This window comes from Aulonocara stuartgranti (genome assembly GCF_965226115.1).
Source record: "Aulonocara stuartgranti genome assembly, chromosome: 10".
Classification (NCBI taxonomy): domain Eukaryota; kingdom Metazoa; phylum Chordata; class Actinopteri; order Cichliformes; family Cichlidae; genus Aulonocara; species Aulonocara stuartgranti.
Genome location: NC_138946.1, coordinates 23,289,163 through 23,361,251, shown reverse-complemented (window position 1 = coordinate 23,361,251; position 72,089 = coordinate 23,289,163). Strand labels below are relative to the sequence as shown.

General features: G+C 43.1%; 1 protein-coding gene across 5 annotated transcripts; it reads right to left on the bottom strand.

Moving 5' to 3' along the window:
* Positions 1–37,340: 37,340 nt before the first annotated feature.
* LOC309715169 (uncharacterized protein) lies at positions 37,341–49,967 on the bottom strand. Of its 5 annotated transcripts, none has more exons than XM_082548037.1 (6): positions 49,875–49,967; positions 47,881–48,928; positions 47,419–47,735; positions 47,025–47,210; positions 39,472–39,542; positions 37,341–37,989 (listed from the first exon to the last, which is right to left on the bottom strand). In XM_082548037.1, the coding sequence occupies exons 2-6, from the start codon at positions 48,507–48,509 to the stop codon at positions 37,891–37,893; spliced, it is 1,302 nt and encodes a 433-aa protein (XP_082404163.1). In that variant the 5' UTR covers positions 48,510–48,928; positions 49,875–49,967; the 3' UTR covers positions 37,341–37,890. The 5 variants fall into 5 exon arrangements, with proteins under 5 accessions (XP_082404163.1, XP_082404164.1, XP_082404166.1 ...); XM_082548036.1 differs by lacking the exons at positions 37,341–37,989; positions 39,472–39,542 and adding exons at positions 42,959–43,310; positions 43,381–43,441; XM_082548038.1 differs by lacking the exon at positions 37,341–37,989 and having other exon boundaries at positions 38,014–39,542.
* Positions 49,968–72,089: the final 22,122 nt, after the last annotated feature.

Sequence of the window (72,089 nt, the reverse complement as noted above, 5' to 3'; positions counted from 1 at the left end):
CACTTAAATGTTTTAAGTCATTGGCTGTTCTGCCAAATTGCCACCAACCTGCAACTTTGTGAGCTGACTGTTTCGCGATTTTTGTGTTTTAGACAACAAAAATAAAAGAAAAAGATGTACAGATCCAGGCTTTTCCTTTACTGTGGTAGTCGCATAGAATGACGTCACTGACACTGGTTTAATATGAAAACAAACTTTGCAAAAAAAAGAAAGAAGAAGAAGTGAGTCGGCGTGTCATCTTTATCGAGCACCATACATGTTTTGCCTCACATTAAAATTATTATTTTTCCTTTTCAAAAATAATTTATATTCAGAGAAGTCAAATATAGCAAATTTGTACGGCTTACACGGCCGCCAGGTGGCGCAGAACACTTGCCGGCCCCTGGCAACTTGAAGCACAGACAGGCCCTGGTTCGAGCCGAGGCTCGAACACACTCACTGAGTTCAGGTCCTATCTGTGTCTTCAGTCTGCTAGGGGGATTCCTGGTCTGCGCAGGGAATCCCAATCCTTTTTTTTTCTTTTCTTTTTTGGGCTGTTGGGGCCTGTATTTACAAAGCTGGGACTATCTCCGTTGTCATGGCTACCAAGAACAACGCCAGCTTGGGGGAGAGCGGAGAGCCGATAAGCAAACACTCATTCATCCTTTCTCCTCTTTCGTTTCACAGCTGCTGCGGTGGGAAACGCTGGGACTTGTGTGGCTATGCAGTTTTTGCATTGTTGGCAACTTTTAAGGACCAGCCTTGAATTTTACACATTTGATAAGTGAAGCCTGGATATATAGTGAAGAGAGCTGGGATAATCTGGACAGAATCTGCAGGCTGCATCTCCAAATCACAAGTGGCTTTAGATCTGACTCTTACAGACAGGCATGCATGTCTCAGGGTGATTACACACTAACACATTGTGATTAATCACACACATTTGTATACATTTTATTAACAAGATAATAAAAAAAAACACTATACAAAATGTGTTTTTGTGACAGGCCGCTAGTAACAAAGTGCTCTCAAGGTTAAATACACATACCGGTAGACATTGAGGGCTAGCAGGAGGGACCATGCGCTTACCTGCTGCTCTCTGGCAGGTAGCTCCATGCCCTCCTGGGTTTTAAATGCACCTTAGAACACACATGCATCAACACTACAATGAGCGGGTGGAGGGAGGTTTGGAGTCTTCTCTCACCCCCATTCTCTGCGACCTGCTGCGGTCTGGGGTGTGGGGCCTCCCTGCTGCTGCGGAGTCGGGGCGGTCTGCCTCCCCCCACCGCAGGGAAAAGGGTAATACCACCTGGGTCTGGGTGCAGTTCCCCCTCCAGGGGCAAGGGTACCTAGACCCGGTTTGTAGGGTACGCTTGGGGAGTGTGATCGTGTGTACAGCGTCTCTTTATGTCTGTCTCCACGTTGGTTGAGTGTGGAGTAAGTGCATATGAGAGCATGAGGGTGGGAATGGATGTTTGTATATGTGTGTGCCTGTATTTCTGTGTCTATATGTCAGGTTGGGTGTCAGGCGCCACCTCTCTGGGGACATCTCAGGCCCTCCAAGGTTTGGAGGCCTATCTCCCCCTACCACCACTTCCCCTGCCAGTGGCGGACTCCCTCAGACATCGGTGCGTTGGTGGTTCTTTGTGTCCGGGGATGGGCGTCCAGGTACACACCGGCTCACTCCTTGGCGGCCGCTTATCGGGGCCTGGAGCCTGGGGCTCGCTCGGGCCACTCACGGGCGCGTCACTGCAACTCCCCCTGGCTTCTGCTCCGCGGCTGCTGAGTGAGCCCTCATCTGGGACTCTCCTCAGCTCTTTCTGGGACAGTGGCGCGGCTGCCCCTCTGTTGGTCTTCCTTGGTCTCTTGTGTTCTGGGGGCCTCTGGATGTCTGGAGTTTTGATCTCCTCCATACCTGCTTCATGCCCTGGAGGACGGGGCTGTGGCCCCCCCACACCCTCTAGCAGATCATTACATGAAGGAACCTTTTTAAAAAAAACAAGCGCATCCATGCTCACAGGTGTACACATGGGTGATCACACCCACAAACTACACCCTTTTTGGCTCCTACCTCAAAGCACACTGTGTTCTGTTGATCTTATGTGCTGCACAATAATGTTTAATATTTAGTATTTACTGTCATATTCCCATATATCATTGTGATGCTGTTTATTCTATTACTCTTGTTCTCTTCTGCTTGTTTTCTTTTTTCTTTCTCAGCAGGTGATCCAGGTGATCGATATATGCATTTTTTATTTCTTTTTTTTTTCTGCTCATTCTGTTGGTTTTTGTTTTTTGCCCTTCTCCCCCGTCCCTCTTCTCAGCTGTTTCTCTTTCCCTCTTTCTTTCTCCCCTTCTTTCCCCCAGTCAAGTCTGTCCCGTATTCAGCAAGTGAAAATAAAATAAACAATAAAAGGTGAATCAAATGGACCATTACGGCAAGGCTGGGATGGTCAATTTGGTAAAGTAAATCCGTTGGGCATCTTTCTTTGCCTTTAGACAACAATTCTGATGGTAAAAGAGCCAAACGGGACAGGCAAAAAAAAAAGAAAAAAAGAAAAAAAAGAAGTGGCTTTAGATCTGACTCTTACAGACAGGCATGCATGTCTCAGGGTGATTACACACTAACACATTGTGATTAATCACACACATTTGTATACATTTTATTAACAAGATAAAAAAAAAACACTATACAAAATGTGTTTTTGTGACAGGCCGCTAGTAACAAAGTGCTTAAAGATTTCAAATTGGTTCTTTCCCAAGTTTTCTGTTATGTGTACACATATTCCTTGAATTAGGTGCTTTTTAATTCTCCAATAATGGTCAGTGCAAAGTGTTTACACAAACAAACAAACAAACAAGTGTTTACACAAACAAACAAACAAAAAACATTACTCAGAAAATGGTCAGGTACAAGAACTGGATTAAAAAGGATTGGAAAAAACAGATAATGTCCAATGAAATACTTTAGCGTGTGGCTCATGACTTTTGCACAGTACTGTAAATGTTATTAATAATGAAAGATATAAAGATGTAGCTTTCCCATTTTTAAAAAATTCCCATACACATTATTCTTTTCTTCTAGTGAAGGTGCCTCCTCCTTCAGACCTTAGGATAACTAATTTCTCAGACAGTGACATCACGGTGCGCTGGGAAGCTGCAGATGATGATGATGTTTCTTACCTCATTAAGTGGATCTCCCTAAGTGGAGGCGACCTGAGGCAGGTGGGGAAGAACTATTGAGTTGTTGGAGTACATATTATGAAATAAAAAATACAATATCTCAATAAACTGTTGTCCTGTGTCTTAAGGAGTATCAGATATCACTGTCTGCACTCTATGGAGATGGAGCTCAGAGTGAAGCTGTGGCCGTACGCTATAGCACCTGTGAGTCACACATTTTAACTATATCAGCTGCTGGTGGGAGCAGGCTCTCATGGATCTTTCTGGATATTTGCAGCGGGGACATGCTGGGGTCATTTTGGAGCAGGTTAATTTGTGTGCGCCACGTGTCATAATCAGTTTTGTTGTTAGGTCTGGGAACCTTACCGGAGAAGGTACGGAGTCTAACCTGGGACTGGATGTGTTTGACATCTTGCCTTCGTACGATATGCTCTACCACGACCTTCTGAATGTCAGGTGGATTCAAATCACTTACTGAAAGGGACGCACAGGCTTAAGCAGACAAAGAAGGAAATCGGGTAAACCCTCCAGCACTCATTTCTGTGTCCATTTTGGGCTAAAAACAAAAACACCTCATAACTACCTGTGGATGCTGGCTGAGCCTCTGAAGGTTGAGTGATATGTCATTAAGCAGGTAGTCAGAGTTCTCATTGATCAGTTCCTTGAGGGAAGTGTATCCACAGGCCTTACTGATGTCCTACATGGAGCTCAGCGCCGCCTGGCTCACCAGCAGTGTCTCCTCACCAGCTTTCTCCAGCACAGGATACAGCGAGGCCATCAACAAGGCACAGAAATTGCGGCCCACTGGCTGAGCACAGCAGGCGATTCCCCCGAGTTGGATGCACAGCTGACAGATGTTGCTGTTGAGCTAATGGATCATGGATGCAGATGTTGATGATGAAGGAATCACTTGGAGAGAGCTTGTATTTGAGTTGCTGGCATCACTGTTGTATATCGAGGGGAGTCTGGATGGACCGAGCAGCTACGCAAAGAGACAAAACCTGTGTTAAAGCACTGCTTTCTAACCACTTTTACACATGCACTGCAGCTCTGAAGTTTTCAAGATATTGTCCATGCACGTGAGAACGCAAATGTCTGACACAGTTAGATCAAACATTAAACAGCCTTTAGCCTTCCTGCTCCTGAGTGAAAGCCTGTATTATATCTGACTGTGCTCATGTGGGGATAAGACAGATTAGCCTTTTCTCAAAGTGAAGAGTGGGGGCCAATTTAGGATCTTCACTCAAATTTAAAATACAAGGGAAACTGATGTATTTCCTTAAATAAACAAAAACCACACAAGCGCTTATAAAATGCTCATCCTACCCAGTCATATGCAAAGTGTTAGAATCAACGTGTGATCCACCTGCCACTAAGAGATATTATTTCTCTTTGGTAGATGGAAAAAATGGAATCAAACTCACTGTCAGTAGCTACAACAGCACATTTGTTATAATATGATGAATCAAGCATTTAGATATTAAATAGTATTGAGGGAGACAGGATCAAATACAGTGGGGCAAAAAAGTATTTAGTCAGCCACCAATTGTGCACGTTCTCCCACTTAAAAATATGAGAGAGGCCTGTCATTTTCATCATAGGTATACCTCTAACTTGTCCGAGTTTTAAAGAACTGATTTGCAAATTATGGTGGAAAAGAAGTATTTGGTCACCTCATTTTTTGCCCCACTGCGTAATATACAAAGATATTTGTGGCAACTCGATGTGCTTTGTCCACTTTTATTATCGGATTGCTCTGTTAACCAAAGGGAATACCTCAGTTTATTGTATGTTTGACTATAATTTACAAAAAGACTAAAGCATCATTTCTTATCTTTTCTACAATAACTATGAAATGAACAAATGGAGAGTGCTCGCTCAAGTCATGGATCAAGTGACTTAAAGGGCCGTTTTCAAAGAAAACTAAAAGTGTATAAGCAACCAAGGAAGTGAGTCCTACCTGGCCACTGGACAACATTCAGTGACAGTGCACTTGCTGGCATCTCCGGTGGGCAGAGCCCTGATTCAGTAGGGTGAATAAGGGATCTTGTCTCCTCCGTACTTAATGAGAGTGGTGTATCTGTCAGTCATGTCTGGCACATAAAACACCAGGTAGGTCCCATCATGGCTGTCACAGATATCTGCTTCTTGGGCTTCCCCTCTGGGTCCTTCAGGAGAAAACAAAAACTGTTACCTAAATATCAATGCTTTGAATACATTATTGTGTGGTCCACGTTCATGCACTCACAGTGATCTGCACTGCCAGCAGTCCCTCACCTGCATCTTTGGCATCAATGGTGACCTTCACTGGCAGAGAGGTGGGCGCTCCAGTGGTGTTAAGGCCGGATCCACTTGCACGCACCTTGCTGGTATCATGGGTGGGCAGCACCTTCACCTTGTAAGGGCGGACCAAAGGGGAGAGAAGACAACTGGCTGTGGAATACAGTCTCACAAATGAAAGGAGCCTTATTTACAGAACCGAGTAAACCACGCAAACAGTTTTCCATTTTCAAAGCTGGCCAGAGTGGAACACTGTAACATGTAACACCTAGAAGGTTCAGATGGCTGCAGTACTTTGCTAATTTGGATCAAATGTTTGGGGGGAAAATGTAATTAAATCAAGTGATTGTAATGCTGTTACTTCCGTTGTGTAGTTAACCATCTATCATTTTAGATGTTTCATTAGCAGCCTGATGAAATTAGCTGTGTAGTTAGCCGACTTCTGCCATCCAAACAGATGAGGTGAATTATGCAGATCACTAGCACAGTACACAGATGACCACTTCTTATTCCAGCCAGACTTCAGGTACTTCATTCGAATCATGCAGTAACAACAAAGATTTATTACTACTGGCTTTTTAAATTGTGCTTCTTCTGTTCTAGAAAAACAGAAACATGTGATCACAGGGTTTTGTTTTTTTCAATGACATTTGTGTTGGTTGTGTCGGTTGCAGGCAAACATTTATCATAATGGTTAGATATTAGGAAATAGCTTAAAATGTGTGCATATTTAACTTGTTGCACTGCCGTAGTGTTACCTGCGTGGGATCTCCTCATGAGCATATGACTGTACCCTGGATGATGATATGTGAGGAGCTTGAACTTGATTCGCTAACAGAAACTAATTTGGCTAGCTTAGCGCACATGTCTTGTGGCAAGATATATGCACTTAAATGTTTTAAGTCATTGGCTGTTCTGCCAAATTGCCACCAACCTGCAACTTTGTGAGCTGACTGTTTCGCGATTTTTGTGTTTTAGACAACAAAAATAAAAGAAAAAAGATGTACAGATCCAGGCTTTTCCTTTACTGTGGTAGTCGCATAGAATGACGTCACTGACACTGGTTTAATATGAAAACAAACTTTGCAAAAAAAAGAAAGAAGAAGAAGTGAGTCGGCGTGTCATCTTTATCGAGCACCATACATGTTTTGCCTCACATTAAAATTATTATTTTTCCTTTTCAAAAATAATTTATATTCAGAGAAGTCAAATATAGCAAATTTGTACAGCTTACACGGCGGGCAGGTGGCGCAGAACACTTGCCGGCCCCTGGCAACTTCAAGCACAGACAGGCCCTGGTTCGAGCCGAGGCTCGAACACACTCACTGAGTTCAGGTCCTATCTGTGTCTTCAGTCTGCTAGGGGGATTCCTGGTCTGCGCAGGGAATCCCAATCCTTTTTTTTTCTTTTCTTTTTTGGGCTGTTGGGGCCTGTATTTACAAAGCTGGGACTATCTCCGTTGTCATGGCTACCAAGAACAACGCCAGCTTGGGGGAGAGCGGAGAGCCGATAAGCAAACACTCATTCATCCTTTCTCCTCTTTCGTTTCACAGCTGCTGCGGTGGGAAACGCTGGGACTTGTGTGGCTATGCAGTTTTTGCATTGTTGGGAACTTTTAAGGACCAGCCTTGAATTTTACACATTTGATAAGTGAAGCCTGGATATATAGTGAAGAGAGCTGGGATAATCTGGACACAATCTGCAGGCTGCATCTCCAAATCACAAGTGGCTTTAGATCTGACTCTTACAGACAGGCATGCATGTCTTAGGGTGATTACACACTAACACATTGTGATTAATCACACACATTTGTATACATTTTATTAACAAGATAATAAAAAAAAAACATTATACAAAATGTGTTTTTGTGACAGGCCGCTAGTAACAAAGTGCTCAAAGATTTCAAATTGGTTCTTTCCCAAGTTTTCTGTTATGTGTACACATATTCCTTGAATTAGGTGCTTTTTAATTCTCCAATAATGGTCAGTGCAAAGTGTTTACACAAACAAACAAACAAACAAGTGTTTACACAAACAAACAAACAAAAAACATTACTCAGAAAATGGTCAGGTACAAGAACTGGATTAAAAAGGATTGGAAAAAACAGATAATGTCCAATGAAATACTTTAGCGTGTGGCTCATGACTTTTGCACAGTACTGTAAATGTTATTAATAATGAAAGATATAAAGATGTAGCTTTCCCATTTTTAAAAAATTCCCATACACATTATTCTTTTCTTCTAGTGAAGGTGCCTCCTCCTTCAGACCTTAGGATAACTAATTTCTCAGACAGTGACATCACGGTGCGCTGGGAAGCTGCAGATGATGATGATGTTTCTTACCTCATTAAGTGGATCTCCCTAAGTGGAGGCGACCTGAGGCAGGTGGGGAAGAACTATTGAGTTGTTGGAGTACATATTATGAAATAAAAAATACAATATCTCAATAAACTGTTGTCCTGTGTCTTAAGGAGTATCAGATATCACTGTCTGCACTCTATGGAGATGGAGCTCAGAGTGAAGCTGTGGCCGTACGCTATAGCACCTGTGAGTCACACATTTTAACTATATCAGCTGCTGGTGGGAGCAGGCTCTCATGGATCTTTCTGGATATTTGCAGCGGGGACATGCTGGGGTCATTTTGGAGCAGGTTAATTTGTGTGCGCCACGTGTCATAATCAGTTTTGTTGTTAGGTCTGGGAACCTTACCGGAGAAGGTACGGAGTCTAACCTGGGACTGGATGTGTTTGACATCTTGCCTTCGTACGATATGCTCTACCACGACCTTCTGAATGTCAGGTGGATTCAAATCACTTACTGAAAGGGACGCACAGGCTTAAGCAGACAAAGAAGGAAATCGGGTAAACCCTCCAGCACTCATTTCTGTGTCCATTCTGGGCTAAAAACAAAAACACCTCATAACTACCTGTGGATGCTGGCTGAGCCTCTGAAGGTTGAGTGATATGTCATTAAGCAGGTAGTCAGAGTTCTCATTGATCAGTTCCTTGAGGGAAGTGTATCCACAGGCCTTACTGATGTCCTACATGGAGCTCAGCGCCGCCTGGCTCACCAGCAGTGTCTCCTCACCAGCTTTCTCCAGCACAGGATACAGCGAGGCCATCAACAAGGCACAGAAATTGCGGCCCACTGGCTGAGCACAGCAGGCGATTCCCCCGAGTTGGATGCACAGCTGACAGATGTTGCTGTTGAGCTAATGGATCATGGATGCAGATGTTGATGATGAAGGAATCACTTGGAGAGAGCTTGTATTTGAGTTGCTGGCATCACTGTTGTATATCGAGGGGAGTCTGGATGGACCGAGCAGCTACGCAAAGAGACAAAACCTGTGTTAAAGCACTGCTTTCTAACCACTTTTACACATGCACTGCAGCTCTGAAGTTTTCAAGATATTGTCCATGCACGTGAGAACGCAAATGTCTGACACAGTTAGATCAAACATTAAACAGCCTTTAGCCTTCCTGCTCCTGAGTGAAAGCCTGTATTATATCTGACTGTGCTCATGTGGGGATAAGACAGATTAGCCTTTTCTCAAAGTGAAGAGTGGGGGCCAATTTAGGATCTTCACTCAAATTTAAAATACAAGGGAAACTGATGTATTTCCTTAAATAAACAAAAACCACACAAGCGCTTATAAAATGCTCATCCTACCCAGTCATATGCAAAGTGTTAGAATCAACGTGTGATCCACCTGCCACTAAGAGATATTATTTCTCTTTGGTAGATGGAAAAAATGGAATCAAACTCACTGTCAGTAGCTACAACAGCACATTTGTTATAATATGATGAATCAAGCATTTAGATATTAAATAGTATTGAGGGAGACAGGATCAAATACAGTGGGGCAAAAAAGTATTTAGTCAGCCACCAATTGTGCACGTTCTCCCACTTAAAAATATGAGAGAGGCCTGTCATTTTCATCATAGGTATACCTCTAACTTGTCCGAGTTTTAAAGAACTGATTTGCAAATTATGGTGGAAAAGAAGTATTTGGTCACCTCATTTTTTGCCCCACTGCGTAATATACAAAGATATTTGTGGCAACTCGATGTGCTTTGTCCACTTTTATTATCGGATTGCTCTGTTAACCAAAGGGAATACCTCAGTTTATTGTATGTTTGACTATAATTTACAAAAAGACTAAAGCATCATTTCTTATCTTTTCTACAATAACTATGAAATGAACAAATGGAGAGTGCTCGCTCAAGTCATGGATCAAGTGACTTAAAGGGCCGTTTTCAAAGAAAACTAAAAGTGTATAAGCAACCAAGGAAGTGAGTCCTACCTGGCCACTGGACAACATTCAGTGACAGTGCACTTGCTGGCATCTCCGGTGGGCAGAGCCCTGATTCAGTAGGGTGAATAAGGGATCTTGTCTCCTCCGTACTTAATGAGAGTGGTGTATCTGTCAGTCATGTCTGGCACATAAAACACCAGGTAGGTCCCATCATGGCTGTCACAGATATCTGCTTCTTGGGCTTCCCCTCTGGGTCCTTCAGGAGAAAACAAAAACTGTTACCTAAATATCAATGCTTTGAATACATTATTGTGTGGTCCACGTTCATGCACTCACAGTGATCTGCACTGCCAGCAGTCCCTCACCTGCATCTTTGGCATCAATGGTGACCTTCACTGGCAGAGAGGTGGGCGCTCCAGTGGTGTTAAGGCCGGATCCACTTGCACGCACCTTGCTGGTATCATGGGTGGGCAGCACCTTCACCTTGTAAGGGCGGACCAAAGGGGAGAGAAGACAACTGGCTGTGGAATACAGTCTCACAAATGAAAGGAGCCTTATTTACAGAACCGAGTAAACCACGCAAAGAGTTTTCCATTTTCAAAGCTGGCCAGAGTGGAACACTGTAACATGTAACACCTAGAAGGTTCAGATGGCTGCAGTACTTTGCTAATTTGGATCAAATGTTTGGGGGGAAAATGTAATTAAATCAAGTGATTGTAATGCTGTTACTTCCGTTGTGTAGTTAACCATCTATCATTTTAGATGTTTCATTAGCAGCCTGATGAAATTAGCTGTGTAGTTAGCCGACTTCTGCCATCCAAACAGATGAGGTGAATTATGCAGATCACTAGCACAGTACACAGATTACCACTTCTTATTCCAGCCAGACTTCAGGTACTTCATTCGAATCATGCAGTAACAACAAAGATTTATTACTACTGGCTTTTTAAATTGTGCTTCTTCTGTTCTAGAAAAACAGAAACATGTGATCACAGGGTTTTGTTTTTTTCAATGACATTTGTGTTGGTTGTGTCGGTTGCAGGCAAACATTTATCATAATGGTTAGATATTAGGAAATAGCTTAAAATGTGTGCATATTTAACTTGTTGCACTGCCGTAGTGTTACCTGCGTGGGATCTCCTCATGAGCATATGACTGTACCCTGGATGATGATATGTGAGGAGCTTGAACTTGATTCGCTAACAGAAACTAATTTGGCTAGCTTAGCGCACATGTCTTGTGGCAAGATATATGCACTTAAATGTTTTAAGTCATTGGCTGTTCTGCCAAATTGCCACCAACCTGCAACTTTGTGAGCTGACTGTTTCGCGATTTTTGTGTTTTAGACAACAAAAATAAAAGAAAAAGATGTACAGATCCAGGCTTTTCCTTTACTGTGGTAGTCGCATAGAATGACGTCACTGACACTGGTTTAATATGAAAACAAACTTTGCAAAAAAAAGAAAGAAGAAGAAGTGAGTCGGCGTGTCATCTTTATCGAGCACCATACATGTTTTGCCTCACATTAAAATTATTATTTTTCCTTTTCAAAAATAATTTATATTCAGAGAAGTCAAATATAGCAAATTTGTACAGCTTACACGGCGGGCAGGTGGCGCAGAACACCTGCCGGCCCTTGGCAACTTGAAGCACAGACAGGCCCTGGTTCGAGTCGAGGCTCGAACACACTCACTGAGTTCAGGTCCTATCTGTGTCTTCAGTCTGCTAGGGGGATTCCTGGTCTGCGCAGGGAATCCCAATCCTTTTTTTTTCTTTTCTTTTTTGGGCTGTTGGGGCCTGTATTTACAAAGCTGGGACTATCTCCGTTGTCATGGCTACCAAGAACAACGCCAGCTTGGGGGAGAGCGGAGAGCCGATAAGCAAACACTCATTCATCCTTTCTCCTCTTTCGTTTCACAGCTGCTGCGGTGGGAAACGCTGGGACTTGTGTGGCTATGCAGTTTTTGCATTGTTGGCAACTTTTAAGGACCAGCCTTGAATTTTACACATTTGATAAGTGAAGCCTGGATATATAGTGAAGAGAGCTGGGATAATCTGGACACAATCTGCAGGCTGCATCTCCAAATCACAAGTGGCTTTAGATCTGACTCTTACAGACAGGCATGCATGTCTCAGGGTGATTACACACTAACACATTGTGATTAATCACACACATTTGTATACATTTTATTAACAAGATAATAAAAAAAAACACTATACAAAATGTGTTTTTGTGACAGGCCGCTAGTAACAAAGTGCTCTCAAGGTTAAATACACATACCGGTAGACATTGAGGGCTAGCAGGAGGGACCATGCGCTTACCTGCTGCTCTCTGGCAGGTAGCTCCATGCCCTCCTGGGTTTTAAATGCACCTTAGAACACACATGCATCAACACTACAATGAGCGGGTGGAGGGAGGTTTGGAGTCTTCTCTCACCCCCATTCTCTGCGACCTGCTGCGGTCTGGGGTGTGGGGCCTCCCTGCTGCTGCGGAGTCGGGGCGGTCTGCCTCCCCCCACCGCAGGGAAAAGGGTAATACCACCTGGGTCTGGGTGCAGTTCCCCCTCCAGGGGCAAGGGTACCTAGACCCGGTTTGTAGGGTACGCTTGGGGAGTGTGATCGTGTGTACAGCGTCTCTTTATGTCTGTCTCCACGTTGGTTGAGTGTGGAGTAAGTGCATATGAGAGCATGAGGGTGGGAATGGATGTTTGTATATGTGTGTGCCTGTATTTCTGTGTCTATATGTCAGGTTGGGTGTCAGGCGCCACCTCTCTGGGGACATCTCAGGCCCTCCAAGGTTTGGAGGCCTATCTCCCCCTACCACCACTTCCCCTGCCAGTGGCGGACTCCCTCAGACATCGGTGCGTTGGTGGTTCTTTGTGTCCGGGGATGGGCGTCCAGGTACACACCGGCTCACTCCTTGGCGGCCGCTTATCGGGGCCTGGAGCCTGGGGCTCGCTCGGGCCACTCACGGGCGCGTCACTGCAACTCCCCCTGGCTTCTGCTCCGCGGCTGCTGAGTGAGCCCTCATCTGGGACTCTCCTCAGCTCTTTCTGGGACAGTGGCGCGGCTGCCCCTCTGTTGGTCTTCCTTGGTCTCTTGTGTTCTGGGGGCCTCTGGATGTCTGGAGTTTTGATCTCCTCCATACCTGCTTCATGCCCTGGAGGACGGGGCTGTGGCCCCCCCACACCATTGTGATTAATCACACACATTTGTATAAATTTTATTAACAAGATAAAAAAAAAACACTATACAAAATGTGTTTTTGTGACAGGCCGCTAGTAACAAAGTGCTTAAAGATTTCAAATTGGTTCTTTCCCAAGTTTTCTGTTATGTGTACACATATTCCTTGAATTAGGTGCTTTTTAATTCTCCAATAATGGTCAGTGCAAAGTGTTTACACAAACAAACAAACAAACAAGTGTTTACACAAACAAACAAACAAAAAACATTACTCAGAAAATGGTCAGGTACAAGAACTGGATTAAAAAGGATTGGAAAAAACAGATAATGTCCAATGAAATACTTTAGCGTGTGGCTCATGACTTTTGCACAGTACTGTAAATGTTATTAATAATGAAAGATATAAAGATGTAGCTTTCCCATTTTTAAAAAATTCCCATACACATTATTCTTTTCTTCTAGTGAAGGTGCCTCCTCCTTCAGACCTTAGGATAACTAATTTCTCAGACAGTGACATCACGGTGCGCTGGGAAGCTGCAGATGATGATGATGTTTCTTACCTCATTAAGTGGATCTCCCTAAGTGGAGGCGACCTGAGGCAGGTGGGGAAGAACTATTGAGTTGTTGGAGTACATATTATGAAATAAAAAATACAATATCTCAATAAACTGTTGTCCTGTGTCTTAAGGAGTATCAGATATCACTGTCTGCACTCTATGGAGATGGAGCTCAGAGTGAAGCTGTGGCCGTACGCTATAGCACCTGTGAGTCACACATTTTAACTATATCAGCTGCTGGTGGGAGCAGGCTCTCATGGATCTTTCTGGATATTTGCAGCGGGGACATGCTGGGGTCATTTTGGAGCAGGTTAATTTGTGTGCGCCACGTGTCATAATCAGTTTTGTTGTTAGGTCTGGGAACCTTACCGGAGAAGGTACGGAGTCTAACCTGGGACTGGATGTGTTTGACATCTTGCCTTCGTACGATATGCTCTACCACGACCTTCTGAATGTCAGGTGGATTCAAATCACTTACTGAAAGGGACGCACAGGCTTAAGCAGACAAAGAAGGAAATCGGGTAAACCCTCCAGCACTCATTTCTGTGTCCATTTTGGGCTAAAAACAAAAACACCTCATAACTACCTGTGGATGCTGGCTGAGCCTCTGAAGGTTGAGTGATATGTCATTAAGCAGGTAGTCAGAGTTCTCATTGATCAGTTCCTTGAGGGAAGTGTATCCACAGGCCTTACTGATGTCCTACATGGAGCTCAGCGCCGCCTGGCTCACCAGCAGTGTCTCCTCACCAGCTTTCTCCAGCACAGGATACAGCGAGGCCATCAACAAGGCACAGAAATTGCGGCCCACTGGCTGAGCACAGCAGGCGATTCCCCCGAGTTGGATGCACAGCTGACAGATGTTGCTGTTGAGCTAATGGATCATGGATGCAGATGTTGATGATGAAGGAATCACTTGGAGAGAGCTTGTATTTGAGTTGCTGGCATCACTGTTGTATATCGAGGGGAGTCTGGATGGACCGAGCAGCTACGCAAAGAGACAAAACCTGTGTTAAAGCACTGCTTTCTAACCACTTTTACACATGCACTGCAGCTCTGAAGTTTTCAAGATATTGTCCATGCACGTGAGAACGCAAATGTCTGACACAGTTAGATCAAACATTAAACAGCCTTTAGCCTTCCTGCTCCTGAGTGAAAGCCTGTATTATATCTGACTGTGCTCATGTGGGGATAAGACAGATTAGCCTTTTCTCAAAGTGAAGAGTGGGGGCCAATTTAGGATCTTCACTCAAATTTAAAATACAAGGGAAACTGATGTATTTCCTTAAATAAACAAAAACCACACAAGCGCTTATAAAATGCTCATCCTACCCAGTCATATGCAAAGTGTTAGAATCAACGTGTGATCCACCTGCCACTAAGAGATATTATTTCTCTTTGGTAGATGGAAAAAATGGAATCAAACTCACTGTCAGTAGCTACAACAGCACATTTGTTATAATATGATGAATCAAGCATTTAGATATTAAATAGTATTGAGGGAGACAGGATCAAATACAGTGGGGCAAAAAAGTATTTAGTCAGCCACCAATTGTGCACGTTCTCCCACTTAAAAATATGAGAGAGGCCTGTCATTTTCATCATAGGTATACCTCTAACTTGTCCGAGTTTTAAAGAACTGATTTGCAAATTATGGTGGAAAAGAAGTATTTGGTCACCTCATTTTTTGCCCCACTGCGTAATATACAAAGATATTTGTGGCAACTCGATGTGCTTTGTCCACTTTTATTATCGGATTGCTCTGTTAACCAAAGGGAATACCTCAGTTTATTGTATGTTTGACTATAATTTACAAAAAGACTAAAGCATCATTTCTTATCTTTTCTACAATAACTATCAAATGAACAAATGGAGAGTGCTCGCTCAAGTCATGGATCAAGTGACTTAAAGGGCCGTTTTCAAAGAAAACTAAAAGTGTATAAGCAACCAAGGAAGTGAGTCCTACCTGGCCACTGGACAACATTCAGTGACAGTGCACTTGCTGGCATCTCCAGTGGGCAGAGCCCTGATTCAGTAGGGTGAATAAGGGATCTTGTCTCCTCCGTACTTAATGAGAGTGGTGTATCTGTCAGTCATGTCTGGCACATAAAACACCAGGTAGGTCCCATCATGGCTGTCACAGATATCTGCTTCTTGGGCTTCCCCTCTGGGTCCTTCAGGAGAAAACAAAAACTGTTACCTAAATATCAATGCTTTGAATACATTATTGTGTGGTCCACGTTTATGCACTCACAGTGATCTGCACTGCCAGCAGTCCCTCACCTGCATCTTTGGCATCAATGGTGACCTTCACTGGCAGAGAGGTGGGCGCTCCAGTGGTGTTAAGGCCGGATCCACTTGCACGCACCTTGCTGGTATCATGGGTGGGCAGCACCTTCACCTTGTAAGGGCGGACCAAAGGGGAGAGAAGACAACTGGCTGTGGAATACAGTCTCACAAATGAAAGGAGCCTTATTTACAGAACCGAGTAAACCACGCAAAGAGTTTTCCATTTTCAAAGCTGGCCAGAGTGGAACACTGTAACATGTAACACCTAGAAGGTTCAGATGGCTGCAGTACTTTGCTAATTTGGATCAAATGTTTGGGGGGAAAATGTAATTAAATCAAGTGATTGTAATGCTGTTACTTCCGTTGTGTAGTTAACCATCTATCATTTTAGATGTTTCATTAGCAGCCTGATGAAATTAGCTGTGTAGTTAGCCGACTTCTGCCATCCAAACAGATGAGGTGAATTATGCAGATCACTAGCACAGTACACAGATTACCACTTCTTATTCCAGCCAGACTTCAGGTACTTCATTCGAATCATGCAGTAACAACAAAGATTTATTACTACTGGCTTTTTAAATTGTGCTTCTTCTGTTCTAGAAAAACAGAAACATGTGATCACAGGGTTTTGTTTTTTTCAATGACATTTGTGTTGGTTGTGTCGGTTGCAGGCAAACATTTATCATAATGGTTAGATATTAGGAAATAGCTTAAAATGTGTGCATATTTAACTTGTTGCACTGCCGTAGTGTTACCTGCGTGGGATCTCCTCATGAGCATATGACTGTACCCTGGATGATGATATGTGAGGAGCTTGAACTTGATTCGCTAACAGAAACTAATTTGGCTAGCTTAGCGCACATGTCTTGTGGCAAGATATATGCACTTAAATGTTTTAAGTCATTGGCTGTTCTGCCAAATTGCCACCAACCTGCAACTTTGTGAGCTGACTGTTTCGCGATTTTTGTGTTTTAGACAACAAAAATAAAAGAAAAAGATGTACAGATCCAGGCTTTTCCTTTACTGTGGTAGTCGCATAGAATGACGTCACTGACACTGGTTTAATATGAAAACAAACTTTGCAAAAAAAAGAAAGAAGAAGAAGTGAGTCGGCGTGTCATCTTTATCGAGCACCATACATGTTTTGCCTCACATTAAAATTATTATTTTTCCTTTTCAAAAATAATTTATATTCAGAGAAGTCAAATATAGCAAATTTGTACGGCTTACACGGCCGCCAGGTGGCGCAGAACACTTGCCGGCCCCTGGCAACTTGAAGCACAGACAGGCCCTGGTTCGAGCCGAGGCTCGAACACACTCACTGAGTTCAGGTCCTATCTGTGTCTTCAGTCTGCTAGGGGGATTCCTGGTCTGCGCAGGGAATCCCAATCCTTTTTTTTTCTTTTCTTTTTTGGGCTGTTGGGGCCTGTATTTACAAAGCTGGGACTATCTCCGTTGTCATGGCTACCAAGAACAACGCCAGCTTGGGGGAGAGCGGAGAGCCGATAAGCAAACACTCATTCATCCTTTCTCCTCTTTCGTTTCACAGCTGCTGCGGTGGGAAACGCTGGGACTTGTGTGGCTATGCAGTTTTTGCATTGTTGGCAACTTTTAAGGACCAGCCTTGAATTTTACACATTTGATAAGTGAAGCCTGGATATATAGTGAAGAGAGCTGGGATAATCTGGACACAATCTGCAGGCTGCATCTCCAAATCACAAGTGGCTTTAGATCTGACTCTTACAGACAGGCATGCATGTCTCAGGGTGATTACACACTAACACATTGTGATTAATCACACACATTTGTATACATTTTATTAACAAGATAATAAAAAAAAACACTATACAAAATGTGTTTTTGTGACAGGCCGCTAGTAACAAAGTGCTCTCAAGGTTAAATACACATACCGGTAGACATTGAGGGCTAGCAGGAGGGACCATGCGCTTACCTGCTGCTCTCTGGCAGGTAGCTCCATGCCCTCCTGGGTTTTAAATGCACCTTAGAACACACATGCATCAACACTACAATGAGCGGGTGGAGGGAGGTTTGGAGTCTTCTCTCACCCCCATTCTCTGCGACCTGCTGCGGTCTGGGGTGTGGGGCCTCCCTGCTGCTGCGGAGTCGGGGCGGTCTGCCTCCCCCCACCGCAGGGAAAAGGGTAATACCACCTGGGTCTGGGTGCAGTTCCCCCTCCAGGGGCAAGGGTACCTAGACCCGGTTTGTAGGGTACGCTTGGGGAGTGTGATCGTGTGTACAGCGTCTCTTTATGTCTGTCTCCACGTTGGTTGAGTGTGGAGTAAGTGCATATGAGAGCATGAGGGTGGGAATGGATGTTTGTATATGTGTGTGCCTGTATTTCTGTGTCTATATGTCAGGTTGGGTGTCAGGCGCCACCTCTCTGGGGACATCTCAGGCCCTCCAAGGTTTGGAGGCCTATCTCCCCCTACCACCACTTCCCCTGCCAGTGGCGGACTCCCTCAGACATCGGTGCGTTGGTGGTTCTTTGTGTCCGGGGATGGGCGTCCAGGTACACACCGGCTCACTCCTTGGCGGCCGCTTATCGGGGCCTGGAGCCTGGGGCTCGCTCGGGCCACTCACGGGCGCGTCACTGCAACTCCCCCTGGCTTCTGCTCCGCGGCTGCTGAGTGAGCCCTCATCTGGGACTCTCCTCAGCTCTTTCTGGGACAGTGGCGCGGCTGCCCCTCTGTTGGTCTTCCTTGGTCTCTTGTGTTCTGGGGGCCTCTGGATGTCTGGAGTTTTGATCTCCTCCATACCTGCTTCATGCCCTGGAGGACGGGGCTGTGGCCCCCCCACACCCTCTAGCAGATCATTACATGAAGGAACCTTTTTAAAAAAAACAAGCGCATCCATGCTCACAGGTGTACACATGGGTGATCACACCCACAAACTACACCCTTTTTGGCTCCTACCTCAAAGCACACTGTGTTCTGTTGATCTTATGTGCTGCACAATAATGTTTAATATTTAGTATTTACTGTCATATTCCCATATATCATTGTGATGCTGTTTATTCTATTACTCTTGTTCTCTTCTGCTTGTTTTCTTTTTTCTTTCTCAGCAGGTGATCCAGGTGATCGATATATGCATTTTTTATTTCTTTTTTTTTTCTGCTCATTCTGTTGGTTTTTGTTTTTTGCCCTTCTCCCCCGTCCCTCTTCTCAGCTGTTTCTCTTTCCCTCTTTCTTTCTCCCCTTCTTTCCCCCAGTCAAGTCTGTCCCGTATTCAGCAAGTGAAAATAAAATAAACAATAAAAGGTGAATCAAATGGACCATTACGGCAAGGCTGGGATGGTCAATTTGGTAAAGTAAATCCGTTGGGCATCTTTCTTTGCCTTTAGACAACAATTCTGATGGTAAAAGAGCCAAACGGGACAGGCAAAAAAAAAAGAAAAAAAGAAAAAAAAGAAGTGGCTTTAGATCTGACTCTTACAGACAGGCATGCATGTCTCAGGGTGATTACACACTAACACATTGTGATTAATCACACACATTTGTATACATTTTATTAACAAGATAAAAAAAAAACACTATACAAAATGTGTTTTTGTGACAGGCCGCTAGTAACAAAGTGCTTAAAGATTTCAAATTGGTTCTTTCCCAAGTTTTCTGTTATGTGTACACATATTCCTTGAATTAGGTGCTTTTTAATTCTCCAATAATGGTCAGTGCAAAGTGTTTACACAAACAAACAAACAAACAAGTGTTTACACAAACAAACAAACAAAAAACATTACTCAGAAAATGGTCAGGTACAAGAACTGGATTAAAAAGGATTGGAAAAAACAGATAATGTCCAATGAAATACTTTAGCGTGTGGCTCATGACTTTTGCACAGTACTGTAAATGTTATTAATAATGAAAGATATAAAGATGTAGCTTTCCCATTTTTAAAAAATTCCCATACACATTATTCTTTTCTTCTAGTGAAGGTGCCTCCTCCTTCAGACCTTAGGATAACTAATTTCTCAGACAGTGACATCACGGTGCGCTGGGAAGCTGCAGATGATGATGATGTTTCTTACCTCATTAAGTGGATCTCCCTAAGTGGAGGCGACCTGAGGCAGGTGGGGAAGAACTATTGAGTTGTTGGAGTACATATTATGAAATAAAAAATACAATATCTCAATAAACTGTTGTCCTGTGTCTTAAGGAGTATCAGATATCACTGTCTGCACTCTATGGAGATGGAGCTCAGAGTGAAGCTGTGGCCGTACGCTATAGCACCTGTGAGTCACACATTTTAACTATATCAGCTGCTGGTGGGAGCAGGCTCTCATGGATCTTTCTGGATATTTGCAGCGGGGACATGCTGGGGTCATTTTGGAGCAGGTTAATTTGTGTGCGCCACGTGTCATAATCAGTTTTGTTGTTAGGTCTGGGAACCTTACCGGAGAAGGTACGGAGTCTAACCTGGGACTGGATGTGTTTGACATCTTGCCTTCGTACGATATGCTCTACCACGACCTTCTGAATGTCAGGTGGATTCAAATCACTTACTGAAAGGGACGCACAGGCTTAAGCAGACAAAGAAGGAAATCGGGTAAACCCTCCAGCACTCATTTCTGTGTCCATTTTGGGCTAAAAACAAAAACACCTCATAACTACCTGTGGATGCTGGCTGAGCCTCTGAAGGTTGAGTGATATGTCATTAAGCAGGTAGTCAGAGTTCTCATTGATCAGTTCCTTGAGGGAAGTGTATCCACAGGCCTTACTGATGTCCTACATGGAGCTCAGCGCCGCCTGGCTCACCAGCAGTGTCTCCTCACCAGCTTTCTCCAGCACAGGATACAGCGAGGCCATCAACAAGGCACAGAAATTGCGGCCCACTGGCTGAGCACAGCAGGCGATTCCCCCGAGTTGGATGCACAGCTGACAGATGTTGCTGTTGAGCTAATGGATCATGGATGCAGATGTTGATGATGAAGGAATCACTTGGAGAGAGCTTGTATTTGAGTTGCTGGCATCACTGTTGTATATCGAGGGGAGTCTGGATGGACCGAGCAGCTACGCAAAGAGACAAAACCTGTGTTAAAGCACTGCTTTCTAACCACTTTTACACATGCACTGCAGCTCTGAAGTTTTCAAGATATTGTCCATGCACGTGAGAACGCAAATGTCTGACACAGTTAGATCAAACATTAAACAGCCTTTAGCCTTCCTGCTCCTGAGTGAAAGCCTGTATTATATCTGACTGTGCTCATGTGGGGATAAGACAGATTAGCCTTTTCTCAAAGTGAAGAGTGGGGGCCAATTTAGGATCTTCACTCAAATTTAAAATACAAGGGAAACTGATGTATTTCCTTAAATAAACAAAAAACCACACAAGCGCTTATAAAATGCTCATCCTACCCAGTCATATGCAAAGTGTTAGAATCAACGTGTGATCCACCTGCCACTAAGAGATATTATTTCTCTTTGGTAGATGGAAAAAATGGAATCAAACTCACTGTCAGTAGCTACAACAGCACATTTGTTATAATATGATGAATCAAGCATTTAGATATTAAATAGTATTGAGGGAGACAGGATCAAATACAGTGGGGCAAAAAAGTATTTAGTCAGCCACCAATTGTGCACGTTCTCCCACTTAAAAATATGAGAGAGGCCTGTCATTTTCATCATAGGTATACCTCTAACTTGTCCGAGTTTTAAAGAACTGATTTGCAAATTATGGTGGAAAAGAAGTATTTGGTCACCTCATTTTTTGCCCCACTGCGTAATATACAAAGATATTTGTGGCAACTCGATGTGCTTTGTCCACTTTTATTATCGGATTGCTCTGTTAACCAAAGGGAATACCTCAGTTTATTGTATGTTTGACTATAATTTACAAAAAGACTAAAGCATCATTTCTTATCTTTTCTACAATAACTATGAAATGAACAAATGGAGAGTGCTCGCTCAAGTCATGGATCAAGTGACTTAAAGGGCCGTTTTCAAAGAAAACTAAAAGTGTATAAGCAACCAAGGAAGTGAGTCCTACCTGGCCACTGGACAACATTCAGTGACAGTGCACTTGCTGGCATCTCCGGTGGGCAGAGCCCTGATTCAGTAGGGTGAATAAGGGATCTTGTCTCCTCCGTACTTAATGAGAGTGGTGTATCTGTCAGTCATGTCTGGCACATAAAACACCAGGTAGGTCCCATCATGGCTGTCACAGATATCTGCTTCTTGGGCTTCCCCTCTGGGTCCTTCAGGAGAAAACAAAAACTGTTACCTAAATATCAATGCTTTGAATACATTATTGTGTGGTCCACGTTCATGCACTCACAGTGATCTGCACTGCCAGCAGTCCCTCACCTGCATCTTTGGCATCAATGGTGACCTTCACTGGCAGAGAGGTGGGCGCTCCAGTGGTGTTAAGGCCGGATCCACTTGCACGCACCTTGCTGGTATCATGGGTGGGCAGCACCTTCACCTTGTAAGGGCGGACCAAAGGGGAGAGAAGACAACTGGCTGTGGAATACAGTCTCACAAATGAAAGGAGCCTTATTTACAGAACCGAGTAAACCACGCAAAGAGTTTTCCATTTTCAAAGCTGGCCAGAGTGGAACACTGTAACATGTAACACCTAGAAGGTTCAGATGGCTGCAGTACTTTGCTAATTTGGATCAAATGTTTGGGGGGAAAATGTAATTAAATCAAGTGATTGTAATGCTGTTACTTCCGTTGTGTAGTTAACCATCTATCATTTTAGATGTTTCATTAGCAGCCTGATGAAATTAGCTGTGTAGTTAGCCGACTTCTGCCATCCAAACAGATGAGGTGAATTATGCAGATCACTAGCACAGTACACAGATTACCACTTCTTATTCCAGCCAGACTTCAGGTACTTCATTCGAATCATGCAGTAACAACAAAGATTTATTACTACTGGCTTTTTAAATTGTGCTTCTTCTGTTCTAGAAAAACAGAAACATGTGATCACAGGGTTTTGTTTTTTTCAATGACATTTGTGTTGGTTGTGTCGGTTGCAGGCAAACATTTATCATAATGGTTAGATATTAGGAAATAGCTTAAAATGTGTGCATATTTAACTTGTTGCACTGCCGTAGTGTTACCTGCGTGGGATCTCCTCATGAGCATATGACTGTACCCTGGATGATGATATGTGAGGAGCTTGAACTTGATTCGCTAACAGAAACTAATTTGGCTAGCTTAGCGCACATGTCTTGTGGCAAGATATATGCACTTAAATGTTTTAAGTCATTGGCTGTTCTGCCAAATTGCCACCAACCTGCAACTTTGTGAGCTGACTGTTTCGCGATTTTTGTGTTTTAGACAACAAAAATAAAAGAAAAAGATGTACAGATCCAGGCTTTTCCTTTACTGTGGTAGTCGCATAGAATGACGTCACTGACACTGGTTTAATATGAAAACAAACTTTGCAAAAAAAAGAAAGAAGAAGAAGTGAGTCGGCGTGTCATCTTTATCGAGCACCATACATGTTTTGCCTCACATTAAAATTATTATTTTTCCTTTTCAAAAATAATTTATATTCAGAGAAGTCAAATATAGCAAATTTGTACAGCTTACACGGCGGGCAGGTGGCGCAGAACACCTGCCGGCCCCTGGCAACTTGAAGCACAGACAGGCCCTGGTTCGAGCCGAGGCTCGAACACACTCACTGAGTTCAGGTCCTATCTGTGTCTTCAGTCTGCTAGGGGGATTCCTGGGCTGCGCAGGGAATCCCAATCCTTTTTTTTTCTTTTCTTTTTTGGGCTGTTGGGGCCTGTATTTACAAAGCTGGGACTATCTCCGTTGTCATGGCTACCAAGAACAACGCCAGCTTGGGGGAGAGCGGAGAGCCGATAAGCAAACACTCATTCATCCTTTCTCCTCTTTCGTTTCACAGCTGCTGCGGTGGGAAACGCTGGGACTTGTGTGGCTATGCAGTTTTTGCATTGTTGGGAACTTTTAAGGACCAGCCTTGAATTTTACACATTTGATAAGTGAAGCCTGGATATATAGTGAAGAGAGCTGGGATAATCTGGACACAATCTGCAGGCTGCATCTCCAAATCACAAGTGGCTTTAGATCTGACTCTTACAGACAGGCATGCATGTCTCAGGGTGATTACACACTAACACATTGTGATTAATCACACACATTTGTATACATTTTATTAACAAGATAATAAAAAAAAACACTATACAAAATGTGTTTTTGTGACAGGCCGCTAGTAACAAAGTGCTCTCAAGGTTAAATACACATACCGGTAGACATTGAGGGCTAGCAGGAGGGACCATGCGCTTACCTGCTGCTCTCTGGCAGGTAGCTCCATGCCCTCCTGGGTTTTAAATGCACCTTAGAACACACATGCATCAACACTACAATGAGCGGGTGGAGGGAGGTTTGGAGTCTTCTCTCACCCCCATTCTCTGCGACCTGCTGGAGCGGGGGGGGGGGCTAGGAGGAGGAGTTGGCCGTCCGACTGCGGTCTGGGGTGTGGGGCCTCCCTGCTGCTGCGGAGTCGGGGCGGTCTGCCTCCCCCCACCGCAGGGAAAAGGGTAATACCACCTGGGTCTGGGTGCAGTTCCCCCTCCAGGGGCAAGGGTACCTAGACCCGGTTTGTAGGGTACGCTTGGGGAGTGTGATCGTGTGTACAGCGTCTCTTTATGTCTGTCTCCACGTTGGTTGAGTGTGGAGTAAGTGCATATGAGAGCATGAGGGTGGGAATGGATGTTTGTATATGTGTGTGCCTGTATTTCTGTGTCTATATGTCAGGTTGGGTGTCAGGCGCCACCTCTCTGGGGACATCTCAGGCCCTCCAAGGTTTGGAGGCCTATCTCCCCCTACCACCACTTCCCCTGCCAGTGGCGGACTCCCTCAGACATCGGTGCGTTGGTGGTTCTTTGTGTCCGGGGATGGGCGTCCAGGTACACACCGGCTCACTCCTTGGCGGCCGCTTATCGGGGCCTGGAGCCTGGGGCTCGCTCGGGCCACTCACGGGCGCGTCACTGCAACTCCCCCTGGCTTCTGCTCCGCGGCTGCTGAGTGAGCCCTCATCTGGGACTCTCCTCAGCTCTTTCTGGGACAGTGGCGCGGCTGCCCCTCTGTTGGTCTTCCTTGGTCTCTTGTGTTCTGGGGGCCTCTGGATGTCTGGAGTTTTGATCTCCTCCATACCTGCTTCATGCCCTGGAGGACGGGGCTGTGGCCCCCCCACACCCTCTAGCAGATCATTACATGAAGGAACCTTTTTAAAAAAAACAAGCGCATCCATGCTCACAGGTGTACACATGGGTGATCACACCCACAAACTACACCCTTTTTGGCTCCTACCTCAAAGCACACTGTGTTCTGTTGATCTTATGTGCTGCACAATAATGTTTAATATTTAGTATTTACTGTCATATTCCCATATATCATTGTGATGCTGTTTATTCTATTACTCTTGTTCTCTTCTGCTTGTTTTCTTTTTTCTTTCTCAGCAGGTGATCCAGGTGATCGATATATGCATTTTTTATTTCTTTTTTTTTTTTCTGCTCATTCTGTTGGTTTTTGTTTTTTGCCCTTCTCCCCCGTCCCTCTTCTCAGCTGTTTCTCTTTCCCTCTTTCTTTCTCCCCTTCTTTCCCCCAGTCAAGTCTGTCCCGTATTCAGCAAGTGAAAATAAAATAAACAATAAAAGGTGAATCAAATGGACCATTACGGCAAGGCTGGGATGGTCAATTTGGTAAAGTAAATCCGTTGGGCATCTTTCTTTGCCTTTAGACAACAATTCTGATGGTAAAAGAGCCAAACGGGACAGGCAAAAAAAAAAGAAAAAAAGAAAAAAAAGAAGTGGCTTTAGATCTGACTCTTACAGACAGGCATGCATGTCTCAGGGTGATTACACACTAACACATTGTGATTAATCACACACATTTGTATACATTTTATTAACAAGATAAAAAAAAAACACTATACAAAATGTGTTTTTGTGACAGGCCGCTAGTAACAAAGTGCTTAAAGATTTCAAATTGGTTCTTTCCCAAGTTTTCTGTTATGTGTACACATATTCCTTGAATTAGGTGCTTTTTAATTCTCCAATAATGGTCAGTGCAAAGTGTTTACACAAACAAACAAACAAACAAGTGTTTACACAAACAAACAAACAAAAAACATTACTCAGAAAATGGTCAGGTACAAGAACTGGATTAAAAAGGATTGGAAAAAACAGATAATGTCCAATGAAATACTTTAGCGTGTGGCTCATGACTTTTGCACAGTACTGTAAATGTTATTAATAATGAAAGATATAAAGATGTAGCTTTCCCATTTTTAAAAAATTCCCATACACATTATTCTTTTCTTCTAGTGAAGGTGCCTCCTCCTTCAGACCTTAGGATAACTAATTTCTCAGACAGTGACATCACGGTGCGCTGGGAAGCTGCAGATGATGATGATGTTTCTTACCTCATTAAGTGGATCTCCCTAAGTGGAGGCGACCTGAGGCAGGTGGGGAAGAACTATTGAGTTGTTGGAGTACATATTATGAAATAAAAAATACAATATCTCAATAAACTGTTGTCCTGTGTCTTAAGGAGTATCAGATATCACTGTCTGCACTCTATGGAGATGGAGCTCAGAGTGAAGCTGTGGCCGTACGCTATAGCACCTGTGAGTCACACATTTTAACTATATCAGCTGCTGGTGGGAGCAGGCTCTCATGGATCTTTCTGGATATTTGCAGCGGGGACATGCTGGGGTCATTTTGGAGCAGGTTAATTTGTGTGCGCCACGTGTCATAATCAGTTTTGTTGTTAGGTCTGGGAACCTTACCGGAGAAGGTACGGAGTCTAACCTGGGACTGGATGTGTTTGACATCTTGCCTTCGTACGATATGCTCTACCACGACCTTCTGAATGTCAGGTGGATTCAAATCACTTACTGAAAGGGACGCACAGGCTTAAGCAGACAAAGAAGGAAATCGGGTAAACCCTCCAGCACTCATTTCTGTGTCCATTTTGGGCTAAAAACAAAAACACCTCATAACTACCTGTGGATGCTGGCTGAGCCTCTGAAGGTTGAGTGATATGTCATTAAGCAGGTAGTCAGAGTTCTCATTGATCAGTTCCTTGAGGGAAGTGTATCCACAGGCCTTACTGATGTCCTACATGGAGCTCAGCGCCGCCTGGCTCACCAGCAGTGTCTCCTCACCAGCTTTCTCCAGCACAGGATACAGCGAGGCCATCAACAAGGCACAGAAATTGCGGCCCACTGGCTGAGCACAGCAGGCGATTCCCCCGAGTTGGATGCACAGCTGACAGATGTTGCTGTTGAGCTAATGGATCATGGATGCAGATGTTGATGATGAAGGAATCACTTGGAGAGAGCTTGTATTTGAGTTGCTGGCATCACTGTTGTATATCGAGGGGAGTCTGGATGGACCGAGCAGCTACGCAAAGAGACAAAACCTGTGTTAAAGCACTGCTTTCTAACCACTTTTACACATGCACTGCAGCTCTGAAGTTTTCAAGATATTGTCCATGCACGTGAGAACGCAAATGTCTGACACAGTTAGATCAAACATTAAACAGCCTTTAGCCTTCCTGCTCCTGAGTGAAAGCCTGTATTATATCTGACTGTGCTCATGTGGGGATAAGACAGATTAGCCTTTTCTCAAAGTGAAGAGTGGGGGCCAATTTAGGATCTTCACTCAAATTTAAAATACAAGGGAAACTGATGTATTTCCTTAAATAAACAAAAACCACACAAGCGCTTATAAAATGCTCATCCTACCCAGTCATATGCAAAGTGTTAGAATCAACGTGTGATCCACCTGCCACTAAGAGATATTATTTCTCTTTGGTAGATGGAAAAAATGGAATCAAACTCACTGTCAGTAGCTACAACAGCACATTTGTTATAATATGATGAATCAAGCATTTAGATATTAAATAGTATTGAGGGAGACAGGATCAAATACAGTGGGGCAAAAAAGTATTTAGTCAGCCACCAATTGTGCACGTTCTCCCACTTAAAAATATGAGAGAGGCCTGTCATTTTCATCATAGGTATACCTCTAACTTGTCCGAGTTTTAAAGAACTGATTTGCAAATTATGGTGGAAAAGAAGTATTTGGTCACCTCATTTTTTGCCCCACTGCGTAATATACAAAGATATTTGTGGCAACTCGATGTGCTTTGTCCACTTTTATTATCGGATTGCTCTGTTAACCAAAGGGAATACCTCAGTTTATTGTATGTTTGACTATAATTTACAAAAAGACTAAAGCATCATTTCTTATCTTTTCTACAATAACTATGAAATGAACAAATGGAGAGTGCTCGCTCAAGTCATGGATCAAGTGACTTAAAGGGCCGTTTTCAAAGAAAACTAAAAGTGTATAAGCAACCAAGGAAGTGAGTCCTACCTGGCCACTGGACAACATTCAGTGACAGTGCACTTGCTGGCATCTCCGGTGGGCAGAGCCCTGATTCAGTAGGGTGAATAAGGGATCTTGTCTCCTCCGTACTTAATGAGAGTGGTGTATCTGTCAGTCATGTCTGGCACATAAAACACCAGGTAGGTCCCATCATGGCTGTCACAGATATCTGCTTCTTGGGCTTCCCCTCTGGGTCCTTCAGGAGAAAACAAAAACTGTTACCTAAATATCAATGCTTTGAATACATTATTGTGTGGTCCACGTTCATGCACTCACAGTGATCTGCACTGCCAGCAGTCCCTCACCTGCATCTTTGGCATCAATGGTGACCTTCACTGGCAGAGAGGTGGGCGCTCCAGTGGTGTTAAGGCCGGATCCACTTGCACGCACCTTGCTGGTATCATGGGTGGGCAGCACCTTCACCTTGTAAGGGCGGACCAAAGGGGAGAGAAGACAACTGGCTGTGGAATACAGTCTCACAAATGAAAGGAGCCTTATTTACAGAACCGAGTAAACCACGCAAAGAGTTTTCCATTTTCAAAGCTGGCCAGAGTGGAACACTGTAACATGTAACACCTAGAAGGTTCAGATGGCTGCAGTACTTTGCTAATTTGGATCAAATGTTTGGGGGGAAAATGTAATTAAATCAAGTGATTGTAATGCTGTTACTTCCGTTGTGTAGTTAACCATCTATCATTTTAGATGTTTCATTAGCAGCCTGATGAAATTAGCTGTGTAGTTAGCCGACTTCTGCCATCCAAACAGATGAGGTGAATTATGCAGATCACTAGCACAGTACACAGATTACCACTTCTTATTCCAGCCAGACTTCAGGTACTTCATTCGAATCATGCAGTAACAACAAAGATTTATTACTACTGGCTTTTTAAATTGTGCTTCTTCTGTTCTAGAAAAACAGAAACATGTGATCACAGGGTTTTGTTTTTTTCAATGACATTTGTGTTGGTTGTGTCGGTTGCAGGCAAACATTTATCATAATGGTTAGATATTAGGAAATAGCTTAAAATGTGTGCATATTTAACTTGTTGCACTGCCGTAGTGTTACCTGCGTGGGATCTCCTCATGAGCATATGACTGTACCCTGGATGATGATATGTGAGGAGCTTGAACTTGATTCGCTAACAGAAACTAATTTGGCTAGCTTAGCGCACATGTCTTGTGGCAAGATATATGCACTTAAATGTTTTAAGTCATTGGCTGTTCTGCCAAATTGCCACCAACCTGCAACTTTGTGAGCTGACTGTTTCGCGATTTTTGTGTTTTAGACAACAAAAATAAAAGAAAAAGATGTACAGATCCAGGCTTTTCCTTTACTGTGGTAGTCGCATAGAATGACGTCACTGACACTGGTTTAATATGAAAACAAACTTTGCAAAAAAAAGAAAGAAGAAGAAGTGAGTCGGCGTGTCATCTTTATCGAGCACCATACATGTTTTGCCTCACATTAAAATTATTATTTTGCCTTTTCAAAAATAATTTATATTCAGAGAAGTCAAATATAGCAAATTTGTACAGCTTACACGGCGGGCAGGTGGCGCAGAACACTTGCCGGCCCCTGGCAACTTGAAGCACAGACAGGCCCTGGTTCGAGCCGAGGCTCGAACACACTCACTGAGTTCAGGTCCTATCTGTGTCTTCAGTCTGCTAGGGGGATTCCTGGGCTGCGCAGGGAATCCCAATCCTTTTTTTTTCTTTTCTTTTTTGGGCTGTTGGGGCCTGTATTTACAAAGCTGGGACTATCTCCGTTGTCATGGCTACCAAGAACAACGCCAGCTTGGGGGAGAGCGGAGAGCCGATAAGCAAACACTCATTCATCCTTTCTCCTCTTTCGTTTCACAGCTGCTGCGGTGGGAAACGCTGGGACTTGTGTGGCTATGCAGTTTTTGCATTGTTGGCAACTTTTAAGGACCAGCCTTGAATTTTACACATTTGATAAGTGAAGCCTGGATATATAGTGAAGAGAGCTGGGATAATCTGGACAGAATCTGCAGGCTGCATCTCCAAATCACAAGTGGCTTTAGATCTGACTCTTACAGACAGGCATGCATGTCTCAGGGTGATTACACACTAACACATTGTGATTAATCACACACATTTGTATACATTTTATTAACAAGATAATAAAAAAAAACACTATACAAAATGTGTTTTTGTGACAGGCCGCTAGTAACAAAGTGCTCTCAAGGTTAAATACACATACCGGTAGACATTGAGGGCTAGCAGGAGGGACCATGCGCTTACCTGCTGCTCTCTGGCAGGTAGCTCCATGCCCTCCTGGGTTTTAAATGCACCTTAGAACACACATGCATCAACACTACAATGAGCGGGTGGAGGGAGGTTTGGAGTCTTCTCTCACCCCCATTCTCTGCGACCTGCTGGAGCGGGGGGGCTAGGAGGAGGAGTTGGCCGTCCGACTGCGGTCTGGGGTGTGGGGCCTCCCTGCTGCTGCGGAGTCGGGGCGGTCTGCCTCCCCCCACCGCAGGGAAAAGGGTAATACCACCTGGGTCTGGGTGCAGTTCCCCCTCCAGGGGCAAGGGTACCTAGACCCGGTTTGTAGGGTACGCTTGGGGAGTGTGATCGTGTGTACAGCGTCTCTTTATGTCTGTCTCCACGTTGGTTGAGTGTGGAGTAAGTGCATATGAGAGCATGAGGGTGGGAATGGATGTTTGTATATGTGTGTGCCTGTATTTCTGTGTCTATATGTCAGGTTGGGTGTCAGGCGCCACCTCTCTGGGGACATCTCAGGCCCTCCAAGGTTTGGAGGCCTATCTCCCCCTACCACCACTTCCCCTGCCAGTGGCGGACTCCCTCAGACATCGGTGCGTTGGTGGTTCTTTGTGTCCGGGGATGGGCGTCCAGGTACACACCGGCTCACTCCTTGGCGGCCGCTTATCGGGGCCTGGAGCCTGGGGCTCGCTCGGGCCACTCACGGGCGCGTCACTGCAACTCCCCCTGGCTTCTGCTCCGCGGCTGCTGAGTGAGCCCTCATCTGGGACTCTCCTCAGCTCTTTCTGGGACAGTGGCGCGGCTGCCCCTCTGTTGGTCTTCCTTGGTCTCTTGTGTTCTGGGGGCCTCTGGATGTCTGGAGTTTTGATCTCCTCCATACCTGCTTCATGCCCTGGAGGACGGGGCTGTGGCCCCCCCACACCCTCTAGCAGATCATTACATGAAGGAACCTTTTTAAAAAAAACAAGCGCATCCATGCTCACAGGTGTACACATGGGTGATCACACCCACAAACTACACCCTTTTTGGCTCCTACCTCAAAGCACACTGTGTTCTGTTGATCTTATGTGCTGCACAATAATGTTTAATATTTAGTATTTACTGTCATATTCCCATATATCATTGTGATGCTGTTTATTCTATTACTCTTGTTCTCTTCTGCTTGTTTTCTTTTTTCTTTCTCAGCAGGTGATCCAGGTGATCGATATATGCATTTTTTATTTCTTTTTTTTTTTTCTGCTCATTCTGTTGGTTTTTGTTTTTTGCCCTTCTCCCCCGTCCCTCTTCTCAGCTGTTTCTCTTTCCCTCTTTCTTTCTCCCCTTCTTTCCCCCAGTCAAGTCTGTCCCGTATTCAGCAAGTGAAAATAAAATAAACAATAAAAGGTGAATCAAATGGACCATTACGGCAAGGCTGGGATGGTCAATTTGGTAAAGTAAATCCGTTGGGCATCTTTCTTTGCCTTTAGACAACAATTCTGATGGTAAAAGAGCCAAACGGGACAGGCAAAAAAAAAAGAAAAAAAGAAAAAAAAGAAGTGGCTTTAGATCTGACTCTTACAGACAGGCATGCATGTCTCAGGGTGATTACACACTAACACATTGTGATTAATCACACACATTTGTATACATTTTATTAACAAGATAAAAAAAAAACACTATACAAAATGTGTTTTTGTGACAGGCCGCTAGTAACAAAGTGCTTAAAGATTTCAAATTGGTTCTTTCCCAAGTTTTCTGTTATGTGTACACATATTCCTTGAATTAGGTGCTTTTTAATTCTCCAATAATGGTCAGTGCAAAGTGTTTACACAAACAAACAAACAAACAAGTGTTTACACAAACAAACAAACAAAAAACATTACTCAGAAAATGGTCAGGTACAAGAACTGGATTAAAAAGGATTGGAAAAAACAGATAATGTCCAATGAAATACTTTAGCGTGTGGCTCATGACTTTTGCACAGTACTGTAAATGTTATTAATAATGAAAGATATAAAGATGTAGCTTTCCCATTTTTAAAAAATTCCCATACACATTATTCTTTTCTTCTAGTGAAGGTGCCTCCTCCTTCAGACCTTAGGATAACTAATTTCTCAGACAGTGACATCACGGTGCGCTGGGAAGCTGCAGATGATGATGATGTTTCTTACCTCATTAAGTGGATCTCCCTAAGTGGAGGCGACCTGAGGCAGGTGGGGAAGAACTATTGAGTTGTTGGAGTACATATTATGAAATAAAAAATACAATATCTCAATAAACTGTTGTCCTGTGTCTTAAGGAGTATCAGATATCACTGTCTGCACTCTATGGAGATGGAGCTCAGAGTGAAGCTGTGGCCGTACGCTATAGCACCTGTGAGTCACACATTTTAACTATATCAGCTGCTGGTGGGAGCAGGCTCTCATGGATCTTTCTGGATATTTGCAGCGGGGACATGCTGGGGTCATTTTGGAGCAGGTTAATTTGTGTGCGCCACGTGTCATAATCAGTTTTGTTGTTAGGTCTGGGAACCTTACCGGAGAAGGTACGGAGTCTAACCTGGGACTGGATGTGTTTGACATCTTGCCTTCGTACGATATGCTCTACCACGACCTTCTGAATGTCAGGTGGATTCAAATCACTTACTGAAAGGGACGCACAGGCTTAAGCAGACAAAGAAGGAAATCGGGTAAACCCTCCAGCACTCATTTCTGTGTCCATTTTGGGCTAAAAACAAAAACACCTCATAACTACCTGTGGATGCTGGCTGAGCCTCTGAAGGTTGAGTGATATGTCATTAAGCAGGTAGTCAGAGTTCTCATTGATCAGTTCCTTGAGGGAAGTGTATCCACAGGCCTTACTGATGTCCTACATGGAGCTCAGCGCCGCCTGGCTCACCAGCAGTGTCTCCTCACCAGCTTTCTCCAGCACAGGATACAGCGAGGCCATCAACAAGGCACAGAAATTGCGGCCCACTGGCTGAGCACAGCAGGCGATTCCCCCGAGTTGGATGCACAGCTGACAGATGTTGCTGTTGAGCTAATGGATCATGGATGCAGATGTTGATGATGAAGGAATCACTTAGAGAGAGCTTGTATTTGAGTTGCTGGCATCACTGTTGTATATCGAGGGGAGTCTGGATGGACCGAGCAGCTACGCAAAGAGACAAAACCTGTGTTAAAGCACTGCTTTCTAACCACTTTTACACATGCACTGCAGCTCTGAAGTTTTCAAGATATTGTCCATGCACGTGAGAACGCAAATGTCTGACACAGTTAGATCAAACATTAAACAGCCTTTAGCCTTCCTGCTCCTGAGTGAAAGCCTGTATTATATCTGACTGTGCTCATGTGGGGATAAGACAGATTAGCCTTTTCTCAAAGTGAAGAGTGGGGGCCAATTTAGGATCTTCACTCAAATTTAAAATACAAGGGAAACTGATGTATTTCCTTAAATAAACAAAAACCACACAAGCGCTTATAAAATGCTCATCCTACCCAGTCATATGCAAAGTGTTAGAATCAACGTGTGATCCACCTGCCACTAAGAGATATTATTTCTCTTTGGTAGATGGAAAAAATGGAATCAAACTCACTGTCAGTAGCTACAACAGCACATTTGTTATAATATGATGAATCAAGCATTTAGATATTAAATAGTATTGAGGGAGACAGGATCAAATACAGTGGGGCAAAAAAGTATTTAGTCAGCCACCAATTGTGCACGTTCTCCCACTTAAAAATATGAGAGAGGCCTGTCATTTTCATCATAGGTATACCTCTAACTTGTCCGAGTTTTAAAGAACTGATTTGCAAATTATGGTGGAAAAGAAGTATTTGGTCACCTCATTTTTTGCCCCACTGCGTAATATACAAAGATATTTGTGGCAACTCGATGTGCTTTGTCCACTTTTATTATCGGATTGCTCTGTTAACCAAAGGGAATACCTCAGTTTATTGTATGTTTGACTATAATTTACAAAAAGACTAAAGCATCATTTCTTATCTTTTCTACAATAACTATGAAATGAACAAATGGAGAGTGCTCGCTCAAGTCATGGATCAAGTGACTTAAAGGGCCGTTTTCAAAGAAAACTAAAAGTGTATAAGCAACCAAGGAAGTGAGTCCTACCTGGCCACTGGACAACATTCAGTGACAGTGCACTTGCTGGCATCTCCGGTGGGCAGAGCCCTGATTCAGTAGGGTGAATAAGGGATCTTGTCTCCTCCGTACTTAATGAGAGTGGTGTATCTGTCAGTCATGTCTGGCACATAAAACACCAGGTAGGTCCCATCATGGCTGTCACAGATATCTGCTTCTTGGGCTTCCCCTCTGGGTCCTTCAGGAGAAAACAAAAACTGTTACCTAAATATCAATGCTTTGAATACATTATTGTGTGGTCCACGTTCATGCACTCACAGTGATCTGCACTGCCAGCAGTCCCTCACCTGCATCTTTGGCATCAATGGTGACCTTCACTGGCAGAGAGGTGGGCGCTCCAGTGGTGTTAAGGCCGGATCCACTTGCACGCACCTTGCTGGTATCATGGGTGGGCAGCACCTTCACCTTGTAAGGGCGGACCAAAGGGGAGAGAAGACAACTGGCTGTGGAATACAGTCTCACAAATGAAAGGAGCCTTATTTACAGAACCGAGTAAACCACGCAAAGAGTTTTCCATTTTCAAAGCTGGCCAGAGTGGAACACTGTAACATGTAACACCTAGAAGGTTCAGATGGCTGCAGTACTTTGCTAATTTGGATCAAAAGTTTGGGGGGAAAATGTAATTAAATCAAGTGATTGTAATGCTGTTACTTCCGTTGTGTAGTTAACCATCTATCATTTTAGATGTTTCATTAGCAGCCTGATGAAATTAGCTGTGTAGTTAGCCGACTTCTGCCATCCAAACAGATGAGGTGAATTATGCAGATCACTAGCACAGTACACAGATGACCACTTCTTATTCCAGCCAGACTTCAGGTACTTCATTCGAATCATGCAGTAACAACAAAGATTTATTACTACTGGCTTTTTAAATTGTGCTTCTTCTGTTCTAGAAAAACAGAAACATGTGATCACAGGGTTTTGTTTTTTTCAATGACATTTGTGTTGGTTGTGTCGGTTGCAGGCAAACATTTATCATAATGGTTAGATATTAGGAAATAGCTTAAAATGTGTGCATATTTAACTTGTTGCACTGCCGTAGTGTTACCTGCGTGGGATCTCCTCATGAGCATATGACTGTACCCTGGATGATGATATGTGAGGAGCTTGAACTTGATTCGCTAACAGAAACTAATTTGGCTAGCTTAGCGCACATGTCTTGTGGCAAGATATATGCACTTAAATGTTTTAAGTCATTGGCTGTTCTGCCAAATTGCCACCAACCTGCAACTTTGTGAGCTGACTGTTTCGCGATTTTTGTGTTTTAGACAACAAAAATAAAAGAAAAAGATGTACAGATCCAGGCTTTTCCTTTACTGTGGTAGTCGCATAGAATGACGTCACTGACACTGGTTTAATATGAAAACAAACTTTGCAAAAAAAAGAAAGAAGAAGAAGTGAGTCGGCGTGTCATCTTTATCGAGCACCATACATGTTTTGCCTCACATTAAAATTATTATTTTTCCTTTTCAAAAATAATTTATATTCAGAGAAGTCAAATATAGCAAATTTGTACGGCTTACACGGCCGCCAGGTGGCGCAGAACACTTGCCGGCCCCTGGCAACTTGAAGCACAGACAGGCCCTGGTTCGAGCCTCGGCTCGAACACACTCACTGAGTTCAGGTCCTATCTGTGTCTTCAGTCTGCTAGGGGGATTCCTGGTCTGCGCAGGGAATCCCAATCCTTTTTTTTTCTTTTCTTTTTTGGGCTGTTGGGGCCTGTATTTACAAAGCTGGGACTATCTCCGTTGTCATGGCTACCAAGAACAACGCCAGCTTGGGGGAGAGCGGAGAGCCGATAAGCAAACACTCATTCATCCTTTCTCCTCTTTCGTTTCACAGCTGCTGCGGTGGGAAACGCTGGGACTTGTGTGGCTATGCAGTTTTTGCATTGTTGGCAACTTTTAAGGACCAGCCTTGAATTTTACACATTTGATAAGTGAAGCCTGGATATATAGTGAAGAGAGCTGGGATAATCTGGACAGAATCTGCAGGCTGCATCTCCAAATCACAAGTGGCTTTAGATCTGACTCTTACAGACAGGCATGCATGTCTCAGGGTGATTACACACTAACACATTGTGATTAATCACACACATTTGTATACATTTTATTAACAAGATAATAAAAAAAACACTATACAAAATGTGTTTTTGTGACAGGCCGCTAGTAACAAAGTGCTCTCAAGGTTAAATACACATACCGGTAGACATTGAGGGCTAGCAGGAGGGACCATGCGCTTACCTGCTGCTCTCTGGCAGGTAGCTCCATGCCCTCCTGGGTTTTAAATGCACCTTAGAACACACATGCATCAACACTACAATGAGCGGGTGGAGGGAGGTTTGGAGTCTTCTCTCACCCCCATTCTCTGCGACCTGCTGGAGCGGGGGGGGCTAGGAGGAGGAGTTGGCCGTCCGACTGCGGTCTGGGGTGTGGGGCCTCCCTGCTGCTGCGGAGTCGGGGCGGTCTGCCTCCCCCCACCGCAGGGAAAAGGGTAATACCACCTGGGTCTGGGTGCAGTTCCCCCTCCAGGGGCAAGGGTACCTAGACCCGGTTTGTAGGGTACGCTTGGGGAGTGTGATCGTGTGTACAGCGTCTCTTTATGTCTGTCTCCACGTTGGTTGAGTGTGGAGTAAGTGCACATGAGAGCATGAGGGTGGGAATGGATGTTTGTATATGTGTGTGCCTGTATTTCTGTGTCTATATGTCAGGTTGGGTGTCAGGCGCCACCTCTCTGGGGACATCTCAGGCCCTCCAAGGTTTGGAGGCCTATCTCCCCCTACCACCACTTCCCCTGCCAGTGGCGGACTCCCTCAGACATCGGTGCGTTGGTGGTTCTTTGTGTCCGGGGATGGGCGTCCAGGTACACACCGGCTCACTCCTTGGCGGCCGCTTATCGGGGCCTGGAGCCTGGGGCTCGCTCGGGCCACTTCGGAGGTGGGGTGCCCCCGGCCTCTCGGCCTGGGGCTCGGTCACTCAGGCACGGCTGGCTGCCGGCGGAGCTCACGGGCGCGTCACTGCAACTCCCCCTGGCTTCTGCTCCGCGGCTGCTGAGTGAGCCCTCATCTGGGACTCTCCTCAGCTCTTTCTGGGACAGTGGCGCGGCTGCCCCTCTGTTGGTCTTCCTTGGTCTCTTGTGTTCTGGGGGCCTCTGGATGTCTGGAGTTTTGATCTCCTCCATACCTGCTTCATGCCCTGGAGGACGGGGCTGTGGCCCCCCCCCCACACCCTCTAGCAGATCATTACATGAAGGAACCTTTTTAAAAAAAACAAGCGCATCCATGCTCACAGGTGTACACATGGGTGATCACACCCACAAACTACACCCTTTTTGGCTCCTACCTCAAAGCACACTGTGTTCTGTTGATCTTATGTGCTGCACAATAATGTTTAATATTTAGTATTTACTGTCATATTCCCATATATCATTGTGATGCTGTTTATTCTATTACTCTTTCCATCACATTTGTGGCTTCTTCTCCGCTGCTTCTAAGTGGAAATTGGTACATTTGACTTCACTACAATTATCTGACATCTTTAGTTGTTATTTTACAGATGAAGATTTGTGCTCATGAAACGCATGAAGTACAATTTTGTTTCTGTAGTTGATCAATCAGTTATTTGACTTGCATGAATTCAGCAACTATTATTATATGTTAAGTCTTTAAAAGTACTTACTGTTGATATTATTTTCTGTAAATTGTTCAAAATCATAAATGTGTGAGAAGCACTCAATCAGGGGCGACTCCAGCATCAAACCTTTAGGAGGGCTCAGCTCAGTCTTAATGTCATGCTTTTAGTGTTGCCTTCAAAAGAAATGTAATTTTTGGATGACCTACAGCAGTGTCTAAGAATAACAGATTTTAATATAATACATCAGCTTTACGGTGGTCACTTTACTTTAAAACCCGATGCAATGGCACAGTCATGTTGACAGTAAATTTCAAAAACAGTTTAAGAAAAAGCAGATCAGAGGAGAAACCTGCACGGCATTGTTTCAGTCTCTTAACCACATAGAGGCAGGTCCACCAAATCATCAAGTATTTAAAGTACCATTATACAATACAGACAGTTCAAAATCCCCCTGCGACTCCACGTACCTGCACAAGAAGCAAACTGGTAATAGAGCTGATTTTAAATGACAGCTTTTGAATTCATGCAAACCCAAACACTTTGTTGTGCAGACTCAGCACAGAGACTCGTGTACACCAATTCAGAGAGTGGAGAACAGATTTGTAGTCTGTCACATCAGTATAGTGGCATTCATCCTGTTCAAGTTTACAGTGATGTGAATGTTGCTAAATGCTATTATTCACATTAATAGCAGAGTGCTACTGAAAAGCACACAACGCATCCATTTAATGCATGTAGATGTTGTGAAAAATCCACCTGATCTCTGTTAGTTCCAGTCTCTCTGTCCGCGCTTCCTCTTTGTACTGACAATCACACACAAACATTTTATATTCAACTAAAAAAAATAACAAAAAAAATATGTATATATTCTTGTAATAATTATTTTAAGAGCAGTTTCGGATCATCGTTTGATAAGAGCATAGCACCCTGCTTAGTTATGAGCGATCACCATAGATGAATGTGGGCAAAGCAGAAGTGACATATATGTAGCCAGGTGGAAGGTCTTTATTATCGGACATGTCCCTGACTTTGACTTCATGTCCACTCTTACCTGTTTCTTATGTGTGCTGTGTTCCTCCATCTTTCTCCCTTTTTCTCCCCAGCCATGAAGTCTTTTGAATTTTCACTCAATAACAGCACCTTTTAAAGTTATTTGTTTTTATTTATTTAAACATATAGTAAAATTAATATAAAGTGGTACATGTTATGCACTACCTAAAGTGTGAAGTCACAGAATGATACTATTTAGTGCAGTTTTTAATCATTACCAGTCTTCATCTTAGAGCTTGTGCTCTTATTGTGCCATGATGTCTCCTTTTAAACTGTGTGGATATTCACCTCTTCTTCATCCTTCCTGTTCCTTTCACCAAACTGCTCACTCTTGTTCTCCTCTGATCTCACTTCCTGTTCTGGTTATAAGAAGAATGCAGTCAGCATGTGTCAAAGACACTCCCTTAGATTAGATATTTAACATTTTATTTATCAACTATTTTATGCACTAAATCAATCAATTATTAAACAAATATCATATTGTAGAAAAGCAAATAATAATGCACTAAGCAGTTTCATGCCACAAGAGCTAAATGGTCACTTCACTGTATTTATTTCCCACAAACTACTATACCTAGGATCTTCAAGTTTCCACTATAATTCATTAATCTGCAGCGACTGTAGAACATAAAGTATATTGACCTCTATTGCTTTCTTTATGACTTGGCCTGAATACACACACATACACATCTTTGAATAGCACAACAAATGAGGTAATTTTCCATGTGTTTTAATAGGTTTTAGTGATTTATGGGTTTTATGTATGTGTGTGTATTTTGGTCTTCAGTGTAAATTTATACAAACTGTAATTTTTTCAGATGAAAGATCCATTATTTAATGTTGCTTTATGTTGACTCTATGGAGAATAAAGCCTTGCATGAGTGTTGCTATTTTTAATTGTGGAGTGGAAGACCTACTGTACTTGTTGTTTAGTCTGTGATCTGAATGCCAAATTTAACCAAATTGAAAGCAAAGGTTACAGCTGGGATATTCCACACATTTGAAAGACTCATTGTGTAACTCAGATGTTTATGAGCTTTGATCACTCCAGCATAATAATTATCATGTAACTGCAAGAAGACTTAATGAAACTGAAACAATGCACCCTAACACAGGCATTTGAACTGTACGCTAAGGAGTGCATGAAGTGTACCTCTACAGCTGAAAAGAGTTTGACTCTATAATTTCTGGATCTACTGATTTGTTTCTGATGTATCTCTTCTTTTATTTAGCCTGTATTTGTATAGTGCTTTACTAGTCCCTAAGGTCCCCAAAGCGCTTTACACAACCAGTCATCCACCCATTCACACACTGGTGATGGCAAGCTACATTGTAGCCACAGCCACCCTGGGGCGCACTGACAGAGGCGAGGCTGCCGGACACTGGCGCCACCAGTAGGCAACGGGGGAAGTATCTTGCCCAAGGACACAACGACCGCGGCCGTACAAGCCGGGGCTCGAACCGGCAACCTTCCGGTTACAAGGCGAACTCCCAACTCTTGAGCCACAATCGCCCCATTATGAACAGAAAGATGATGAAATCCTCTTTATTTGAGAAAATGTCCTTAAACTATTTTTCCTCCTTCTTACTGAGTTTCCAAGCTACCTCTTTGTTAAGTGAATAAACTATTTGAACAAGAAAGATATCATGGCATTTATGATGATACTGTGTGTGTGTGTGCGTGCGTGCGTGCGTGCGCGCAGAGGGGAGGTCAAGACAGGAGCTCGCTGAGTTGACCTGGTACATCAAGTTTGGATTTCCCCAGTTATTGGTAAACAAAAAAGATTTAAACTTAAAAGATTTTGAGTTCATGCACACTAGAAAAAAAAATTCTCTTCATCACAATCATTTGTTTAAAAATATGGCTATTTTACTGATCTATGGTTATTATTAAAGAGGAAGGAAAGAAGAAGAGGAAGCCTGAGCCCAGGTTCTGTCCATTTTCATAACAAGTGACAGCACAGACATCTGAGCTTTTTCGTCATAAAGATTGTGATGTGAAGCATCAGCAGGTAAAGTGTCGTTAAAGTGTCACTTCAATAATGCTGCTGGGAGAAAGAAGTGTTGACACATACTAGTTTTGAATAAAAGGTTTAAAACACAAACAGTCGAATCCTAGGTGTTGCTTTTAAGCTTAAAGAATATAATAAGTTCTAAGACAATTCAGTTTACTTCTTACTGTCCATGTTGTGTTGTGGTATTTACTTTATCATGAATGTACGCTACTTTGTTCTAGCGACTGTAAAAAAAATAATTGTATTCATGAAATAAACTAGACTTTCACAGTCTGCATCTTCCACAGTTTTTATGCTTTTTTTCCACTCCAAGTTTGACACAAACCCACAGACAACCAGAGTTAACTATGTGAAGCAATCACAGACACTGTAATGGCTGATTTTTCTAATAAACACAATCAGGTTAACATTAAGGTTTAACATTGAAGGAGATTTGTTCCATAGTCACAGTTATACTTGTATTTCCTTTACTTACATCCAACACTACTATGTTCTGTTTCAGTCCAGGTGCTGGCAGTTTATCCTTTGTTGTTTGGACAAATAAGCTTAAAGCTAAACCTTCATGTTTTTGATGGGAAAGTTTGTTAAACCATTGCTCAACTTATGTCTGCATGAGAGCAGATAATTATGATGTACTTGTAAAAAGACTTGATAAGCAGGTCACAGCTGAATCAAGGGGTAATAAAAATAAGACCACGCGGTCTCAGCACGACTACACATGCAGTGGGTTAGCGCACACATTTGAAAGACTCATTGTGTAACTCAGGATGTGACCCCTTATAAAGGAGACAGAGAAGTTCTGTTGTTCAGTCAAGTAAAACCTGGTGAAAGCGCAATTCTAAGACTCTGGTCGTTGCTTAAGTGTATAGATAAAAAATCTTTTCTTCATACATTCTTTTCTTACTATATTAGTATAATCGCCAAATCGATCATTTAATATTTATCTCCTGAAACGATCTACATTAACTTTTTATCCCTAGAAATGTGTTTCCAGAGTCCCAGGTTTAGTGACTTCCTGTCCACCATCACATTAGCCGAGTAGTTGTCAAATTTGAGGGGAGCAGAGAAGATCAGACACCAGTCAGCAGGTCAGAGGCCATCTCTCATTTCACAAATCAATCACTTGATTTATAAATGGAACAAACACCCCATCAGACCAGGTAACGACCCATTATGAGACAACAGCCGTCTGAGAGGAGATGTTCTGTATCACAAAACATGGGAAACAAACAAACTCTAGGCATTCTGAAATATATAAAGCTCAACAAAAAAAGACAACCATATCAGATCCTGATGTAATTCATGTTGTTGTTGTCTTTATTAGTCATTTAAAAAGAGGTCCAGAAAAAGTGTCCAGGAAGAGATTCTACTATTTATGCAGCACTGCCCCCGTGTGGCCACAAAGACACACAACAGCTTCATTTCTCAGCCTGTTGCCTTCTTTTTCCTTCATGATGTAAACAGTGAATGAACCGAAAGAAGTCAACCCATAAACTGTTAAACTGATACAACAATCATGATGATTATGTAACAAGTTGTAGTTGACTTTCTGGTGGTCGTTTTGGTATACAATTTAAAAGCCATTTTCTTTTATAAATACACCATACACTTTGTTCTTGACCATTTCTTTTCCTCATATCCTTAACGGACAGTGGAGGAACACTACATCTAGCTTCTGTTTAACATTTATCCAGGCGCCCCCACACTGCACCTCTACAGAAACCAAGGGAGAGACAGACACACAAAGATTTCCACTTGAATCTTGATCTCAAAATAGAAAAAGTTTTATCACAAAATAATTACAAGAGCACAAATAAAAACTCGAAACCAAAGACAAATGAAATAAAAGGGCAAGGCCCTGCGACTGAACACAGCACATCTTGCACACCTTTAAAATTCACAAATTTCAGTTTTCTTTGTCAGTCTGTGGTATTAAAAAAAATCTCAACATGATGACCAATGTTTGACCTTTCACCTCTAGCATAGTTTTCTCTGGATTTCAATCTGGCCACTCCTGAAATGACATTTATCAGTGTATGTACAGCATCCATTTTTGGTTTAGACAGTCTGACACAGACCGTCTCCATGGCAACCTCCGAGACTCTTCTTTTCCTAAAAAAAAAAAAAAGTCTCTATATGACCACCAACAAACCTGTTACACCATATTTTTTCACCAGCTCACCTTTGCTGAAGGTTCTCATACAAATCTAAACATCTTTTGAGAAAGTCCACATCACTCTGATCTGTAATGAAAACAGAAAAACAATGACAACACCAGCAGAGGCCTCCGACATAAACCTGGCAACATAAATCTAGATAACTTTGCTTATTTATCTCTTAAAACATTCAACAAAGATTAAAAATTCTAACAAATATACCAATATAAATATATATTCCAGAAACAGGACATTCCAGTTAGATCCTCTCCAAACTTATACTGGGCAGCTCAGCCCATCATCCACTTTTACAAAACAGAAAGCCGCCTGATACAACAGCCCCAAAAGTGACAAAAATCCACCTCCAAAAAGCAAAACTTCTCATAATGGAAAAACAAAAAAGATTGTCAATCCTATCAAACACTTTCTCTTAATCTAAAGAAATTATTCCAACATCAAACTGTACAATTTACAAATAACTACCAAGTCTCTCATGAGAAAACTCTTGTTCACATTAGAGCTGTGTGGTACACAGTACGACTGATCCCTGTGAGTGATTCATTTCACAAAGTGTTTCGGCCTGGTGGCCAGTACTTTTGAAGGAAGTTAGTAATCTGTGCATAACAGAGCCACGTCTCCATTTCTAAGCAGAGACAAATCTCTGTTTTTTAGGGAGAAGAGAGAGCCCCACATGATGGCTCGATGCCAGTAACAGTCTTTTACAGAAGTCTGCAGGCAGCCCACCCTGTGCAGGAGCCAGCTGACCAGCAGCAGCACTAATCTCCTCCAAAGAAAAGTTAGCATCCAGGACAGCTCTGTCCTCAGAGCTCAGCTGAGGAAGCCCCTGCAGCAGCTTCTCCACTCAAGCTTTATTACTTTACTCCATCCCTAACATGGTGGTGTAAAAGTCCACGGCATACTGACCTGCTCTGCATCCAGGAAAAACCACTAACGCCACATAAACTACACTAACAACACCATACACAATTACACTAACTCATAATCAGCCTCACAACACACCACACATAAAAAAAAAACACAACTTTCAGCCAGACAAACCACACAGTCCACCAAACTCCCATCATTCACAAGAGAGAGGGAGAGATATAAAACGAGAGAGTTTAGTGGATGTGTGTTTGTGTGTGTGATACACACAATTTATGAATGTACTCTCCAATAAAGGTTATGTAGTTGATGAAAAGTGGGTTAGATTAAATGTTTACATTTCTTGTGCATGAAGTAAACTATAATATTTATATGTAAAATTCCACACCTACACCTGTGCGCCCTCACACTGCAGCACATTTTACTCCCCTGGTTGCAGAAACCATTCTATATTTTGTCACAGCTGCAAAAGAAGCTCCACTCAAAGAAACTCAAAGTTGATGGAGAGGAAGAGATTTCAGAACATGAGGCAGGAAGGTGGGGAGAGAGTGAGGCGGTATGGCACACAGGAAACGGTCGAGGGCAGACTCAAACCCAAGCTCCTGCAGTGGGAACTCTAACGTTTAGTACATGTGTCCCCACTCAGCCAGGTGAGATATAGCAGAACCATCAATTCAGAGTCTGACAGTAAGGGTGAAGACGAGCCTGACTGTTGGTCTGCTCCAAAACAAGCCCATAAGCAAGCTTTGAAATAATATGTTACAAAAGTGTGAAACTGCGACATGAAATTTGATTTGAAAATGAAATTCATCCTGATCAGGAGCTGTTATGATCTAAATGGTGTTCTAGATCCAGTAAGCATTCATTCAACTTGTATGCAGCAAAATTAAAAATAAGTTACCACATGTTGTTTTTTAATTTGGTAAATAATTGATAAAATGTTAAAAGTACTGGTCGTACCTTAGCCACATGTTTTTTCTGTGTCCTGAACTACAAGGTTTCTGGACAGGGTATTTTGCTATTATGTCAACTGTTCTTGGGGTAACTCTTCATCCTTGTCCTCTGATTGCTGTATTTGGGATTCCTGTTCGCTCACTTACACTTGATTCCACACAAAAGGATATTATAGCCTTCACATCCCTATTAGCGAGACGTCTAATATTGTTGCATTGGAAGTCTGTTAAGTATCCTACTGTTTCCCGGTGGCTTGAAGATGTCATGTTTTTTTTAAAACTTGAAAAAATTAAATATACGTTGAGAGGTTGCACAGCCAAATTTTTTCACAAGTGGCAACCCTTTATCTCTTATTTTGCTAGTCTAGAGGTATTGCCTGTTTAAATCTACTTTTGTTACTGTTATATTCCTCTAATATGTTTGATGGTTGTGTTGATCTGTGTGGGACTGGGGGGCGTTGTGGTTTGTTTTTTTTGTTTTATATATATATATATATATATATATATATATATATATATATATATATACATATATACACATACATACATATACACACACACTTAGGAAAATGAAGAAAGGTTGACTGTATTTCGGTAACTACTTACAGAAAAAGATTGATGAGCACAAAAAAAAAACCACAAAAAAAAGAAACAAACTTTAATTGTTTCTGATTAGAAGCTGTACAATCCGGACTGACTTTAACAAATGTGCTATAGGCTCACCTGGAAAATAGTGAGCTTTAAAAGACTGATTTTGTTCCAAAGGCTTGCACAGACCTCAACCAATCCTAAGGCTAATTAGCACGGCTAGAATTTTAAAAACATTTGTTAAATGATGTCATTGCTAACATATACCTGTTTTAGAGCATGGTGAGTAGCGAGAATGCAAAGTTATTGTTACCTCTAAAAAGAAAAATGTGAAGATGTGATATTAGCATGAGCTATATAGTATCTCCAAAAGTTGATTCTGTTCATCTGGACTTTACGTTTTGTGGGAAAAACGTTTCGTCACTCATCCAATTGACTTCTTCAGTCTCAGCTGACTGCAGGTTTCCCCAATCTTATAAACAGTGCATGTATATGGTTACCTGCCCCCTTGCAAAACTTTGCTAGACCCGTCCCTGCACAGTTACCAGCTGTCAGTAAAAAAGGATCCTGATGTTATTTGTCTCTCAGAAACAGTTCATAACTTCCCTTCAACTTATTCATGTCACCTAAAAGGTAAACCTGTTTCTCCATCACCTGTTCAGCTCTGATGATTCAGTAAGAACATCTCCTGGTTTCATCTTCACGTTTCCCTCTCACCATATATCCAAACCGATATCATGACCAGCAGCTGTTACAGCTGTGGCTCCAGCCAACATCAGCTGATACTAGAAAGTAATATTAAATAAATTCTAATAGCAGCTGATCAAGTTTTAACCTGCTGCTGTTGTTTAGAGCGACCACCGCTGGTTTCCTCTTTCTGGCTCGAAATGCACGATAAACAAACAAGAGAGAAAAGCGATCAGCTGATCATTGATCAGTTTCATCATTTAAGTAGCAACAGGAGAGAGAGGGAGAGAGAATGGGAGAAGAAGAGGCAGCTGGCCACGTAAAGACACAGAAGAACTCCAGCTTTGTGTATTTTTTTTTCATTCAAGCTGGACATTCAAGCACACTTTACTTTCTGAACCTTTTGTTCAGTTTCAGCAAGAGCTGGTTTTCTAAATTAACAGAGGCAATCCGACTTCGTTTGGCTGTGAAGAGTAGACCAGCACAGCTAAAAAGTCGTTCACACGCAGCAGAAGCAGGCAGAGCTGTGTTCAGTTTAAGAGAGAGGTTTTTGATACCTGAGAAGGAGTGCAGCAGCTCCATGGTGTCTGTGGCACAAGCAAGGTAACCATCAAGCTCAACTGCACTTTGCAGCCTTCTGGAGATTGGTCTGGAGAAGAATTCATCTTCATCAGATGACTCTCTTTGCTGATCCTCACTCTCATGCTCTGTCGTTTCAAGATGTTGTTTGATGTATGTCAAGGCTGTAATTGCAAGTAGATAACACAATTTTGTTATTTACATTTCAGTGATTATTCCTGAACACAAATTTAAAAACGGCAAATTCTCAAAAAGGATTGTTTAGTATTCGGGACAGACCATCAATAACTTACAATGTATTAGGTGAAATACTCACTTAAGCATGTGTTCAAATGTAAAAATACACAAAAATGGGATCACATGAATCCTTACCAGCCTCTGTTACATCTGCTCTGTCAGTCCAGGAAGTCTTGAACTTGGGTAAGAGGACTGCAGCTGCAGCCAACTCTGGATCCTCCATCATCGCTCCAAAACGCTTTTGAAGGCCATTTTGCAGGACTCTGATGAGTGGCACGCATGTCTTGCTTGATGTCTCCAGCCTGCTAAGTTTGAACAGTAGTTGTTGGATTACTGGCAGGAGCCATCCCATAAAGGAAGTGGACTCAGACTGAAGAATGTTTGAAGCTTTCACCAGTGGCTTCATGGTGGTACAGTACTCCCTAAGGAATGCAACTTCTGCAGGACTCAACCTGTAAGACACAACAACAAAACCCACCATGACTATAACAGGGATCTTCTGATTTAATATTAAGAGTCTGCTCACGTTTTTAACCATCCATTAAGGAAAATTCACAAGATTTGCAACCATATTGGTAGGTGTCCAATTTTACTCACATTTTCACCTTGAACTCCTCACAAATGCTCCTGATGGCATTTTCCCCCTTCTCATCAATGATGCGTATTATCCTTTCAATGGCAAGGTAGGTTGAATTCCATTGTGTTGCATTGGGACGAATGATCTGTAGTTCACACTTGTCCTCTACCACTTCATTAGCCAAATGAGTTTTGTTCCAAATGGCCTGGCATTTTGCAAAGCATGCACGGGAGAGCCTCTCGTAGGTTTCCTTCATGCTCTCTGCTAGGGCAGCATCAGATGTTGCCACAAGGTTTAGCAGGTGACATGCACATCGCTGATGAGACGGGAGTTGATACTCCAAACCAGAGTCTTCATCAAGAATTGCACTTGCCTCATGGTAGTCAATATGGTCAGTCAGGTCAATAGTTTCTGGGTCTGTTTCATCTTCAGCTTCATCTGCATCATTTTGTGCCCCAAACAGTGGATCCAACTTTGTCAAGGCCTTCCACATATCAGTTGTGGTTCTTACAACTTTGCCTCTAATCTTGTATTGGCAATGGATATCATCAAGCGCACCAGCAAGCATGTCAAATGTGTGAGACCCTCTCAATCTTTTGCATGCTGGTGCTGCAGATCTTCTTTCCAGGGACTCTTCCTCCAATGGCATGTGACTCCAAGGTAACTTTTCTGATGAGCTGACCAACAATCAGTAGTGGTAGCAACAAATTTGACTTTATCCAATGCTGCAACCAAAGTCATCTTCATGTGATCAGCAGCTTCACAGATTCTGGCACGGACAGTGGGTCTGGAGAGGACTTTGGCTTGAGGTTGTAATGTGGTAACCAATTCTTTGAAAGATGGCTGTTCTACCACTGCAAATGGCTGTAGACCCTCACATATGAAATTGATGACAAGCATGTCAACAGTTGCTTGTGGAACATGTTTGTTTGCAGCTCTCAACATCAGGTCTGGTAACTTGGCTTGTGTATTTGCTGAGAGCTTGTTTGGTGTGGCTGTGGCCTTTCGCTGACGAGATGTTGATGCCACAGTGATATTGTACTGCTCAATCTTCGATGGATGTTTCCTCTGTAGAGATAAATATTATCATACGTCAGGTTCATACATTACTTCATAACATCACTGTGATTAACACTACAGGAAAACATTTTTAAAACATCATTCAACTAGACATGAGCTAATCTTTGATTGTTTAGCATAGTATAAAAGAGTGGTGAATTTGGTCAAATCTTGCAGATATATTGCTGTATTTATTTACAAATGTAAACCAATTTTGAACGATCATTGCGAAAAACATGAATTTCTGTATACATTCCAAGTTCTGTAATCTGTATACTATCTGTAAAAAGAGTATCGACCAATGTATCAGTATCTAAATTTTTAAGTCCTTTTTATCAGTATCACCCTAAAGTTTTCAGTATTAGTCAGGTTCTAAAAATACTAAGAGAGCAAAATATGTGTATATAGCAAATGTAATTTAAGGAAAGGGATCACATACACAAAAATGCTGCCCATACAGCTAACAAATAAAAACAATCCACATTATGTTCTTTAAAAAAATATATCATATTGGGAAACATATAACCCTACTGATTAAGAGCCACGTCACTATGATAGACCTATATCAGGCCAATGATCCTGATCAACTGATCCATCAATCGGGCTCTGGTACATGTCAGCTGAGAGCTGGAAGATTAATTTGAGATGCAGCTCAGCACTGTGTTCAAATTTTGTTTTTGTTTTTTATATAGGCCAGCTGATTGTAGGCCTGTGAGTTTTAAATGACTACAAATTTAATTTATTGTAATGACGGTGGTTATCCAAATAATAAGCTAAAACATTCCTACGAATTTAGCTCAATTATGCATGCACACACGCACATTAGCTAGCTCCGTCTTATTTTAATATCAGGCTAACCAATGGCGGTGACAATATCTCAGCCAAACTAATAACCTTAACACACATGAAAAATAAGAAGGCAATATTGTACACGTATAGTTGTAAAACCTCTTACCTCAATGTGTTTTTTTTTTTTTTTAGATTAGACGCTGAAGTCTTGTAAGCTGAAATGACTGTAGAGGTCAAACAAAGTTTGCACTGCATCTGGACGCTGTCTCCTTTTCTCCCTCTGCACATGAAAAATTCCTCCAGGTATGGCCACGGGCACACGTCCTCCGTCTTTTCTACGTCGTTTTCATGGTTGACAGTTGTCCTCTGTCTCCATTTTGGCTTCTTTGTCTCCACATCTTCCGTCTATAAAGTAGTTTGTACTCCACCATGTAGCACCTCCAGACACCTGTGCCTGCTGCTGCATCAGAGTTTATTCTTTGCTTACGTCTTAAATTGGCCGGTCGGGATTGCACGGCTTTATTGGCTGCAAAAATGCAGACGAAAGGTTTGAATATTAATTCAAATTGTGGGCGTACTCAGTAGATTACATGGTGTAAGTTGTACTCAAGTATGAGTAAAATTACACACTTGAAAAATTACTCATAAAAGTACAAGTACCCAAAAAATCTACTTAATTACAGTAACGTGAGTATTTGTAATTCATTACTTCCACCCCTGACAGTAAATGACCATAAATTAACTGTAAATTACACTGCGGTGAGCTCCATTCATATCCGGTTGTTCAGTGATGACGCCACGAATCCTACTTCCGGGTCTAAAGTAGTCTGCGTTTAATATGGCTTTTGTGTTGTTAACATGTTTAATGTTATGTATTTTCTTCTATTTGATCTCAAAAGAAAGGGAGGTCAACAGGGATCACTGACTGTCAGTGATCCCTGTTGACCTCCCTCGGCTTTTATTACCGCTAATCATTTATTTAAGCTCAGTTTTTAAAACCTTAGGATGTAACTACAGCCCAGCCCATGCAGCAGTATATGAATGACTAACCTCGTATTTTGGATGGATTATCTCAGTTGTTCTCCTCGCGTATAGGTGTAACGGAGAAACAGCCAATCAAATCGCAGCTTTTCGGGCATTGGAAAAAAATTGGGTTTTTTTTACACTGAACTGTCTGAGCGCGGGTTCGAGTCCTGGTTGGGACAAAGGTTGTGTTACATTATCAAAAGTTAAACACCATTTTCAATTTACTTATTGTGGATAACATTTATTTTTCACTTTGCTTTTAATTTTTATTTCATTATCATTTTATTTAGATTATATAGTGTTATGGCCTGTGGAGCAATTTTTCTGCATTACGTACCTATACTGTCATAACTCAGACTGTATCATGACAGTCTTGAGATGATACATACCAGACATATAGTCTACAATTATGCAGACATCCAACTTTTAATAAAAAGACTAAAGCTAAAACTATAATACAGATACATTCTGATGACATAGAAAATGATGCTTATACATAATTTAAACAAGGCATGTCTGTAATAAGTCATCTGTCTGCTTCCTGGTGGCTGTTAGTTTATATCTATTCATTTTCCAGCACAAACTCAGTACTGACATCATTACTTTATTCCAGTCATGCTCTTGCCAGCCTCCACTCTGCATGCTTTAAATCTGTTGCTCTTCTGCTTCTACCATTCTGTGTTTCAGATCCTCAGCTATGCAGCCCGCCTCCTCTCCTTTCTCCTCCTCACCGTGGTCACTCAGAACCCTGTCCCAGCCTCCATCTTCATCACTACCAGCATTTTGACTCTGGGGTGTGGCTTATGCAAAATCCTGTCACTGCTGAGATTTCTTCTGCTATGATGGGTCATTGGAGTCTAACTGCCTAACAGTTACATTTATTTCTGTATCTCAATAAATCATGTTCGGTTTTTCCACATGATCTCTCCTTATTGAACTGCTTTTGTAGATAAGCTTCAAGCCAGAAAGCAACAATACCTAAACCAAAAATATTATCATCAGAAGTGAGAAAGTGTCTGGACTATCTCCAGCTGTGTTGCATGTATTAAAGATAACTTCAGACACTGTCTGGTTGTCATGTCTGAAACAGGCTGTATAGTCACACAGATAAAAGACAGCAGTCATGTTTCTAATATTACAAATCAACCAGAAAGATTATAAAGATAAAAGCTGTGAGACCCCACTAGAGAAAGGATGGCTTGTTATCATTACATGAAGTGATTTAGAAATAATATGTAAGCTTTCAGGGCTGCACTCATAGCTTTTTAAAACTGATTACCTGATGGTGAGCACACACAGGTATATAAACATACAGGTGAACTCTAAGAGGTTATAAAGAAGAGAGCTGTGCTGCTATTTTTAGCAGCTATTCACCCTGCTCACTCCCCCCCACCCCCAACTACAGCATCCAATACACACTCAACACAAAGCTCCAGCCTGTCTCTCTCAACCACCCAGGTTAGGAGGGAACTGAGGAGGATTAATGGCAAGAAGGCAGCGGGTCCAGATGGCATCAGCTCGAGGGTCGTCAGGTCCTGCGCGGACCAACTGTGTGGGGTGATGGAGCACCTCTTCAACCTGAGCCTGAGGTTGGGAAGAGTCCCACAGCTCTGGAAAACCTCCTGTGTTGTACCAGTGCCAAAGACTTCACGCCCCAAGGACCTCAACAGCTACAGGCCGGTGGCTCTGACATCCCACCTGATGAAGACCCTGGAGCGGTTGGTCCTGGCTCAGCTTCGGCGCCTAATAAGCTCATCACTGGACCCACTTCAGTTTGCCTACCAGCCTGGCATTGGAGCGGATGATGCCGTCATTCACCTCCTACATCGTTCCCTCGCTCACCTGGAGACCGCTGGAAGCACTGTGAGAATTATGTTCTTTGATTTCTCCAGTGCCTTCAACACCATTCTTCCCTCGGTTCTAAAGGACAAGCTGGTGAACTCTGGAGTGGACCATCACCTCACTACCTGGATCCTGGACTACCTCACCGACCGACCACAGTATGTGAGGACTCAGGGCTGTGTGTCGGACAGGGTCGTCTGCAGTACGGGGGCCCCACAGGGAACGGTTCTGGCTCCGTTCCTCTTCACCATCTACACTGCAGACTTCTCCCACAATTCCACCCAGTGCTTCCTGCAGAAGTTCTCTGATGACTCTGCAATAGTCGGCCTCATCACTGATGGGGACGACAAGGAGTACAGAGGTCTGACCCAAGACTTTGTGGACTGGTGCCAGCTGAACTACCTCCAGATCAACGCCAGTAAAACCAAGGAACTGGTGGTAGACTTCCGCAGGCACAAGCATTCTCCACTGCAACCACTGAACATCCAAGGTATGGACATTGAGGCTGTGGACAGCTACAGATACCTTGGTGTTCATCTGAACAACAGACTGGACTGGACTCATAACTCAGACGCCCTCTACAGGAAAGGGCAGAGCAGGCTGTACCTGCTGCGGAGACTCAGGTCATTTGGAGTGGAGGGCCCACTCCTGAAGACCTTCTATGACTCTGTCGTGGCTTCTGCTATCTTTTATGGTGTGGTCTGCTGGGGCGGCAGCATCTCTGCTGGGGACAGGAAGAGACTGAACAGGGTGATCCGAAGGGCCAGCTCTGTTCTAGGATGTCCTCTGGACCCAGTGGAGGTGGTGAGTGACAGGAGAATGGTGGCTAAGCTGTCATCACTGTTGGACAACATCTCCCACCCCATGCAGCAGACTGTGACAGCACTAAGCAGCTCCTTCAGTGGGAGACTGCGGCACCCACGGTGTGGGACGGAGAGATTTCGCAGGTCTTTCCTCCCCACTGCTGTCAGACTCCATAATAAAGACTTTAACTGATCAAACACACACATCCATACATATGCAATAATACTAAGTGCAATAATCCTTTCTGTCATCGTTGTATTTTTACTCAGTTGTATATAGCATTTGTATTTGTATTCTATTTTTATCTTATTGTATATTTATTTTATTTTATTCTACTGTATATAGTATTTTATTTTATTCTATTCTGTACAGTTGTGTACTGTATTTATTCTTATTGTATCCTAATTTTTGCCTCATAACTTTTGCACTGTCCACTTCCTGCTGTGACAAAACAAATTTCCCACGTGTGGGACTAATAAAGGTTATCTTATCTTATCTTATCTTACAGAACACAATTTATTCACATTTTTATATTTACAATCAGTTTTTATTTATATAAACAAAATAAACATTACAAAACTAGAACAAAACTATCTTATGTACAATATCAACAGTTTCTCCCCTATTTCCTCTTTTCTTCCACCCATCTTTGTCTCTCTGCCTCGTAGAAAGGAGACTCCTGAATCTCCTTCCAGGTGCTCTTGGCTCATGAGCCAAAGCCAACCAGCTGATCATCCTCAGAGGCTTCTGCAGCAACACTCACTCTGCTGGTCTTGCAGTTCAGAAGAGTCTTTATCTCTGTAAAGCTGAGGGCATACTGTACAAATGAATGCAAGCTCTCCTTGCCATGCCCTTCTTCCACAGAGGTCCCTGCAGCCTCTTCCTTCTGGAGATCTTTGATCAGGTACATGGTGTACCCGACATCATTCCCCAGAAGCCACCGGAAAGATTTCCCTTTATACTTTCCAAACTGCAGAATGTACTCTCCCTGCACTTCCTTCATGTCAGACTCATCCCCTCCTCTCTGATAGATGACAGTCAGAGCATTCTGATGTACAACATCATCCCTCACAGGTGCAGACTTGTCCTGCAGTTTGGGGTCATTTTTAATCCGTCGAGCTTCTTTTGACGGGTCCTGGAGAAGGTATCCAAGTGGCCCCTTGCGGAACAACCACAGAGATTTTCCCTGGATATGGCGCAACTTTCTTCTGCATCTTGACAAGCAGTGAAAAAATAAACAATTATATTAAATAAATTACGTGTTTCATTGACGTGTTTTGCCATTAAATAAACTTTGTAGGTTTCCGACTGCTGTGACACTGACATTACTATAATGTGGTACAATTAAATAACCAATAAGTGTCTTGTTATGAGATGACATGCTAAATGACTGAACCTGCTTTAAAAGAAAATGTATTGCTTTCATGTTGTAATGGTCAGTCACCTTATCAATGCGAAAATCTGTTTTGATATCTCTAACATGAGCAATGCCCACTCGTGTATGAATAAACACGATAGCTTAAATACATATATGTTGTTAATAAACCAGCAATTCTTATGTGCCATGACTACTAAGCAGTTACCACAAATTTTGCAGATATGCCAATAATCATTCAACCATGAAAGGTTTTTATTTACAGACAGAACAGTTTGTTATACCTGGAGGAAAAAACACTTTTATCCCAAATGTTGTCAATGTTCTTTCAAATTGAGTCTCGTTATTGTTCTCCTGCATCCTGCTGTGTAAACCCAGCAGCAAGATTATAACCTGAAATGTCTTTGTTTGTGTTTGGAATCAATTTTGTTTAAGGATCACGTTCATTCATTTTTTACCGTGCCACTTTACAACAGCAGATAAACTCCCACCGTCTTTAACTGAGCGATGGATGCTTCGTAAATGCAATCGCAACACGCCTATTACCTGTAATATACACCTGTAAATGTATTCTGTTTGGTTTACTGTTATTTCAAACGACGTTTCTTACCTTTGATCAATGAATGAGGAGCGTTGGGATGTGTTGCGAGCGTTGAGTTACTTGTTTTCTCTCCCGAAACGTAAAAGAGGAGATTTTTTAAAAGTGCCGCCGCATCTCAAACTCGTTACAGCGCCGGAAGACCGTAGTGGCCAAAAATATATTACATCCGTAGTGGTTTAGCACTACCATAGAGAATGAATGGGAAACGGTTTAGGCCGTTTAGCTAAACAATCCCAGGCTCCCGCGCGACAAACGTCACTGCTGTTTAGTTTTCTGTCTTCATTTATGTTGGAAGTGATAGCAGAGCTGTACGTTTTAACTTGTTTCCAAAACCCCGCAGTCAGGACATGTTATATTGTATTTAGATAGAAGCTAGCGAGCTAACTCCCTGCTAACTTCTAACTCCGTTAAATGTCATAAATTCCGTTTTCATGGATGCCTGGATGTTAAACTCAATTGTTACACCTGGTAGAGCAGAACGCTGATCATTTTATTAAAGATGAAAGACTTTAGACAGTTTTTCAACTCTCAGTAATGCCATAGTGATCGTTTGATATATGGACCTGCAGCGGAGTTTAGACCCAGACACGGCTAGTGACGTCAGACTGAACAATCGGATAGTTCTATCACGTGCACGTGTACACGTTGACAACCGTAACCATGGTCGCCGAGGGTATATAAATGCTGCACAAGGTTCCAAACGTCCGTTTACACTTGCTCGTGGACTTGTTTCGACCTGCTCCAACCTCAGCCTGTGGAAAGCTAAGTTTTGCAAAACATTTTACTAAAAGCGGATTTAATTTGAGAGCACAAGTACTTCATCTGTGGATCGTTTGTACTTGTTTTTGTTTTTCAAGTTTGAAGATGGCTCGCCGTGGACCCGGACTCCCCGACTGTCACCTGGACTTCGCTGCAGGTACGTTTGAAAATTTCTTTAAATGTAAATTACTGTAATAATTTAACAAGTTCCAGTGTGAATATCAAGTTCTAACGTGATCAAATATGTGTATTCCAAGATTGTTTCCCATAAATTGTTTGTATGTTTTAAATTTTCCGGGAGAGGTGTAGAAATTATTAACGACTGGTGTATGAATATGAAAAAAAGGTGTTACTTTGATTTGAAGGCTTCAAATTTGACACTTTTCTTTAAAATGAAATGGTTAAAAATAGCTTAATGGACTAAAATTTGTAAAATGCCCAAAAATCAGTTTCTGTGGTAACGGCATCTTCAAGATGTCATGGCGTCAGAACACGCAGGCGTAAACACACAGATCCAGGTCCCCTCCTGACATCCTTTTCTTCTCCGGATCAAAGGCTTTATTGACATAAACTATATTTTTTCTCTGCTGCAAAACACAAAGATAGCAGATAGCTTTTCTTCAAATTCTTTAATTCTCAATCGCTTTTGCAACTTTGTACTTTTGTATTACTTGCAGCAACAACTCCACCTCATTGTTAGTCCATTTAAAAAACTCGTCGCTTTTCCTTTTCATTTTCCTGCACGTTTCAAAGAGCCGGTGTTGTGCCAAAAAGTGATTGTCTGCCAAAAACTGATTTCCGGTATTTGCCAAAAACTGATTGCTCGTATTTAAACTGCTATAAGTAACTTGTTGGGCTATAATATGTGAAACATATGTCAAATGCATCCCTCATGGATGACGTAAAGTCATCTTGAGCCACAAACAACATTCGTGTAACAAGGTAGAAGCCGCAATCAGTTTTTGGCAGTGACTTTTATATAACCTTTATTTATCCAGTTAAAAAAAAATCTCATTAACATTAAAAATGTCTTTTGTAAGAGTAAGTTGGCCAAGAGGACAGCAGAAATGGCAGCAAATATTACAATATTTCCGTAAAAATATTTTAAGTGGGGATAAAGGACCGGATTGGTTATAATGTAAGTACAATAGCAGAGAGTTGTAAAGATACTTGAAAAACAGATATTGTTTTAATTCTCTATATAACCCCTTTGTAAACCCTGTTCACCGAAGTCTATTTACGAACATACGTAAAGATATTACACATAAAAAATACACAGAAACATTGGAAATCAGTTTTTGGCAGACAATCACTTTTTGGCACAACACCGGAAAGTAAATAAACGGCAGACAGAAATGAGGCAGGTCCAGTCACCTTGCGTTTCACGCATGCGCAGTACTGGAACGTAAGCGTTTTCGGCCGTTTCAATGTGGACACACAACTCTGTGAAAACGGTAGTTTGGACACGAGCATTTTCAGACAAAAACGCCTTTTTCAAATTGATCCGGGCTAGTGTGACGTAAGATCACAGGCCGTTCCAATGACGTCACCAATCACCACACTTCAAAGCACAAAGCCTGCGTTGTCACAGTAACGCATTCTGCGATAGGAGGTCATATATAGGAGTGAACTTGACTCTCACACAGCCTTAACTGTCTGCCTGTCCTCATGTCTGCAGTGCTGCTGTCTCCGGTCACCCTGCATGTTTCTAAGGTTAGTTTTCTCCATATTTATATTGTTCTTGTAGTTTTTGTCCTCTGGTTTTTGTCCTTGAGGTTTGAATATACATGTCAAATCAAATCAAATCACTTTTATTGTCACATCACATGTGCAGGTACAGTGTTCAGCAGTCTGATGGCCTGATGGAAAAATCTGTCTCTCAGTCTGCTGGTACGGGACCGGATGCTGCAGAACCTCCTTCCTGTGGGAAGTAGTCGGAACAGTTTATGGCTGGGGTGACTGGATTCCTTGATGATCCTCCCCGCTTTCCTCAGGCAGCGCTTCGTGTGTGTGTGTGTGTGTGTGTGTGTGTGTGTGTGTGTGTGTGTGTGTGTTTGTACTCAGATTAGGTTTGAAGTGTCTGTGTGGTGCAGCTGGTCTGGTCTGTCTCTGTACAGTCGAGGCTGCACCCACCTATAAAAGGTGGAGGCTCACCAGGACATGCACACCTCACAAGTTCCCGGCTCTCTCGACTCTGTTGAAGACGGGTTTCTTGGAGAAGGAGAGGGCAGTGAGGCACAGTCCCCCGTCCCCCGACGCCCCTCGCGATGCCCCTCCGTCTTCGACTAACCCTCTGCATAGGAGCCGTGAGAGCCAGGAACTTGTGAGTTTTGTATGTCCACTCAGGCATCCTTCATACCTGGTCTGTAGGAAGTTCCTGTCAGAAGGAGGGGGCACCGCGAGGGCGTCGAGGGGCGGAAGGCGGTGCCTTAGTGCCTTCCTCCTTCTGACATTGTAAAGGAACCATATTTTTTTTTAATGGTGAGATGTTTGTGTGTGTGTGTGTGTGTGTGTGTGTGTGTGTGTGTGTGTGTGTGTGTGTCTGTGTGTATGTATGTATGTATGTGTTTTTTGTCCTCAGATTAGGTTTGAAGTGTCTGTGTGGTGCAGCTGGTCTGGTCTGTCTCTGTACAGTCGAGGCTGCACCCACCTATAAAAGGTGGAGGCTCACCAGGACATGCACACCTCACAAGTTCCCGGCTCTCTCGACTCTGTTGAAGACGGGTTTCTTGGAGAACGAGAGGGCAGTGAGGCACAGTCCCCCGTCCCCCGACGCCCCTCGCGATGCCCCTCCGTCTTCGACTAACCCTCTGCATAGGAGCCGTGAGAGCCAGGAACTTGTGAGTTTTGTATGTCCACTCAGGCATCCTTCATACCTGGTCTGTAGGAAGTTCCTGTCAGAAGGAGGGGGCACCGCGAGGGCGTCGAGGGGCGGAAGGCGGTGCCTTAGTGCCTTCCTCCTTCTGACATTGTAAAGGAACCCTATTTTTTTAAATGGTAAGATGTTTGTGTGTGTGTGTGTCTGTGTGTGTGTGTGTGTGTGTCTGTGTGTGTATGTATGTATGTATGTGTTTTTTGTCCTCAGATTAGGTTTGAAGTGTCTGTGTGGTGCAGCTGGTCTGGTCTGTCTCTGTACAGTCGAGGCTGCACCCACCTATAAAAGGTGGAGGCTCACCAGGACATGCACACCTCACAAGTTCCCAGCTCTCTCGACTCTGTTGAAGACGGGTTTCTTGGAGAAGGGGAGGGCAGTGAGGCACAGTCCCCCGTCCCCCGACGCCCCTCGCGATGCCCCTCCGTCTTCGACTAACCCTCTGCATAGGAGCCGTGAGAGCCAGGAACATGTGAGTTTTGTATGTCCACTCAGGCATCCTTCATACCTGGTCTGTAGGAAGTTCCTGTCAGAAGGAGGGGGCACCACGAGGGGGTCGAGGGGCGGAAGGCGGTGCCTTAGTGCCTTCCTCCTTCTGACATTGTAAAGGAACCCTATTTTTTTAAATGGTAAGATGTTTGTGTGTGTGTGTGTGTGTGTGTGTGTGTCTGTGTGTGTGTGTGTGTGTGTGTCTGTGTGTATGTATGTATGTATGTATGTGTTTTTTGTCATCAGATTAGGTTTGAAGTGTCTGTGTGGTGCAGCTGGTCTGGTCTGTCTCTGTACAGTCGAGGCTGCACCCACCTATAAAAGGTGGAGGCTCACCAGGACATGCACACCTCACAAGTTCCCGGCTCTCTCGACTCTGTTGAAGACGGGTTTCTTGGAGAAGGAGAGGGCAGTGAGGCACAGTCCCCCGTCCCCCGACGCCCCTCGCGATGCCCCTCCGTCTTCGACTAACCCTCTGCATAGGAGCCGTGAGAGCCAGGAACTTGTGAGTTTTGTATGTCCACTCAGGCATCCTTCATACCTGGTCTGTAGGAAGTTCCTGTCAGAAGGAGGGGGCACCGCGAGGGCGTCGAGGGGCGGAAGGCGGTGCCTTAGTGCCTTCCTCCTTCTGACATTGTAAAGGAACCATATTTTTTTTTAATGGTGAGATGTATGTTTGTGTCTGTGTGTGTGTGTGTGTGTGTCTGTGTCTGTATGTATGTATGTATGTATGTGTTTTTTGTACTCAGATTAGGTTTGAAGTGTCTGTGTGGTGCAGCTGGTCTGGTCTGTCTCTGTACAGTCGAGGCTGCACCCACCTATAAAAGGTGGAGGCTCACCAGGACATGCACACCTCACAAGTTCCCGGCTCTCTCGACTCTGTTGAAGACGGGTTTCTTGGAGAAGGAGAGGGCAGTGAGGCACAGTCCCCCGTCCCCCGACGCCCCTCGCGATGCCCCTCCGTCTTCGACTAACCCTCTGCATAGGAGCCGTGAGAGCCAGGAACTTGTGAGTTTTGTATGTCCACTCAGGCATCCTTCATACCTGGTCTGTAGGAAGTTCCTGTCAGAAGGAGGGGGCACCGCGAGGGCGTCGAGGGGCGGAAGGCGGTGCCTTAGTGCCTTCCTCCTTCTGACATTGTAAAGGAACCCAGTTTTTTTAAATGGTAAGATGTTTGTGTGTGTGTGTGTGTGTGTGTGTGTCTGTGTGTGTGTGTCTGTGTCTGTGTGTATGTATGTATGTATGTGTTTTTTGTCCTCAGATTAGGTTTGAAGTGTCTGTGTGGTGCAGCTGGTCTGGTCTGTCTCTGTACAGTCGAGGCTGCACCCACCTACAAAAGGTGGAGGCTCACCAGGACATGCACACCTCACAAGTTCCCGGCTCTCTCGACTCTGTTGAAGACGGGTTTCTTGGAGAAGGGGAGGGCAGTGAGGCACAGTCCCCCGTCCCCCGACGCCCCTCGCGATGCCCCTCCGTCTTCGACTAACCCTCTGCATAGGAGCCGTGAGAGCCAGGAACTTGTGAGTTTTGTATGTCCACTCAGGCATCCTTCATACCTGGTCTGTAGGAAGCTCCTGTCAGAAGGAGGATGGACAGTGAACATTTTAAGCCCACTCGGCAGCGACAGATGGCCACCCCTTCCTGAGCCTGGTTCTGTCGGAGGTTTCTCCCCTTTAAAAGGGAGTTTTTCCTCCCCACCGTCGCCAAGTGCTTGCTCATAGGGGATTTTTTGGGCTTTTTTTTTTAAAAACCAACTGCTGATAAGTTCACTGGCATCAAGTTTAGGACTCTGCAAATATTTAAATGGATAATTCGTCATCAAGTGAGGAATGATCCATTTAAATCATATTTGAGAGTCACATATATTTGTATATAAATATGATTTGTTGGACAATAAGACAAATCACAGACTAATTTGGACAATTGGGAAAAATTAAATAAATAAAAAAATTGGATAAAATGCATGTGTCATTGTTTCATATTGATTTCAAATAACATACCATTTGATTTCAACATATTTTTGTTACACTTGCAGTGGTGTTATTTTGTTATGATCCTGTTCATTTTAAATATAAATATAAATCATCTAAATAGAAATGGAAAACTAGAAAAATTAAAAATATAGCTTTACTAATCTGAAAGTTATTTGTCATTGGATCCATCATTCCCACAGTGGAAACACATTATTTCATATTATGTTCAATTCAGTAGTTAAAAGTATAAAATTTAATAATGTCTATTTTTAGTTTACTTTGTTAATAAACACATTTTTTAGTATTTTAGAAACTAACATCATACATATCCAAATATGAAGCAATGTTTTAACTGCCATTTACATACAGACCTGTGGCCAACTTTATAAACCATTTTGAATTTTTTCCAGCTGAGGCGTTCAAAATAGATATACAGGGAGTGCAGAATTATTAGGCAAGTTGTATTTTTGAGGAATAATGTTATTATTGAACAACAACCATGTTCTCAATGAACCCAAAAAACTCATTAATATCAAAGCTGAATGTTTTTGGAAGTAGTTTTTAGTTTGTTTTTACTTTTAGCTATTTTAGGGGGATATCTGTGTGTGCAGGTGACTATTACTGTGCATAATTATTAGGCAACTTAACAAAAAACAAATATATACCCATTTCAATTATTTATTTTTACCAGTGAAACCAATATAACATCTCCACATTCACAAATATACATTTCTGACATTCAAAAACAAAACAAAAACAAATCAGCGACCAATATAGCCACCTTTCTTTGCAAGGACACTCAAAAGCCTGCCATCCATGGATTCTGTCAGTGTTTGGATCTGTTCACCATCAACATTGCGTGCAGCAGCAACCACAGCCTCCCAGACACTGTTCAGAGAGGTGTACTGTTTTCCCTCCTTGTAAATCTCACATTTGATGATGGACCACAGGTTCTCAATGGGGTCCAGATCAGGTGAACAAGGAGGCCATGTCATTAGTTTTGCTTCTTTTATACCCTTTCTTGCCAGCCACGCTGTGGAGTACTTGGACGCGTGTGATGGAGCATTGTCCTGCATGAAAATCATGTTTTTCTTGAAGGATGCAGACTTCTTCCTGTACCACTGCTTGAAGAAGGTGTCTTCCAGGAACTGGCAGTAGGACTGGGAGTTGAGCTTGACTCCATCCTCAACCCGAAAAGGCCCCACAAGCTCATCTTTGATGATACCAGTACTCCACCTCCACCTTGCTGGTGTCTGAGTCAGACTGGAGCTCTCTGCCCTTTACCAATCCAGCCACGGGCCCATCCATCTGGCCCATCAAGACTCACTCTCATTTCATCAGTCCATAAAACCTTAGAAAAACCAGTCTTGAGATATTTCTTGGCCCAGTCTTGACGTTTCAGCTTGTGTGTCTTGTTCAGTGGTGGTCGTCTTTCAGCCTTTCTTACCTTGGCCATGTCTCTGAGTATTGCACACCTTGTGCTTTTGGGCACTCCAGTGATGTTGCAGCTCTGAAATATGGCCAAACTGGTGGCAAGTGGCATCTTGGCAGCTGCACGCTTGACTTTTCTCAGTTCATGGGCAGTTATTTTGTGCCTTGGTTTTTCCACGCGCTTCTTGCGACCCTGTTGACTATTTTGAATGAAACGCTTGATTGTTCGATGATCACGCTTCAGAAGCTTTGCAATTTTGAGACTGCTGCATCCCTCTGCAAGATATCTCACTATTTTTGACTATTTATGGCACCAAAACCAATGCCACTTTCAGCCTGTCAAGTCCTTCTTTTGACCCATTTTGCCAAAGGAAAGGACGTTGCCTAATAATTATGCACACCTGATATAGGGTGTTGATGTCATTAGACCACACCCCTTCTCATTACAGAGATGCACATCACCTAATATGCTTAATTGGTAGTAGGCTTTTGAGCCTATACAGCGTGGAGTAAGACAACATGCATGAAGAGGATGATGTGGACAAAATACTCATTTGCCTAATAATTCTGCACTCCCTGTACTTTTGATTGTCACAGTGTTATTTGGGCAGCTGCCTGCCTAATATAACATAACATCACCACAATATTTTACATTAAATGAGGAAATGTATCTTTGTTTCCTCAGCTAAGACTGCTTGGCTGCTGTAGCTTGTGTTTATGTTGAGAGTGACATCTGATTTAAAAGCAAGAAGCAAAAGCCACTGAGCACCATCAGGCAGCACAGAGGCAATGCTACAAATTTAAGGAACGAAGGTCAATTCTTTGTGTGTGTACATGCACAGAGCACATGTGCACACGGTTGTGCAGATTAACTCACAGATGTATATGACAACTCACGTTTGTGGCATTGACATTGTTTTCCAATCTTAAATGTAATACATACATTTCCGTCATTGGCCATAATTCTTGCAAGGAAGGGACTCAAAGGTCACAAGTTATTAAATCAAATTAATTAAACACACCATTAAAAGAAGTTCACTATTCACTCCTTAACACATTGAAAATAGTGACATCAAGGGAAAAACATGCAGTGCAGCACTATCAGAGTGTCAGGCGCCACCTCTCTGGGGACATCTCAGGCCCTCCAAGGTTTGGAGGCCTATCTCCCCCTACCACCACTTCCCCTGCCAGTGGCGGACTCCCTCAGACATCGGTGCGTTGGTGGTTCTTTGTGTCCGAGGATGGGCGTCCAGGTACACACCGGCTCACTCCTTGGCGGCCGCTTATTGGGGCCTGGAGCCTGGGGCTCGCTCGGGCCACTTCGGAGGTGGGGTGCCCCCGGCCTCTCGGCCTGGGGCTCGGTCACTCAGGCACGGCTGGCTGCCGGCGGAGCTCACGGGCGCGTCACTGCAACTCCCCCTGGCTTCTGCTCCGCGGCTGCTGAGTGAGCCCTCATCTGGGACTCTCCTCAGCTCTTTCTGGGACAGTGGCGCGGCTGCCCCTCTGTTGGTCTTCCTTGGTCTCTTGTGTTCTGGGGGCCTCTGGATGTCTGGAGTTTTGATCTCCTCCATACCTGCTTCATGCCCTGGAGGACGGGGCTGTGGCCCCCCCACACCCTCTAGCAGATCATTACATGAAGGAACCTTTTTAAAAAAAACAAGCGCATCCATGCTCACAGGTGTACACATGGGTGATCACACCCACAAACTACACCCTTTTTGGCTCCTACCTCAAAGCACACTGTGTTCTGTTGATCTTATGTGCTGCACAATAATGTTTAATATTTAGTATTTACTGTCATATTCCCATATATCATTGTGATGCTGTTTATTCTATTACTCTTGTTCTCTTCTGCTTGTTTTCTTTTTTCTTTCTCAGCAGGTGATCCAGGTGATCGATATATGCATTTTTTATTTCTTTTTTTTTTTTTCTGCTCATTCTGTTGGTTTTTGTTTTTTGCCCTTCTCCCCCGTCCCTCTTCTCAGCTGTTTCTCTTTCCCTCTTTCTTTCTCCCCTTCTTTCCCCCAGTCAAGTCTGTCCCGTATTCAGCAAGTGAAAATAAAATAAACAATAAAAGGTGAATCAAATGGACCATTACGGCAAGGCTGGGATGGTCAATTTGGTAAAGTAAATCCGTTGGGCATCTTTCTTTGCCTTTAGACAACAATTCTGATGGTAAAAGAGCCAAACGGGACAGGCAAAAAAAAAAGAAAAAAAGAAAAAAAAGAAGTGGCTTTAGATCTGACTCTTACAGACAGGCATGCATGTCTCAGGGTGATTACACACTAACACATTGTGATTAATCACACACATTTGTATACATTTTATTAACAAGATAAAAAAAAAACACTATACAAAATGTGTTTTTGTGACAGGCCGCTAGTAACAAAGTGCTTAAAGATTTCAAATTGGTTCTTTCCCAAGTTTTCTGTTATGTGTACACATATTCCTTGAATTAGGTGCTTTTTAATTCTCCAATAATGGTCAGTGCAAAGTGTTTACACAAACAAACAAACAAACAAACAAGTGTTTACACAAACAAACAAACAAAAAACATTACTCAGAAAATGGTCAGGTACAAGAACTGGATTAAAAAGGATTGGAAAAAACAGATAATGTCCAATGAAATACTTCAGCGTGTGGCTCATGACTTTTGCACAGTACTGTAAATGTTATTAATAATGAAAGATATAAAGATGTAGCTTTCCCATTTTTAAAAAATTCCCATACACATTATTCTTTTCTTCTAGTGAAGGTGCCTCCTCCTTCAGACCTTAGGATAACTAATTTCTCAGACAGTGACATCACGGTGCGCTGGGAAGCTGCAGATGATGATGATGTTTCTTACCTCATTAAGTGGATCTCCCTAAGTGGAGGCGACCTGAGGCAGGTGGGGAAGAACTATTGAGTTGTTGGAGTACATATTATGAAATAAAAAATACAATATCTCAATAAACTGTTGTCCTGTGTCTTAAGGAGTATCAGATATCACTGTCTGCACTCTATGGAGATGGAGCTCAGAGTGAAGCTGTGGCCGTACGCTATAGCACCTGTGAGTCACACATTTTAACTATATCAGCTGCTGGTGGGAGCAGGCTCTCATGGATCTTTCTGGATATTTGCAGCGGGGACATGCTGGGGTCATTTTGGAGCAGGTTAATTTGTGTGCGCCACGTGTCATAATCAGTTTTGTTGTTAGGTCTGGGAACCTTACCGGAGAAGGTACGGAGTCTAACCTGGGACTGGATGTGTTTGACATCTTGCCTTCGTACGATATGCTCTACCACGACCTTCTGAATGTCAGGTGGATTCAAATCACTTACTGAAAGGGACGCACAGGCTTAAGCAGACAAAGAAGGAAATCGGGTAAACCCTCCAGCACTCATTTCTGTGTCCATTCTGGGCTAAAAACAAAAACACCTCATAACTACCTGTGGATGCTGGCTGAGCCTCTGAAGGTTGAGTGATATGTCATTAAGCAGGTAGTCAGAGTTCTCATTGATCAGTTCCTTGAGGGAAGTGTATCCACAGGCCTTACTGATGTCCTACATGGAGCTCAGCGCCGCCTGGCTCACCAGCAGTGTCTCCTCACCAGCTTTCTCCAGCACAGGATACAGCGAGGCCATCAACAAGGCACGGAAATTGCGGCCCACTGGCTGAGCACAGCAGGCGATTCCCCCGAGTTGGATGCACAGCTGACAGATGTTGCTGTTGAGCTAATGGATCATGGATGCAGATGTTGATGATGAAGGAATCACTTGGAGAGAGCTTGTATTTGAGTTGCTGGCATCACTGTTGTATATCGAGGGGAGTCTGGATGGACCGAGCAGCTACGCAAAGAGACAAAACCTGTGTTAAAGCACTGCTTTCTAACCACTTTTACACATGCACTGCAGCTCTGAAGTTTTCAAGATATTGTCCATGCACGTGAGAACGCAAATGTCTGACACAGTTAGATCAAACATTAAACAGCCTTTAGCCTTCCTGCTCCTGAGTGAAAGCCTGTATTATATCTGACTGTGCTCATGTGGGGATAAGACAGATTAGCCTTTTCTCAAAGTGAAGAGTGGGGGCCAATTTAGGATCTTCACTCAAATTTAAAATACAAGGGAAACTGATGTATTTCCTTAAATAAACAAAAACCACACAAGCGCTTATAAAATGCTCATCCTACCCAGTCATATGCAAAGTGTTAGAATCAACGTGTGATCCACCTGCCACTAAGAGATATTATTTCTCTTTGGTAGATGGAAAAAATGGAATCAAACTCACTGTCAGTAGCTACAACAGCACATTTGTTATAATATGATGAATCAAGCATTTAGATATTAAATAGTATTGAGGGAGACAGGATCAAATACAGTGGGGCAAAAAAGTATTTAGTCAGCCACCAATTGTGCACGTTCTCCCACTTAAAAATATGAGAGAGGCCTGTCATTTTCATCATAGGTATACCTCTAACTTGTCCGAGTTTTAAAGAACTGATTTGCAAATTATGGTGGAAAAGAAGTATTTGGTCACCTCATTTTTTGCCCCACTGCGTAATATACAAAGATATTTGTGGCAACTCGATGTGCTTTGTCCACTTTTATTATCGGATTGCTCTGTTAACCAAAGGGAATACCTCAGTTTATTGTATGTTTGACTATAATTTACAAAAAGACTAAAGCATCATTTCTTATCTTTTCTACAATAACTATCAAATGAACAAATGGAGAGTGCTCGCTCAAGTCATGGATCAAGTGACTTAAAGGGCCGTTTTCAAAGAAAACTAAAAGTGTATAAGCAACCAAGGAAGTGAGTCCTACCTGGCCACTGGACAACATTCAGTGACAGTGCACTTGCTGGCATCTCCGGTGGGCAGAGCCCTGATTCAGTAGGGTGAATAAGGGATCTTGTCTCCTCCGTACTTAATGAGAGTGGTGTATCTGTCAGTCATGTCTGGCACATAAAACACCAGGTAGGTCCCATCATGGCTGTCACAGATATCTGCTTCTTGGGCTTCCCCTCTGGGTCCTTCAGGAGAAAACAAAAACTGTCACCTAAATATCAATGCTTTGAATACATTATTGTGTGGTCCACGTTCATGCACTCACAGTGATCTGCACTGCCAGCAGTCCCTCACCTGCATCTTTGGCATCAATGGTGACCTTCACTGGCAGAGAGGTGGGCGCTCCAGTGGTGTTAAGGCCGGATCCACTTGCACGCACCTTGCTGGTATCATGGGTGGGCAGCACCTTCACCTTGTAAGGGCGGACCAAAGGGGAGAGAAGACAACTGGCTGTGGAATACAGTCTCACAAATGAAAGGAGCCTTATTTACACAACCGAGTAAACCACGCAAAGAGTTTTCCATTTTCAAAGCTGGCCAAAGTGGAACACTGTAACATGTAACACCTAGAAGGTTCAGATGGCTGCAGTACTTTGCTAATTTGGATCAAAAGTTTGGGGGGAAAATGTAATTAAATCAAGTGATTGTAATGCTGTTACTTCCGTTGTGTAGTTAACCATCTATCATTTTAGATGTTTCATTAGCAGCCTGATGAAATTAGCTGTGTAGTTAGCCGACTTCTGCCATCCAAACAGATGAGGTGAATTATGCAGATCACTAGCACAGTACACAGATTACCACTTCTTATTCCAGCCAGACTTCAGGTACTTCATTCGAATCATGCAGTAACAACAAAGATTTATTACTACTGGCTTTTTAAATTGTGCTTCTTCTGTTCTAGAAAAACAGAAACATGTGATCACAGGGTTTTGTTTTTTTCAATGACATTTGTGTTGGTTGTGTCGGTTGCAGGCAAACATTTATCATAATGGTTAGATATTAGGAAATAGCTTAAAATGTGTGCATATTTAACTTGTTGCACTGCCGTAGTGTTACCTGCGTGGGATCTCCTCATGAGCATATGACTGTACCCTGGATGATGATATGTGAGGAGCTTGAACTTGATTCGCTAACAGAAACTCATTTGGCTAGCTTAGCGCACATGTCTTGTGGCAAGATATATGCACTTAAATGTTTTAAGTCATTGGCTGTTCTGCCAAATTGCCACCAACCTGCAACTTTGTGAGCTGACTGTTTCGCGATTTTTGTGTTTTAGACAACAAAAAGAAAAGAAAAAGATGTACAGATCCAGGCTTTTCCTTTACTGTGGTAGTCGCATAGAATGACGTCACTGACACTGGTTTAATATGAAAACAAACTTTGCAAAAAAAAGAAAGAAGAAGAAGTGAGTCGGCGTGTCATCTTTATCGAGCACCATACATGTTTTGCCTCACATTAAAATTATTATTTTGCCTTTTCAAAAATAATTTATATTCAGAGAAGTCAAATATAGCAAATTTGTACAGCTTACACGGCGGGCAGGTGGCGCAGAACACTTGCCGGCCCCTGGCAACTTCAAGCACAGACAGGCCCTGGTTCGAGCCTCGGCTCGAACACACTCACTGAGTTCAGGTCCTATCTGTGTCTTCAGTCTGCTAGGGGGATTCCTGGTCTGCGCAGGGAATCCCAATCCTTTTTTTTTCTTTTCTTTTTTGGGCTGTTGGGGCCTGTATTTACAAAGCTGGGACTATCTCCGTTGTCATGGCTACCAAGAACAACGCCAGCTTGGGGGAGAGCGGAGAGCCGATAAGCAAACACTCATTCATCCTTTCTCCTCTTTCGTTTCACAGCTGCTGCGGTGGGAAACGCTGGGACTTGTGTGGCTATGCAGTTTTTGCATTGTTGGCAACTTTTAAGGACCAGCCTTGAATTTTACACATTTGATAAGTGAAGCCTGGATATATAGTGAAGAGAGCTGGGATAATCTGGACACAATCTGCAGGCTGCATCTCCAAATCACAAGTGGCTTTAGATCTGACTCTTACAGACAGGCATGCATGTCTCAGGGTGATTACACACTAACACATTGTGATTAATCACACACATTTGTATACATTTTATTAACAAGATAATAAAAAAAACACTATACAAAATGTGTTTTTGTGACAGGCCGCTAGTAACAAAGTGCTCTCAAGGTTAAATACACATACCGGTAGACATTGAGGGCTAGCAGGAGGGACCATGCGCTTACCTGCTGCTCTCTGGCAGGTAGCTCCATGCCCTCCTGGGTTTTAAATGCACCTTAGAACACACATGCATCAACACTACAATGAGCGGGTGGAGGGAGGTTTGGAGTCTTCTCTCACCCCCATTCTCTGCGACCTGCTGGAGCGGGGGGGGCTAGGAGGAGGAGTTGGCCGTCCGACTGCGGTCTGGGGTGTGGGGCCTCCCTGCTGCTGCGGAGTCGGGGCGGTCTGCCTCCCCCCACCGCAGGGAAAAGGGTAATACCACCTGGGTCTGGGTGCAGTTCCCCCTCCAGGGGCAAGGGTACCTAGACCCGGTTTGTAGGGTACGCTTGGGGAGTGTGATCGTGTGTACAGCGTCTCTTTATGTCTGTCTCCACGTTGGTTGAGTGTGGAGTAAGTGCATATGAGAGCATGAGGGTGGGAATGGATGTTTGTATATGTGTGTGCCTGTATTTCTGTGTCTATATGTCAGGTTGGGTGTCAGGCGCCACCTCTCTGGGGACATCTCAGGCCCTCCAAGGTTTGGAGGCCTATCTCCCCCTACCACCACTTCCCCTGCCAGTGGCGGACTCCCTCAGACATCGGTGCGTTGGTGGTTCTTTGTGTCCGGGGATGGGCGTCCAGGTACACACCGGCTCACTCCTTGGCGGCCGCTTATCGGGGCCTGGAGCCTGGGGCTCGCTCGGGCCACTTCGGAGGTGGGGTGCCCCCGGCCTCTCGGCCTGGGGCTCGGTCACTCAGGCACGGCTGGCTGCCGGCGGAGCTCACGGGCGCGTCACTGCAACTCCCCCTGGCTTCTGCTCCGCGGCTGCTGAGTGAGCCCTCATCTGGGACTCTCCTCAGCTCTTTCTGGGACAGTGGCGCGGCTGCCCCTCTGTTGGTCTTCCTTGGTCTCTTGTGTTCTGGGGGCCTCTGGATGTCTGGAGTTTTGATCTCCTCCATACCTGCTTCATGCCCTGGAGGACGGGGCTGTGGCCCCCCCACACCCTCTAGCAGATCATTACATGAAGGAACCTTTTTAAAAAAAAACAAGCGCATCCATGCTCACAGGTGTACACATGGGTGATCACACCCACAAACTACACCCTTTTTGGCTCCTACCTCAAAGCACACTGTGTTCTGTTGATCTTATGTGCTGCACAATAATGTTTAATATTTAGTATTTACTGTCATATTCCCATATATCATTGTGATGCTGTTTATTCTATTACTCTTGTTCTCTTCTGCTTGTTTTCTTTTTTCTTTCTCAGCAGGTGATCCAGGTGATCGATATATGCATTTTTTATTTCTTTTTTTTTCCCTGCTCATTCTGTTGGTTTTTGTTTTTTGCCCTTCTCCCCCGTCCCTCTTCTCAGCTGTTTCTCTTTCCCTCTTTCTTTCTCCCCTTCTTTCCCCCAGTCAAGTCTGTCCCGTATTCAGCAAGTGAAAATAAAATAAACAATAAAAGGTGAATCAAATGGACCATTACGGCAAGGCTGGGATGGTCAATTTGGTAAAGTAAATCCGTTGGGCATCTTTCTTTGCCTTTAGACAACAATTCTGATGGCAAAAGAGCCAAACGGGACAGGCAAAAAAAAAAGAAAAAAAGAAAAAAAGAAGTGGCTTTAGATCTGACTCTTACAGACAGGCATGCATGTCTCAGGGTGATTACACACTAACACATTGTGATTAATCACACACATTTGTATACATTTTATTAACAAGATAAAAAAAAAAAACACTATACAAAATGTGTTTTTGTGACAGGCCGCTAGTAACAAAGTGCTTAAAGATTTCAAATTGGTTCTTTCCCAAGTTTTCTGTTATGTGTACACATATTCCTTGAATTAGGTGCTTTTTAATTCTCCAATAATGGTCAGTGCAAAGTGTTTACACAAACAAACAAACAAACAAGTGTTTACACAAACAAACAAACAAACAAAAAACATTACTCAGAAAATGGTCAGGTACAAGAACTGGATTAAAAAGGATTGGAAAAAACAGATAATGTCCAATGAAATACTTTAGCGTGTGGCTCATGACTTTTGCACAGTACTGTAAATGTTATTAATAATGAAAGATATAAAGATGTAGCTTTCCCATTTTTAAAAAATTCCCATACACATTATTCTTTTCTTCTAGTGAAGGTGCCTC

Bases quoted from the DNA above. Each gene is read 5' to 3' on its own strand.
- LOC309715169 (XM_082548036.1), bottom strand. From the start codon at position 48,509: ATGCCATTGGAGGAAGAGTCCCTGGAAAGAAGATCTGCAGCACCAGCA. The intron at 47,736-47,880 runs GTGAGTAAAATT...TGTGTCTTACAG, and splicing joins GAGGAGTTCAAGGTGAAAAT to GTTGAGTCCTGCAGAAGTTG. The intron at 43,311-43,380 runs GTGAGCTGGTGA...TTTTTTTTTTAG, and splicing joins TATGAGAACCTTCAGCAAAG to GAAAAGAAGAGTCTCGGAGG.